The sequence below is a fragment of the Lycium ferocissimum genome, chromosome 4, assembly GCF_029784015.1.
Source record: "Lycium ferocissimum isolate CSIRO_LF1 chromosome 4, AGI_CSIRO_Lferr_CH_V1, whole genome shotgun sequence".
Taxonomy (NCBI): domain Eukaryota; kingdom Viridiplantae; phylum Streptophyta; class Magnoliopsida; order Solanales; family Solanaceae; genus Lycium; species Lycium ferocissimum.
In genome coordinates this window covers 44,816,143-44,887,442 of record NC_081345.1, presented here as the reverse complement: position 1 = coordinate 44,887,442, position 71,300 = coordinate 44,816,143, and the positions used below count along the sequence as shown (strand labels likewise).

Here is a 71,300-nt window from a genome sequence, read left to right as displayed (position 1 = left end):
TAGCTGGCCCTGTGAAATTAATCAACCATATAATATATAGTACAAGTATTATTTATGGATCTCTCATCATTCTACTTAGAATTTACACAGAGCACCATCTACTCAGACTGTCACATCAGCAAAAGAGAGAGAAATAATAGATAGTGGAACACAACTAGCTAGCGGCAGACAGGCATTCAATTAGAAATCAGATGCTTCTTCAACAACTATCTTCAGAATGTTATATCTCAGCTTTCTTCAAAAACCAGCTATTAGAAGGCTTCTCTTAAAGCAGAAAAATAGGAGTTTTAGTAATTTCAGCTATTCGATGAGAATGATTGCAGTAGTGAAGCAAATTATGATAGACACGAAAATCATTTGTTAGATGATAATCTACAGCTTTTTTGGTGACTATATGCTTGTGGAATTTTTTTAGGTAAGACAGAATATGTATGGTTGGCTTAATTTAACCTCTAATACAACTTTGGTTTGTCTGTGATTCTATGAATAGATATGCTAAGAATGAAAATAAGATTTTGTTGTTGCATTGATGATTTGCGTCGATTTATGACGGATCTGTCCGTCACAATTTTGACATTTTCTTGTAGTGATATATGTGTTGACTAATCTTGCTAACATTGTACTAGATAAAATGAAATGGTTGAAATAATTGAAAAATGAAATTATTCAATATTCACGAATACACATTGAATGTGGAGATTACACATTGAATTTAAAAAAAGTGAATAAATAATACATTCACATGAAGCAGAAATTTCTGGTAATTTACCATCATAAAAGCAAGGAAACTATAGCTGTATATTTAAACCATATGCTTTCAGCTTCTCATGATTATTCTGTCTTCTGATCATTCTTTCTACTGATGGTCATTACAAGAATAAACTATTGTCTAAAAGCTTACATGTATTTCAGTTTTTTTCTTTTCTTTTGTAGTTTAGGTTACGTGCACAGACAATTTAGTACAAGTTTTTATACTATTATATACGTTGAGGTGATTCGAGACGTACGGACTTCGAACTTGAACTTTATGCATGGGTAATTCTAGGACAGCGACCTCAAGTGCTATAATCATTGGGTTCGAAATTTAATATTCTTATATTTTGTGAAATTTTTAACACATATATAGGATGTAGGTCAAAGCTAATAGTCGAACCATAACTTACAGGATTTTGTCAGGAAAGGGGTTCACCATCCATTATATAAACCTAAATATATATTTTGACCTTGTGTATACAAAGTGTGATTTAATTTTTTGATGAAGGAATTTCGGATTACCCCTTCCGCCCCTCTAACTTCGTCCCTGAAGGTGGCCTGTATATGGTACGTTGAAGAGTTATAACTATAGTCTATACTCAGTTGAATTACGTACATTGATTAAGTAAAAATTCTTTTATGTGTACATAACCTAAATGCTTCCCAACACACTAGATGATAAAGCTGACGGTAATGGGCTAGGATAGTTTAGATTGTTGATTTTGATAATGGAATTACCTTCTCCTTTTTTGGAGCGTCAAAAACCAAAGAATCGGCTCTCTATTAGCAAAAGTATTTGGCAATACAGCACAATTAGCATAATTCAAAAGAAGATGGAAACTTACTAATTTAGATAAAAAGATAAGAAGCTTTAGTTGTGGGAAACTGCATGGATAGTGGCAAATATGTTAGAGAGGGATGTATATATTTCAACATTGTTGATGGAGTATCATCATTGATTGGAGGAAATTACGTAGTGGATAACGTACATGACTCCTTAGTAGTTGTCTTCCACTTATTACGGCACGACTTTGGTTTCATAGCTTACCTTGACACAAAGTTTAATAAGGAAAAAATTCACTACTAAAAAAATTAGGAATTAGTGATGGACAAATTTTATAACTAACATCAGAATATGTCGCGAATCATATATTTAGCAACGGATTAACGACTGATTCTTATGCTAACTACGACCAATTGCGACGAGCGACAAAGTTTGTAGCTAGCTAATTCTAACTTTTTTCTGTAGTGATTTCCGTTAAAATTTGTTGTATTTCTTTGAGAAGTTTTTATTTCTTCTTTAAAATCAGCATGCGAGCATGTGAATAAATTTTTATATTGATGATTAATACGGTTTTCTACTATATGCAGTTCAATTTTATTATTTTTACTTAACATTAAGAGGCCGAAAACCGGAAAGTTTAGAAGAGATGGAGAACCTTAGCGGCTGCCCATCAAGGCGTAGACAAGCTTGCTTCTTGTTGCTTTTAAACACACAAGCAAGTATATGCGATCGTACAAGTAATATAGGATTTAAAGTTCAGATGTCGTACTCACAAGGACTTATGATTAACCGTCAACTAAATTAAACTAATGCTAATTATCTAAACAAGAAAGAAATCCAAATTTATATTTATAAACTAACGAAAAAAGAAAGAAAGTAAATAATGAACTTCAACCAAGAAAGAGCGGATTTTTATCGGAGAAGAGATAGACCAGGGTTAACACCACTAACAATCCAAATTGGTCTTCAATTGTTTACCTATTGACACTTGATTTGACAATGTTAACTTACGAGTATCTTCCGAGTCCAGGCCTTACAAATATAGACGCTACTATAACGCCTACATTCCTATGGTCGCCAGAGGTATAAGAACGATTTACTTCTCCGTATTCAACTAAGCGTTAACGGTGATATTCCTATCCTCATTAATGAGACGATCAATCGAACAAGCCTCTATTTATTCTTATTACGTATGCAAATTCCCTATCCCTAGTTCAATTCACACGCCTTGAATAGTTTTTAACTATTTCGTCAAATAATCAAACAATTAAGATCAAGAATAAGAGAAGATAAAACCCTGTAACTGCGACCTTCACAACAGCTTCAAGATTTCTCTCGGTCCAAAGTTCTAAACTCAGAGTCACAAATTAATCAAAATTATATACAAATCCTATAGAATATGTATTTATAGGGTACTAAAAAATCTGAACTTTTAAAAAATCAAATCCACTCAGATCAGAAAAAATTGGGGGATGTTGAGAGAGCCTAACTTCTCGCGTCAGTGGTGCGACGCATGGCCGTTGTTCCTGCAGGTACGTTTTTTTCATCTTCATTTCAATTTCAATTGGTTATTTCCTTTTGTCTTCACTTTGGAGGGACAAACTCTATAGAGTGTCCCCCACTTTGTCCCCTCTTGTCTCTTCTTCTTTTTTCCTTTCGTGTTTTATTCAATTTTGCTTCAATTTTTTTTATTTTTACATCGCATTATTTCTACATAATAAAAATATAATATTAAGCATATCTCATTATAATTAATATTTAAAAGACAATTAAAAATGCTAAAATGAGACAAGCAATGAATAAATAAGCATTTTAGGCTGACTTCTTCACAAGCCTGCTATCCCCTAAAAGTAGCTTTGTAATGTTTCCCTGGAAAGCAAAGGCAATTAAACAATAATTAAGAAAATTTGGGGTTTTAAGAAAGTTATTACCTTTATTGAAAGCATAAAATATATACGATCCCTAAAGGCATTAAGTCAGCAAATTAATTGAAGAAAGCCAATTTGTGAGGTTAGTAGCGCTCTTGTTGCTAACTTTAATTTGCGAGACCTATGGCTATATATAGAAAAATTGAAACTTTTGGTTTCGCTATTTTGTGTCAACGAGATTCAACATATATTATATCTATAGAATGAAATTTCTTGCCGAAGGAATATTTATTCAACCCAATCCAAAAAATTGACACCCACACTCCATGTATGCTTAATTAACTCCCAAATAAATTCTTGATACTCCTATGTTTCATTTTATGTGATTCTGATTGACTGAATTTATAGTCCAGTTTGGTTTATTTTTAAAATCATTCTTGGATAATGATAAAAAAGAAGAATTTTTTGTTCCAACGCTAACGCCACAGGGTCGTCGATTGTTTTTGATAATCCCGCCTAACCTTAAAACATTTTTCACAATAAGTAGCCGTAGAAATTTTAGCCACTTCAGTAAACTTAGTTATAAAAAATAAAAAAAACTTTGACCAAAGCTATTAGCTTTCCATCACTGTTGATTTAGCCTTAATCATCGGAATACACTCTACCCCAATCTCTTTAGAGTGCTTTTTTTTTTTTTTCTTTCTCTATCATTAAATGTTGCTGATGTCTACACATTTTAGTTGAGTTCTTCTATTTACCCAAGCTTCCACCTTTTGTTCAAAACAGAGTATTTCTAGCATTTTTAATCACCTTCCCATTGAAATCAAGAATTTTAATTTTTGTATTCTTTGAAAATCACTTTGTCATTTGTGCCAGAATTGAAATTCTTTGAAAATAACTTATTGATGAAATGTGTAGTTAAATATACAGAAGTTCCACAATTTTTTTTTTAAAATAATCAAGAAAACTGAATTAAGAGAATCTGTCAAAATTTATGTATAATTATTGCATAATATGGGTATCATTTATGCATATTCTGATTATGCACTTGTTATACACATTGTACATTGTGTAATTATGCTTAATATGAGTAGGATTGATGTATATTCTGATTATACACTTGTTATACATTCAGAATGTATCAGAAAAACAAGGAATATAAAAAGGAGGAGGCAACTAACCAACATAGAGAAGTAGTCAAGAAACTATGCATAAATTATGTAATCTAAAATTACTGCCATCCTCCCTTGTTGAGGAGAGCTAGAAATTGATAAAACAAAAGAAACTTTTAGATGGGTACAGATGGGGAAACAAAGAAACCTCTTCTAAATGGTGTATTTTTATATAATCCTAAAAATTATGTAATCTAAAATCAATATCCCTATAATTTATCCTAACAATTAACTACTTATTAATTATATCTGTCTAGAGCCGGTTGAAAAGGTGCGGAATTGATTAAAATGGGTTATAAAAATAACATAGTTTTATTTTGAGTTTATAATTAATATGGGATGCTGATTGAGTTAATTGTTCCTACTTAATGATTTCATTTCAGTCCTGCTCGTTTTAGGAACACACAATGTGTCCACTTCGTTACAAAATTGATTAGATGCTACACATTGCATACAAATTGTTTTTTCTTTTCGATTTCTCATCCGATATTCGATACTCGTTTCGAGGTTATGATCAATTCAAATTTGTGACATGTAAGTTCAATTAATTAAGGGGAAAACATTAAGTACTAAGTTAGGGATTGAACCCGAAACCTCATATTTCAACATACGATAGCATGCATAAATATATAGAGAGAGACAGATCGATAAATGCATACACATCCATATTATACACTTAGACGTATTATCAACAGATTTTCTAAGTCTTATCTAGATTTTCTAAGTCTTATCTTTCTTAAACAGAAATATCTATAATTACTTTCCCCATTTTCTAGATATATGTGCAAGTGTATATACCTAGACATATTTTACAAGTATACACAAAATGTATACTAAAGGTATATACCTGTAAAACTAAATAGAAGACAGACAACCCAAGGCCCAAACTGTAAATCTCATAATAGACGAATAGCGTTTTGGATTGGGCAATTTGCAGGGTCGTCCTTCGCTGGGGTGGTCTTTAATTTTTTGCCTCTGCCTTTGCAAATTGTTTTAAGGCAGATAAGATTTCTCTGCCATCGAGCGAGTGCTTAAAACTGGCCACCTGGCGGCCAAAACTTAAAACAACCAATTTAAAATGACAAAAATTAAAATCACTACCCCAACGTAATAACAATCCACGCAAAAAAAAAAAAAAAAAAGTTTTGGATTGTGTATCGTTTGGCCCAATTCCGTTTGGGTTCTGACCTACTCATTTAGCCCAATCATATTTTTTTTACACTTGTCTTTTAAAAATTCTATGGGAAATTTACAGGATTGTCCTTCGTTGGCGGTGGTCTTTAATTTTTATCCCTCAAAATGGTGGTCTTTAAATTTTGTCTTTCAGGCAGAATTTGCATTTAAGTTCTGCCTCGAGATTTTTTTTTTTTTTTTAATTATTGAGCTGTTAAATCCACAACCCTGGTGTTAGGCGAAGGTGAAAAACTTAAAGTTAATGAAATTTACTCAAGAAAAATTAAAGACCACCCCAAGATGAAGGACAATCAGCACTAAAAAAAAAAAAAAAAAAAATACTATTATATCGTGCGTTCGAGAAAGGGAATAGGAATTGAAATTTGACATATATCAATTATGTGGAGATATTATCAATGCCCCTAAACTTCAAGTCTTTGTGACACCCAATCTAGTTATATTTGATCCTTTTTTTAGGTTTTTTGATGAGGTGAATAGACAAATTTATGTGTGAATTCTCACTTTGCTTGTTTTCTGGTTAGGTAAAGTTGTGAGATGTTTTGAGAAGTAAATGGAGAGGTTTTGGTTGAAAATGACTAAAATATTAAATAATCAAGTACTTCAAAAGCTAAAATAGCATCGAAATGGATTTAACTATACAATTGTGCACCCTATTGCGCAATTGGTTTCTGGGGCTTGCGTCGAGGTCCGATTAATTCGAATTCACACTGTGTTTTTTTTCTATTTTTAATCAGAACTGAATTCCATTTTATGCATCTTTCCAGAAGCTTACACTTTGATCTGAGAGCAAAAAGTTTTCGAAAATCTATTTAATAATATGAAAGAAGTCCTCTATCTTAAGGGATTCGCACTATGTAAGGTCCATTATTAGGGAAGAAGCCTCCTTATCAGGACTTTTTATATATCTAGAGCTTGAATTTGAACCTTAAATTAAAGGTGGAGGAATCATATCTATCCCGCTACTAACTCGGGATGATTAATGATATTGAATTATTATAAAGTACCTTACTTTGATTTCCTTCGACATGCAAAAATATCAAAGAGAGTCACATGACTACAATCCAGCAGCAATGAATAAATGAGAGTCGTAATAAATGCATTTGACACGTTGCTTAGTCTAATAATCTTTCAAAACTCCTCTTGGCTACTAAAATAGCCAACTTTGCCAAATCAAATTTTAAGTGCTAACTTTAATTTTTTTGGTTACAAGCTTACAGTTATTAGTTAGAACAACATTTAGTCAGAACAATATTAGGAATATTTTATTTTCCTTTCTCCTATTTATGAAGCAGCAGAATTGAAATTTTTAATAGTACAGCAAAGCAATTCATTAATTAAACACAAGATCTCCCAACTGTAAAATGGACAAATGGCATAGTGAGTACCTTTAATTACTTAACGAAAGTCGAGCTATCTTCTTCAAAAGCCTTAACTTACTTCTAGAGTTCCCTTACGTGGCAATCCATGTTTGGTTGGAAGTTGAGACTTTTTTTTTTTTTTTTTTTTGGATTTCCATTATGTATTAGGTACTCATTTTGGATCCGACTAATTTAGATTTGCGCTGGATAATCTCGCTTTGGAAAATAAAACACTCCTTATCAAAAGAGACACTATTCTAAGGACTCAAAGACGAAACTTCTAATTAAAGATGAAAAGTCGTGCCAAGTTAAGACTTATACGTTAATCAAAAATCGCCTTATATTTATCACTTGTCACTTGTGAGCCAACCCTCACTTCTAGTAAATTGTTTCTCCAATTCATCGTATGTGGCATAATTTTCTTATTAATTTGTTAAGAACAAAAGATATATGCATTTTTATATTATGCTAACAATTTAACTTTAAGCTTTAATTTTTGCCTGTGAATAACATGTTTTTGTAGCGACAGAATTAAATCATCATGATATGTTTACTATAAATTTCAAAAATCTTTCTTTCTTTCTTTCTTTCTTAATTCAGATGACTAGTCAAATCTATACGGCCACATAAAAACATATTCCGATATTTACTTGTATAAGATAATAGTGTAAGAATTTCACACTATTAGAGTAATATTTTTTGTAAAAAACTATATCAAAAAATTTTACTATATTTTTTTAGATCCACCAAATCAAAATTGCTACTCAAGAGTTAAACTATATAATGAGAAAAAATCACAAATATCCATATTTCCCCCACTGTGATTATAAAATAGACCTTATCCTGATATTTCAAATTCAAGTGAATTTTATAATAATGTCTTGGAGCTTCACTTATAAAATTTATAACTCTATGATAACAGCTATACTTTTCAAAGATGTGGATGAAAAGTGGCCAGTGAACACTAGCTATTTCTACGTACATACTATCTTAATCAGAATTAAACCAATAAAACTCCGTGACAATGTTCTAAAGTTTATTTATAAAATTTAAAATTTCATAACATTAAATATTTTTCAAAGATACGACGGGCGCACTATCTCTACCTATATAATATCCTAATTAGAGACCACTCCCTTGGAATATCCAAGGAGACTCCAATAAACTCCTTTACTAGAGTTCAGACACAAAGGAAGAAAACTTGGCCAAAAGAAAAACAAGAAGCTATCTGATTAATAATTTCTCTCTTCTATTTGATACTTTAATTTTTAGCCAAAACTCCATCTAATCTATGGTATGTTTTTGCTTTCTGGTGGATCAAAAGAGGATAATGCGGCGGAGTAAGCCGGTGGCTGGCTCGTGTTCGAGGTGTGGCCACGGTGCAAAAGTGGCTGATATGTGTACTTCTACTAGGTTTTGTTATATTCCATTTTATAACAAGTCTTGGAAGGCTGTTGTATGTAGTTTTTGTGGTGCCATTCTCAAATCCTATACATAGAAAACAATCTTCCCTCATCCATATGTTTGTCTTGGGAGAGGAGTTGTAGCTGGCAAAGGGTGATCAGTTGACTATTTTTCGTTAGAAAATTGTATTTGTATGTAGGTAAAATATAATTCATTGGTAGAGTTTGTGAGTTATATATATCTAGGATGGCTACGTTGAATATAGCAGGAAGTTCTATCAATTTGTCAGGACTTGTATTTTTTTCCTTTTGTTTGTTTAATTTTTAGTTTTGAAATCATGACGATCTGGTATGATTTGTGAGTAATTCACCAGGACAACTGTTGAAGAATGAAAAAAATCCCTCATCGGTAGTTAATGAGATGAGTGGTCTCTATATGGACTTGTCCTCCCCTCATGAGCTAGCTTTTGGGATTGAGTTAGGTTCAAGATTCATTTTTTATATGATATTAAAGCAAGACCCATTTCACCCAATGTTGAGCCCCCAAATTAAATTGCCCACGCTCCAGATGTCAGGCCCTGAGAATGAGGTGGGGTGTTAAAGAATGAAAAAAGTCCCTCATCAGTGATTAGTGAGGTAGGCGGTCTCTTTATATGAACTTAGACAATCATCTTTGTCGCTCAACTTAAGGGTATTTTAGTTCGAAATTTGTTCATTAACTTAAAAATGTCATTTTCGCACAAATGTCGAAACAATGAGGGCCATATTTAAATTATTAAATAGCGACGCAAAAGTATCATTTTTGTACAAATCGTCCACTAATTTTTAGGATTGAGTTAGGATCATATACATTCGATGACAGGGTTTTGCTTTCTGGCTGGCTCGTGTTTGAGGTGTGGCCACGGTGCTAAAGTGGCTGGTATGTGTACACACTAGATTTTGTCATATTCCCTTTTATTTCAAGTCTTGGGAGGCCATTGTTTGTAGTTTTTGTGGTGCCATTCTCAAATCCTACACATAAGTAAACAAGAATTTTTTTTAAACTAGTTCTTTTTCTCGTACCTCTGACTATGTTCCTCTTAGGGGCGGAGTTACAATATGCATTCAGTCCAGGATGATCAGTTGAATACCTTTTGCCAAGTGAATGCAGACATTCACCAATTAGTTTCTTCCTGCTCTTCAATGAACATATGAGTTAGCCATAGACAAATTACATAGCTAAATAACAAAATCCGTTGCTAATCCTATTTAGCGATGGATGATTGATTATTACAAAATTTCTGTCATCTACGAGCTATTTAACGTCATATTAGCGACGAAATTTGTAGCTAATTGTATTTTTTTTTTTTTTTTTTTACAGTGAGCTCAATGAACATCTATTACAATTCCACTCGATATATAAGGTTTGTGTTTCATTAATATTTGTAGTAGTATACAAAGCTTTCATCAGTGGTAGAAGCCATGGATGAACATCATGGATTAAAACGGCGGACTCAAAAAGACAAGGTTGAGGTGTGTTTCTTGGAAGAGAAAGTTGAATGTGCTTTAGTCACGCTCTATTTCATTTTATGTGACATTATTTTCTTTTTAATTTATTTTTAAAAAAATGAACTTTTTTTATATTTGAAATAATTTAGCTTTAAACTTTAGATTATATCCTTATGACATCATTTTATAGCCACATAAAATGATGAAAGCTAAAAAAATTCAAAAAAAAAATCTTTCTTAAATTTTATGTTCAGTCAAACAGACTTACATATAATGAAATGTAAAAGACATACAATGTTTATGTTTATAATCAATGATATTTTACAAAATAAGGCCTTGAAAATACACAGTGGAATGGATCCTAATCAATTGGATGAAAGAATCAAAGGTTATCAAGTTCAAAACACGGATATTAATTAGTGGAAAGGAGAATTTTTGGATCATTTAAGTAGCATTATGGTTTCTTACCCTTTTTTTGGTTTTTTAATCTCAATAGTAAAACAAAAGATAAAATTGTGTATTTTCAGATAGTAGAAGAACAAATTTGATCACTTGAAAAGAGAGGCGAATCCAGAATTTTAAGAGGATGAGTTCACCTTAGATTTTTTTTTTTTAAAAAAAAAGACGTAAAAGTGTATTTAGTAGGGTTCAATCCCACAACCTTAAGTGATTAAAGGTAACACTTAGCCAGTGCTCCATTCAGTCTAGTTTGAGCATGTGTTCATTTAGTTAATATTAGATATATTTTACGGATTATATACATAATATACCGAGTTTAGTCGAATGACCATGTGTTCATGTGACCCATTTTCTATACCTGGATTCGCCCCCGCTTGAAAACAACTTTTTCCAACTAATAAAATTATTATTCGAAAACATAGAAATAAACAAAGAAGAGGAAACGGATGGGGACCCGTCATTGTTGGTGGCCATGTGCATTTGTGTGGTGGATAGTAGAACAAGGTTGAACTATAGACTCAAATTGAAAAGGAAATGGACAAAAAGGAAGACTCCTTTTGGTGACATAAAGTTCATCTAAAGCTAGTTGATTAAAAATAGTTGATAAGTAATTTATTAGGTGCATTTGTGTGGGAGATCGTAAAGAAAGGTTGAAATCTAGACTCAAATCGAAAAAGAAATGGACAAAAAGGACTAATTAAGTCACCAAATTCCTAATGGCTCCTTTTAGCGACACAAAGCTCATCTGAATTAGTTGATTAAAAGTAGCTAATAAGTTTCAATTACAGAAAAATATTTTTTAAGTGTTCAAATTATACTAACTTGACTATGTTCATTTGTAAAAGTCATGCAATTCCCAACGACGCCTTTAGGTAACTTAGAGCTCATTTAGATTAACCGATCAAAAGTAATTACCAAATATTAAATGTTAAAAAATAGTTATAAGTGTTCGAAACTAATTTCATAAATAAGCAATTATGTAGTATAATAAAATTGTTGAAATAAGTACAATTTATGTTGGTATATTCGATTTAAAAAAAAGGCTCGTAAGAACCCTTTTTTTTTTTTTGGGTTAAAACGAATAAAGGAGAGTTAGTCAAGGAACTTTATTTTGGAAAAGCATTTCATGGATTATGGGGAAAAAAAAAAAATTGACATGATAAGTTAAAGGACGATAATTTTGGGAGTCTTAGTTGCCCTGATTGACTATCCGAACTTTCACCTTATTGGTGCGATTTCGATTTTTCACTTTGTAATCTTATCCCCAAGTTTCCCTTCCCCTACTCCTTTTTTTTTAAGGACACGAGTATATAATTTTTACTGCCTACGTTCACTTTTACTTGTCCACTATGGAGTTTACACACCCTTTAAGAAATAATACATGAAGTGCTTAATTTAGCATGATACTCATATTAATCGGTGCATATTTTAATGAATTTGAAAGATGATTTGAAATGAGTAATTAATACTATGGGTAAAATAGGAAAAAAGAAATTATCTTCTCTTGATATGTTATAAGTGATAAGTAAAAGTAAAACTCTATTTTTAGAATACTGGACAAGTAAAATTGAACAGAGGGAATAGTTAATTTCGGCATATAAACATTTTTAAGTTTATCAAATGCTCTTTTGTTTTGGTTTATTTCCCACCTGATGTTCGGTAATCACATTAGAACCCGACTATATCAGGATTTACATCGCATAGGGCCACATTAAAACCCGACTATATCTGAATTCTTGCCGCATAGAGCTCATTCGAGGAAAGTGTTTCCTATCAAAGATTTTTTCATATGGAGAGCTCAAACCCGCCAAAGCAACGCCGTTAACTCTTTTGTCTCTTCTGCATCTAAAAATCACCGAAGAATTGGGTCCCAGCAAAGCAGTAATACAAGTAAAATTAATACTCCATTAGGATACTGTAGCTCATAAATTCTCATGCCAAGCCTAAATATAGTACTACTAACAGACTAACAGTAAGTTTTAATGATCACTTACACAACTTCAATGGCACATTCTGCTATGACAGGACCACAACGTTTCTTGAAAACAGCTGTAGCAAATTGGACATGGAAGTGGGGCACTAAATTCATTCTTGTGGGTTCCTTTTTTCCCCCTTTTTTGCTATTCCTTGTAAGTAGGACAGCCTAATCCATACAGCTTGCTAAGAGCTAGCTGTGGTGTAATAGCCCACCAAAAATCTCTGCTTGATTATGTTTGAATTTGGGCTTCTTTCTTTCTTCCTTTTGGTTCACACTCATTTCAAAAGTTTCAAATTTTTGTAGTGGAGTTGCACTAAAAAGCTAATCTTGATTGTACTTTGATGGTGGCATTGAGTTAACCTGAATTGGGTCTTCTTTCTTTCTAACTTTTGGTTCATACCAATTTCAAAAGATTCAATTTTTCATAGTGGAGTAGCAATAAAAACCTCTTCTTGATTGTGTTTTCATGGTGACATTGAGGTAACCTTTCTTCTGGTTCATACTCATTACCAAGCTGGAGTCTTTCTTGGTAATTAAGGTGCACAGTTCGAAACTCGATGGATAATTGTGGCGCCTCTTTACCCGTCTCCATTTATATACCAGGCTTTTTGTCCGCCAAACTCACACATCACGCGTTGCACTCTTACCACTTGACCAAAGCCCTGGGGGCATTTACAATCTGCAGTCTTGAGGAAAGTTGTTAGCTTTAGTGTAAAAGTTCAGATCTTGTCTTAACACTATGTTCTGCTTTTGGTGTTAGTCATAGTTCATTGGTTGTTTCTTGTGATTTGTCAGTCAAGAAAGCTTTTTTCCTGTTTCAAGATTGCTCTAGATAGTTGAGTAAGATCTATAATGCTGCAGTAGTGCAGTGTAGGTTCTCAATATCATATGGGGAATTGGTGCTTTGTTTACTCAGCTATTTTGAGATTGAGATTGAGACATAGTTGGTGTTGTTGTTGTAGTAACTAAGGTGCTTTTGAAAGAAGAAATTCAAACCCTGGTGGTTAGGAAGTGCCTTTGGAGTTGTAAATCTCGGAGAATTGGAATTCAGTGTTTGGCAATAGGCTCTTTATGATGGTGAATTTGAGAACAATGTCATGGATGCTTTTGGTTCTAGCTGTAGTGGTGTCCATTTTTTCGACTCAGGACTCGAATGCTGCCTTCGCTCCTGCTGATAACCACTTGCTGGCGTGTGGATCATCACAAACTGTGACCTATATCGGCCAAACATACGTTCCTGATTCGTTCCATTCTTTAGAAAGTGAGGAAAATTCTATTGCTGCCACGGCCAATTCTAGTGCTCCGTTTTCGATCTATCGGTCTGCCAGGATTTTCCAGAGTACGGCATTTTACAAGTTTGATATTAAGCAAGAAGGCCACCATTGGGTCCGTCTCTATTTCTACCCTCTTCCAGGGCACAACTTGACATCCGCCTCAATGACCGTTGTCACGGAAAATTTCGTTCTGTTGAACAATTTCAGTTTCAAGAGGTATAATGGTTCATACCTCTTTAAGGAATACGCGATCAATGTTAATTCAAATAGCTTGATTCTTGCTTTAATCCCTTCCAACAATTCGGTTGCATTTATCAATGCTATAGAAGTTGTATCAGTTCCTGATGAGTTGTTTCCTGATCAAGCACCGGCTTTATCTCCTGTAGCACATTTCAATGGCCTGTCCGCTTTAGCCCTTGAAACTGTTTATCGTCTAAACATGGGCGGGCCCCATCTTACTGCTCAGAACGACACGTTAGGAAGAACGTGGGAGAATGACATGAATTACTTACATGTCAACAGCTCAGTGGTGAATGCTTCGGTTAGTCCTTCGAGCATAAGGTATCTGGCCACTATGACTCCTGAAATAGCACCGAATTGGGTTTATGCTACTGCTGAAACCATGGGAGATGCTAATACTGCCAATGGGAATTTCAATATCACTTGGGTGTTCTCCGTTGATCCGAACTTCATGTACTTCGTACGGGTACATTTCTGTGACATTGTGAGCAAATCTTTGAATACTCTTCTGTTCAACTTGTACGTTAATGATGACGCTGCTCTATTGGACATAGACTTGTCGACCTTAGCTGGAAATTTGAACGTACCGTTATACAAGGATTTCGTCTCCAATTCCTCGGGACACTCAAGTGTTCTGACAGTCAGTGTCGGTTCAGGCACGAGTTCAGATTCGATAAATGCAATTATGAATGGATTGGAAATCATGAAGATTAGCAACGACGCCAAAAGCTTGAGCGGGGTTCAACCTGTTGAGACTCTACTTAAGTTGCCTCACAAAAAGAAAAAGATTGGTATCATTCTTGGTTCTGTCTTAGGAGCATTAGGTGCCTTGGCGATTGTCGGGTTGTGTTGTTGCTGCTTTATAGCCCGAAGATCGAAGACTTCCAACCAAAGGCATTCATGGATTCCGTCCTTGTATGGAAACTCTTTAACCTTAACGAAAACAACAATTGGAACTGCGAGTTGCATCTCATTGGCTTCACCGAATGTAGGACGATTCTTTAGTTTCCAAGAAATAATGGATGCAACTAACAAGTTCGACGAAAGCTTGCTTCTCGGTGTTGGTGGTTTTGGTAGGGTTTATAAAGGAACAATGGAAGATGGGACTACACTTGCTGTCAAAAGAGGAAACACAGGATCCGAACAAGGTCTCGCTGAATTTCAAACTGAGATTGAAATGTTGTCCAAACTTCGCCACCGCCACCTTGTGTCTTTGATTGGTTATTGCGATGAACGGTCAGAAATGATTCTTGTTTATGAATACATGGAAAATGGCCCTCTCAGAAGCCATCTTTACGGAACTGATCTCCCGCCTCTCTCGTGGAAGCAGCGTCTTGAGATTTGTATTGGTGCTGCCAGGGGGCTGCATTACCTCCACACAGGTATGGGTGTCAAACGGGCGGGCGGGTTGGGTTGGATTTTGGCTAAAAAGCCCACCCAATTCTGGGTTATAACCCAACCCACCCAATTCTTACTGAGGTTTAATTTCTTTTTCTGTTCTTTTATAATTTTTTAAGTACCTAATAAAACTATTTTTGTCTTTAGTATGACAATATGTGACATATCAAATAAAAGAATGTCTTTTTGAAAATATTTTGGTAAGGTTTCTATGGATGAATTTGGCTACATATCGGCTCAATATTTAGATTGGCTAAAATGAACTGAGCTAATAATTGGGCGGGTCATTCTTGAATGGGTTGGGTGGGTCATATTTTCATGGGCTAATTTTGTCACCTCTACGTACAGGTGCATCCCAGAGCATCATTCACCGCGATGTCAAAACGACCAACATACTCTTGGACGAGAACTTTGTGGCTAAAGTCGCTGACTTTGGTCTTTCTAAAGAGGGACCGGCTCTTGATCAGACGCACGTAAGTACCGCCGTTAAAGGTAGTTTTGGATACCTTGATCCTGAATACTTTAGGAGGCAGCAGCTTACAGAGAAATCAGATGTTTATTCATTTGGTGTTGTCCTAATGGAAGTGCTCTGCGCTAGACCTGCATTGAATCCGGTCCTCCCACGCGAGCAAGTTAATATAGCCGAGTGGGCCATGATTTGGCAAAAGAAAGGCATGTTGGATCGGATAATGGACCCGAATATCGAGGGGCAAGTGAATGAAGCCTCCCTGAAAAAGTTTGGGGAGACAGCTGAGAAGTGTTTGGCTGAGTACGGAGTTGATAGACCTTCAATGGGGGACGTGTTGTGGAATCTTGAATATGTTCTTCAGCTCGAGGAAGTCTCATCAGCGTTGACAGAGCCTGATGATAACAGTACAAACCATATCCCACCAGTTGAGCCATTTGAAAATAGCGTTAGCAATGTTGAAGGGATAGCTAACTCAGGAACAGATTACGATGCAGGGGATGCTGCTACTAGTTCTGTTTTCTCTCAGCTGGTGAATCCACAGGGAAGATGAGAAGAAATGGGAATTTATAAAGCAGACCCCACCTTGTTTGGGACTGAGGCGTAGTTCTTCTTGTTGTTGTTGTTGTATAGGTGCTCTCGGGTCTCAGCCACTTGACATCCCAAAAATTTATTTCATGGTTTCAAGGGAAAGTGGATATGATTTCAAAATCTTATGATTAATAGTATTAGTGTTATGAAATTATGAATGTCCATTTCTCAAATATAATGCTCCTTCCACCATGTTAATGGTTCTTCCTTTTTCTTCCACCATGTTAATGGCTCTCCCATTTTCTTCCACCATTTCATATATTAAATACATATGTATTACTATAAATAGAGGCATAAATTTTCATATGAGATACACTTGTAACACATTTTGGAAGAATAGTAAAATCTCTCTCTTTTGTCATTCTATTTCTATGGTTTTCATCCATTAATATTGTGACTCTTTTTAGCCTTCATTTTATAACACGTTATCAAAGACTCTACCTTGAGCAAATATTTTGAAACGATCAAAGCGCATTGGTTTAAAGATTCGTAGAGCGGTGAGAGTCCCATTCTCAAACCAATTTCCAGGTAAGTAATTATGGTCGAATTTGAATCCGTGTCTTTAAGCTGAATGATGAATGATATATCAAAACAGGTGGGATATATATCATCACCCATTAGTTGATGGTGATAATCTCTGTGTTACTTATTTTGTTGATTCTAGTGGTGTTAACAATAAGTAGATCTCAGTGGTATTGAAAGAAAACTTATTGATACCTTGGAAATATTAATAAGCTACAGACATAGAATTCTTGGATATTGCTCCTCGTTTGATGTTCATTGAAAATTTTGTTGCCAAATCTCCATAGTTGTTGGACATTAATTTTATAGTTCTTTGGTTGCCTTCGAGTATCAGCAGAATTCGTCACTTTCAAAGGTAATTTTTGTTATCCATTTAGTATTACCTTGTTAAGTTTATGATCACCAGAAGGGACAATATTTTTATGTATTGTGTGGCTACAATTGAAGACGTGCTAGAGAAAAATATTCTCTAAATTATATGTATGCCTCGATTTGCTCTCCGAAGTAGCAATATCTTAAAAGAAATTCTAAGCTATCACAATTTGATATGCTTAAGGCACAGTGATTGTGTTCCATTTTTGAAGAATGAGAACTTTTGATATAAGCTATAAATATAGATCCATTCCACCGAATGTGATAATATGTAGTAAAGCCTATAAATATAAACGTGCATTTGATTGTGAAAATATCATGATCCATCTCCAAAGAATAATTGAGAAGAAATATTCTCAATATTATATACTTTACTCCCGAAGTGGTAAAACTTGAAACTTTACTCCCGAAGCAAAACTGCGAAACTTTACTCACAAAACTCCCCCGCGTAAAGAATTACCAAAATATCGAGAAATACTGCAAACAATGTATTCTTGTGTTTGAGCAAAATAACGAGCTATTGATGAGCGTCGTATTTCAAGCACATTTAAATAATCAGGTTTCATTCCCTGAAGTGAATGAAGAAATACCACAACCTGTCTCCTGGAGAGATAAAATACAAGGAATATACATGTTATTTTGGTGGTATGAAATTAAGACATAGCAACACGTACTGTTCTTAAATAATTTTATCAAAGTATCATTCTAAGGAAAAGGGAAGCGAGTAGAATGGTTTATAACCACGTTAATACATTATGGATAGTTGTAATTGATTTCCTCGAAGGAAATAACAATTAATGTATTTTCCCCCGAAGGAATTAATAACTATGTGGTTGCCTCTTTGATACAAAATGTTCGGATGTTAATGATGAATCTCCACGAAGGAGATGTTTAAAATATTGAAGTTTAGAATTCAATATTTATTTCGTGACACCAGTAGTGTCGAAATTTACTTTCATGGTACCAAAAGTATTTGAGAAATATTTGGTAATAGAAATTAATGATCAAAGGCTCCGAAAGAGCTAATTATTTATTTGCAAGTATCGTGACACTAGCAGTGTCCAAATAATATCTGATCATGATAAATAAATTGAAGTCTCTTGAAAATGTTATATATGATAATACCATTCATCGTAGATCGTAATTGTACGATCGGAACACCGTAGTAGACACCGAAGTTTACTAACAATAAAAATGGTTATCATATTGAGACTACAAATGATCGGAATATTAAATATCTTCAAGTTACTACGGGTGAGAAATACACATGTGAAATTTTACCCGAGCATGATGAGATCACATACCACGATAAACCAGAAGTTTGTTGATATATAATTTCATGCAATAGTAAACCGAAGTTTATTAAAAGAAATAGCACTCGCGATAGTAAACTTGAAGTTTACGAATTACGAGATAATTTTATCGATTGACAAGACCATTTTTGATCGTCACATTTAAATCTTAATTGAGTATTAAAAACATATTGAAGAACTAGAAGATTCTTCAAGAATTTGTTTATGTTGCTTGTTCTCATAATAAGTTGATTAAACCGGCTAATATTGGGAGTAATCCCCAAAATTCTGAAAAATATAAAAGGTGAATGTGGGCCCCTTCAATGTGATGTCTTAAATAGATGCATCAATGAGACGGTCACATGTATGTTTATTGTCAGCGGCAATTTGACATTTACGAAGTTGCTCGCTCAAAATGATTGAGTTGGAAGCACAATTTTTCAGAATATGTAATCAAGACAATCATCTTGATAATCTTTGGTTTATATCTAAGTTGGTTTGGCACTAGATGCCTCCATAATCTGACTAAACCATTGCTTATGAGAACGAGTTTCAGATGTTGGTCTGAGATATGATATATTGCATACAACAGCACTTGTATGCTTCAGATCAATAAATTTTGATAAATTCTCCCCTCATATTTGGTTCAGGGTCAGGAACTAGATATTTACATCTTTTAGCATTTGATGTGCGGTACATGATTAATGGATATACCATGATGCACACAGATGGATTTTCCCAAAGAAAATGGGGACATATGTCACTAAAATAAGGGGGAGAGAATAAGCAGCTAAGAAATATGTTGTAAATTATCATCAGTATGATCCTCAGATAATTCAAGTCAAATGCGGAAGCATTTGCGACCCGACTATTTCATATTTCATACGTACAAAATGCTTCTAATGTCCACGAAGGACGAGTCTATAACATGCATGGAGCATGGTAGACCAATCGGTTCCAAATATAATAATCCTTGAAAAAGGAAGGAGCAAATGATCATAATAAGGAGGCAAAGTGCTCTTGAAGAGCTACGACATAACACTTCATAAACCTTATATGAGAGGTTCGGAGTACACAGAAAATAATGAAGTGATGAGATCTGATAAGTTATGTCGAATTGCGAACCGATACAAAATGATATCTTGTCGACAATATCTTTGATACAATATGGCGCGCAATATTGTATAAAATTATGAGTTCGAGTTCTACGTTTCTTAAAGCATCTTGCAGAAATAATTACCAGTGATGCATCTTGGTAAACGTAATGTTTATTGGACCAGCAGTCCAAACATCAGAAAATGTCGCATTATTTATACTGATGGATGTTGTCACAGCCTATGTGGCTTACTTGATGAAATTTATATGAAGATTCCTGAAGGATATAAAATGCCTGAAGCATTTGGTTTAAATTCCCGGGAAATGTATTCAATCAGATTACAAAGATCATTGTATGGTTCGAAGTAATCCGGGCGCATGTGATATAACCGCCTTAGTGAATATTTGTTAAAGGAAGGCTATACAAATGATGCAATTTGCCCATGTGTTTTTACAAAGAAAGTAATATCGGAGTTTGTTGTACTTGCTGTATATGTTGACAACATAAACCTTAATGGAACTCCTGCAGAGCTCCAAAAGGCGATTGAATATTTAAAGAATTTGAGATGAAAGATCTGGGAAAAGCAAAACTTTGTCTTGGTTTGCAGATTGAACATTTGACAGATGGGATCCTTATCCATCAATGCCTTATACCGAAAAGGTTTTAAAATGATTTTACATGGACAATGCATCCTTTAAGTACTCCGGTTGTTCGCTCACTTGAAGTGAGTAAAGATCCGTTAGGAAGAAAATGAAGAGCTGCTTGGTCACGAAAATCTTAGTGCAATTGGTGCACTTATGTATCTTGAACGCTACAAGACACGACATAGCGTTCTCTGTTAAGCAAGATATGCAGAAGACATTGGGCAATTGCATATTGCGATATCAGTGATATAGTCAATGACAAGGTAGTGGATCTTGTTGGTTATGCGGATGCGGAGTTCATCCAACTCGATCTCAAACGGGCTATCTGTTTACATGCGGATATCATAGCGATCCACAAAGCAGTCATTGTTGCTTTACTAACCCGAATCAAGAAATAACTATTCATGAAGCATAGAGAATGTGTGTGGTTGAGATCGGTGATACATTTCATCGAGAGAAAAGATGTGGCTTGAAATGTGATACAACATTTAAGATAATGTTGCATGCATAGCTCAATTAAAAGGGAGGATTTATAAAAAGGAGATAGAGCTACCAAAGTTATTTTTCACACGTGATCTCCCGAAGAATGGTGATATTGATGTACAAAAATCGTTCAAGTGACAATCAGTTCACCAAATCTTTGCCAACTTCAACTCTTGAGAAGATGATATTTAAGATTGGAATGCGAAGATCGACATCCGAATCTTGGTCTTCGTCGGGGGGGGGAGTGAAAATACGCGTTGTACTCTTTTTCCCTTAATCAAGTTTTGTCCCATTGGGTTTTCTTGGTAAGGTTTTTAATGAGGCAACTCTCAAAGCGTATTACTAGATATGTGTACTCTATTTCCTTCATTGAGGCTTTTTCCCAGATTTTGAACGATGCACATCATCTATGGACATCCACGGGGGAGTGTTATGAAATTATGAATGTCCATTTCTCAAATATAATGCTCCTTCCACCATGTTAATGGTTCTTCCCTTTTTCTTCCACCATGTTAATGGCTCTCCCATTTTCTTCCACCATTTCATATATTAAATACATATGTATTACTATAAATAGAGGCATAAATTTTCATATGAGATACACTTGTAACACATTTGGAAGAATAGTAAAAATCTCTCCTCTTTTGTCATTCTATTTCTATGGTTTTCATCCATTAATATTGTGACTCTTTTAGCTTCATTTTATAACAATTAGATCATACTTTCCCTACTAAATGCTTGAGGAGTATGTATGTAATGTATATGATTGGTGGACCTAGAGTATACGACGAAATTTGTCGTTTAAATACTGCAAGTTGTATTGTTTCCATTGTTAAATAGGTGATACATGAATATATTTTGTAAAAGCATGATTATATACATGCAGAGATAATAATATTAAGCATATGTTGCCATTTTTTCAGTTGAATTATCTTCTGATTAAGTGCTTATGTTTGTTAGTTTCATTTCTTTTGTTTCCAGTAATGCAATGAATATGCTGTGCTAAATTGATTGTTGGGATCCTACAAATTTATGATCACTTCGGATATTTACCAAACGCGTAGATAAGCCAAAAAGTGTTTATAAGCCAGTTTGATCAGCTTATAAGCTAAGCCAAACACCATCTTAAAATTCTTTGCCCCTTATTTAAACCTATTTACTGCTGTCAATTTTTCATAGGTTTGAAGGAAAAAAGATAATTTGAAGTCTTAAAAATCTTTCCAGTAAATGTAATCCAAATAGTTGTTGCTTTTATTCTTATGATGGTGGTGTCCGAACCAAACTTTTCACACCTTGACTAAACCACCGGATACTTGCTATTTTTCTACCAGCACATGTACGGTTAACTGTGCCCACAAACTTAGGTAGATGGGAAGTCTAAAGCGGATGGGCTTAAAATAAAGCTAAAAATTTGAAATAACTTTCCATTTGTTGGGGTAGACTAACTTATTTTTTTTGGCTTATGTCGTTTCGGCTTATAATTCTTTAGATAAATTAAGCCAAACGGGTTCAATTATTTTTTTAGGCTTATTTTTGCCTGAAATGTTCAACTTATAAGCAACTTATAAGTCAATCCAAACGGGCTCCTAGTGTTTTTTTGTCTACACCGAGATTCGAACCCTGATCTGATAGGGTCTCCACAACTTCAGTGTCCACTAGGTCACACCTTCGAGTGCTTCAAGCAATTAATTTTAGAACACATACTAAAACTGTACAATGAAGACATCAAACCTAGTGAAGAGGGTAAGTGATTAAAAATTGTCATATTAATAACTTGGCTTGAAGATGGTGAGAGGCTGAGCAATGGATTAGGATTTAGGCAAAAAAAAAATTGACAGCTAACAGAATGCAGGTGCTACTAATATTCAGTGACAATGACTGTGAGTTTGGTATTCACAACAAAAGGGCATGTTTGATTGATCAATCAGTAAGAGTCAAGAAACATGGATTACATATTGTATTCAACATTTATTTATGTACTATTATATAACTAGATTGCGTGAAAGCACAAAAATCTTACAGAAACAGCACTACTATACTACGAAAGATGAACATTGCAGATCCCAAGCCAAGATTTCCTGCTTTCTTACAGCCGAGAGCGAATGAAGACCTTTTTCTTATTAGATTTTGAAGGCGTTGAACTCTTGATAGGCTCATCAGAGAACTCAAAGGACTCCGACCCCGTGATACATTTAGTTGATACCTCATTTTGCTGCTTCGCGTTATTCATGCCATTCTGAAGTTTTTCCATCTTCGCTTGCATTTCCTCCATCATAACAGTAACATCTTGTTTCTCAGCTCTACTGGAAAGATGTGAAGGCGATTGGTCCATTTGTCCCTCCTTCGTAATTTTACTGCCACCTGAAGAAACGATTAAACTTGTGAAAATCCATTTGGTATATCAATGAATAAATACATAAATGGTCGATGACAATATTAGTGATATCCATCAATGGTCATAAGATGTGTAATCCTTGCAGAGAGTGTCCTCGAGTCACGACCATCAAAGAGAATATAATATCAACATTCAGCTGTTTGTATTATCCAAATCTAAACATGTCAGTTTCCAAATATTGACAAGGATCCTCTAATAAACCCACTACGCGGTTATTTCATTTGCAGATGGAATTAGGTGGGACTTCAGCGGAAAATTACACTGTTTATACATAGTTAAAAAAAAAAAATTATGTATATATAGTGGACATCGAAACCCCCTTTGGCTTCTTCGTGCGTTTACTTTTTCGTCTTTTGAATCCCCTTACTGAAAATCCTGGCTCCGCCAGTGGGATTATAATGTGTCATGTTAACAAGGGAGATAGGAGGGATGGTTATGTGCACCTACCACACATCCTGCAATGTACTATCTTTGCCGTTGAACCGTAGTTCAAGGGGTAAAACTCTCAGTTAATTAACTAATCTTACCGCTTGGAAAAAACGCTCCACACGTTTTCTTATGCACTCTGTAGAGAGCTATAACACTTATTTTTCCTTGTATTTCTTTCAGTTAACCTAAATTTTTGAGAACACAGTACATATCAACTTATTACAAGATGATTTGAGGACTCACAAAAGATGATTCTATTGTCAACAAGAACAAGGAAATTAAAAGGGCAAACTGCAAAATATGGAAATTTAGGTGTGTAAAATCATGGAACTCTTTACTGCATCAGATGCAAGTTTAGGTAAGTACTACTTTTATCCACACAATTAAGGCCATGCTCCCTCTACAGTTCATTACAAAAGTAGTACACTGCCAAAATGGAACAGTCAATGTCAATGACTCAAATGCTAGAGTTCTATATCATACAAATGGCCTTGCAAGGATCACTTCCAACTCCCCCTCCTTCCTCATGAATTAAGAACAATGAAGCTAATGAACATTGGAATAGTTTAAGTATTATACATAATTCACTCCAAAGGCAATATCAGAGCTAAAATATACTAGTACCAGAGCTACCACAGTACAATATCTTGTATAATACTACTCTATCCGTTCAAAATTTACATGACATATATAGTTTGGATCAGCGCAAAGTTTAAGAAAGAAATGGAGACTTTCGAAATTTGTGACTTAGAGCCCGTTTGGATTGGCTTATAGCTTAAAGCTGTTTGCAGCTTATAAGCTGAAAAAAATAAGTTGGGGTAGTCCAACTTATTTTTTTTGGCTTATAAGCTGTTTTCAGCTTATAAGTTGCTTTAGATAAACTAAGTTAAATGGGTCCAATTATTTTTTTGAGCTTATTTTAAGCACAAAATGACTTTAAGCTGGCCAGCCAAACACTCAAAAAAGCTGAAAACAGCTTATAAGCCAACTTATAAGCCAATCCAAACGGGCTCTTAATGATGTCATAGCATTTGGGTGGCTATAAAACTTTCGAAACACGTGGCATTAAATATGTCATAACATTTGTGTGATTGTACAAGCTTCTCGCTAATAATTGAATGGGAAGAAAAATTTAGAAGCGTGTCATTCTTTCTTAAACAAAAAAGGAAAATTGCGTGGTGTAGTATATAACTTTCCTAGTTCACTGCTTAAACGGTCAATGAACTATTGGAAATAGGTGAACAAAGTCACTTTTCTTTCTTTTGTATCAGAAAAGTCAATTAGCTTTTGTTATTTCAATCAAAAAGTCACTTTTCTTTCTTTTTTAAGAGAAAAGTCACTTATCTTTTGCCAAGATCACTCAAGCCGAAAGTGATGTATCCGGTGGCGGCTGATTTCTTAAGCCAAAAAAAAAATAGAAAACATTGAACCCAACCCATTTTAACCAAGATCCTGCTATTTGACTCAATACCTTAACCGTAGAATCTATTTATATGCTAAAGAATGTTAACATTCAGAAACACAGCTGAGTTCGCATAAAGTGCAGCTTAACCTCACCAATATACTCAACGAAAACATAGTAATTTTTTTTTTTTTTTTTTTTGGAAACTGATAATTGAAAAACATGCCATAATATTTGTGTGGTTATAAAAGCTTATAAAATGAAAAGTATAAGCTAATAGTTTCAAAATTTAGAAGTGTGTCATTCTTATCGGAACCAACTAAAAAAGGAAAGTGTGTCACATAAACTGAAACACTCGGAGTAGCTTAGGAGTGAGATTCAATGCTACTGATTCAGAAACACAACTAATTCCGCACAAAGTACAGCTTAACTTCATTAATATACTCAACGGAAACACAATACTCCCACTGTCCCAAATTTATCTGCCACAGTTGGAATTTTGAGATTCAAACTTCTAAATTTTGATTGTGAATTCAGACGCATAAGCTTTTAAGTTTTTATAAAATTATATATTTGGAAACTAGCTGAAAAATACTATACTCCCTCCGTTCACTTTTACTTGTCCAGTATTCCAAAAATAAATATTCACTTTTACTTATCACTTTTAGCATATCAAGATAAGATAATTTATTTTTTTCTGTTTTACCCATAGTATTAGAGCCCGTTTGGATTGGCTTATAAGTTGCTTATAAGTTGCTTATAAGCTGTTTTCGTTTTTGAGTGTTTTTAATTTAAAGTCATTTTGTCTTAAAATAAGCTCAAAAAATAATTAATTTTATTCGATAAATTATATCTAAAAAAAGCGATTAAGTGAAAACAAATTATGAAAAAAATAAGTTAGACTACCCAACTTATTTTTTTTAGCTTATAAGCTGCAAACAGCTTATAGGCATAAGCCCATCCAAACAGGCTCTTAATTACTCACTTCAAATCATTTTTCAAATCCAATAAAAATATGCACTAATTAAGATGAATACATTGGTAAATTATGCAGTTCATTTATTATTTCTTAAACAGCGTAAAAAATCTAAAGTGGACAAGTAAAAGTGAACCGAGAGAGTACATCGCAATAATTAACAACTTAAAATATTTAAAATAGTTCCGGTCAAAGAAAAATATAGTTGACTCTCGAAATCCAAAAGGTGTTCAATTTAAGAGAAGATATCCTGACCGGTGACAGTTTTGAGGGATTCATCAACGGCAGAGAAAATAGCAAATTTACTGAGCTTAGATAGTATCCGTCCGATCTTTTCTCGGCCATCAGGATCTTCATACTTGATTGGACTGTCGATTTTGGAAACGGCACCGTATTGACCTTCTAATGCATAAGTGTTTGACGGATTGTTCTGAATTTTACGGTTTAAGAGTTTGCTTGCGAGTGCTCGGAGTTCTTCTAAAATACCCATTATTCAATTCTCCACAATAATCTGTTCTTTCTAATTTAAAAAAAAAAAAGAAGGAAATTACTGATTTTTCATGATTTTCTGTTTGTATATCGTGTTGCTCCCAAGTGGATGACGTTTTAATTTGACATTAGTTTATTTTATTTACTTTAAGGGTGTGTTTGGTAGGAAAATGTTTTCTAAGAGCATTTATAGGTAATTCAATAAAATACTGTGAGGGTGGGATGCGTGGGGAGTGGGTGTCTGGGGTGATGGGCCGTCGAGGGTGTTAGGTGGGTGGCGGAGACAATATACTCAGAATGTCACTTATGAACTTGTTTTCCTTATTTTCATTAGAGAAGTCATTTTTTTTGTATTTATGAAACTAGTTTTTCTGGAAAAAATATTTTATAAGACATTTTGACCAACAAGACATAGAAAAATTGGAAAACGTTTTTTGGAAAATGTTTTTCTTCATACCAAACGCATCCTAAAGTGTTGTTTGGGTTAGAAGCAAATGATGCATAAGAATTGTTTATTACTCCATTTGAAACATGTTATATAAAATAAATGGTATTTGCAAAGCTATTAATTATTATTTTTCAAATTTATTCTTATTTAGATAAGTGAAGTTTTGCATAACTAAGAAATATATCAATTACAATTATTTAATTAAAATAAGTGCATTTATTAAGAGGTGTGCCCAAATTAAGAGCATTATATACGGAGTAAATATAATATAAACCGGACGCAGTATTACTGAATGTTTGTCATTTAAATAGTTTTAGTAGTACTGTTACTCCTTGCATTTTTATTAACATATGAAATTTGTAAATTTTAAAGGTATTACCTAGGGGTGGCAAATGGTTGAGTTTGGTTGTATTTGATTTGGTTGAAAATGGTTTGAACAAAAATGGGTTGGGTTTCAAACCGCCCATATTTTATGTGGGTAAATATGAGTTGGGTGATAAATGGCTGGGTTGGTTATGGGTTAACCCATATTATACAAGTGTAATATTATTTTAACTGTATGTTTATAATTTTTTTCTTTAGTCAAGTTAAATTAATTTTTTCATATAAATTTCGGGGTGAGGGATGGGGGTGGGGGTCGTGGAGGGGGTGGGGTGGGGTTAAGAATTTTTTTTCTTCATTTTTTATAATTTTTTTTATAAAAGTAAAATATATGAAATTGATTTTTTTTTAGGGAGTGGGGGGGGGGGGGGGGTGGTGGTAGGGGAGGGTGGGGTGGGGGGCCAAGAGAAATTCTTTTCCATTATTTATAAATTTTTTATAGAAGTAATATATATATATATATATATATATATATATATATATGAAAATTGAAATTTGGGTGGGGGAGGGGTAAGAATTTTTTTTCCATTTTTTATAAAACTTTTATAAAAGTAAAATATTTGAAATTGATTTTTTTGGGGGGGGGGGGGGGGTTGGAGAGGGGTGGGGGTAAGAAATTTTTTTCATTTTTTATAAAAGTAAAATATTTGAAATTGAAATTTGGAAGGGGGGGGGATACGGCGGCGGTACGGATCGGAGTGGGAGGTAAGCAAAAAAATTCTCCTTTTTTATGAGCTTTTTATAAAAGAAAAATAAAGTATATGAAATAAAAATAAAAATAAAAAAGTGTGTGGGGTGGGGGCATGGCGGGGGGTGGTGGGGTAAGGATTGGGGTCTGAGGTAAGAGTGAAATTTCTCATTGTCAAAATGAGTTTTATTGGGTCCAGTGTGTTCTTATATAGATACTCATATTTTATCCATATTTGTCTATATTTTTATGGGTTAAAGAGAGATTTGAAGCCCATATTTACCCACCTGAAATATGAGTGACCCAACTCACTAACATGTGGGTAAATGAGCTAATTATCTAAATATGGGCTCAAATTGCCACCTCTAGTATTACCTGGAAAGAGTGACCAGAAAATGTATAATATTTGCATAATCATAGGTGTAGTTATGTAAAATTAACATATATTGTTTAGATTCTTGTCTTAATCAGTTTGGTTTTGGGTTACTCGTGTAAAGAAAAAATTATCATGTGAAGTTTGGATGGGCCTCTATGCTCCTCGAATCCGGATATAGTCGAAACTGATGTGATGCTCTGCATAAAACCAAAAAAAATGTATATTGTTTAGTACTATAAATATTTGGTAAGATTGCATCAGAATTGAAAATTTTTTGATAGTTTTCACTAAGATTTTCATGTTTATTGAGAAAAAAATACAACTTAAAAAATTCAAATTGCATATTAGAAAAAATCAAAATTACATATTTAAACAATACTTAACTTCAAATCAACCTCAAAACGGGCTTATAACCCAAATCAAAATTAATAAATTTCAGTTTATCCATATTAAATAATTTTATCTAAACTAAACATTTTTCGTGGATGACACATACTCCCATTTTAATACAAAGTACAAACGTCAATAAAAAAAAAAAAAAAATCTTGCAATTCACACAAAGAAAGAAAGGAATTAGATCGGCGATTATTTTCCGAGATATGAATGAGAAAGCCAACGTTACAAAGGAACTCAATGCCAAACACAGAAAGGTATAAAAAATGAAAAAAAAAAAAAATCTCATTTTATTTAATTGCGTTTGTTCTTATTTCAGATTTTAATTAACGAATTATTAACTTTCTATTATTGTTTTGTGCATAAATATGATTCAGTTATTGTTTTATTTAATTATTTTTTCAGTTAAATAATTGTTGTTATATTGATAATTACTGAAGTTATGATCAGGTTAGAAAGGTTAAAATTTACTCAAATTTATCATTTTTTTAATATTGTGTTTGTTCTTATTTCGATTTATATTGCAGAATGTTTAATTTTTATTTTAATTTTTTGGTGTATAAATATGATTCATTGTTCTGATCATCTTATTTGAATTTTATGATCCTTTTTTCAATTAAATAATTGTTGTTATATTGATAATTACTGAAATTATGATCAGGTTAGAAAGGTTAAAATTTACTCAAATTTATCATTTTTTTTTTTATATTGCATTTGTTCTTATTTCGATTTAGATTGCAGAATGTTTAATTTTTTATTTTTATTTTTTGGTGCATAAATATGATTCATTGTTCTGATCATCTTATTTGAATTTTATGATCCTTTTTTCAATTAAATAATTGTTGTTATATTGATAATTAATAACTGCACCTTGTGGTTATGATATTTTGAGATATATTTAAAGGCTTAATTTTGGATGCCAGAAAATGGATATTTTTAGGAACAGAAGAAATATTTGAGATTTTGAACAAAAAGGTTAAAATCGACTCGATTTTTTTTTTTTTATTGCGTTTGTTTTTATTTCGATTTTAATTGCAGAATGTTTAATTTTCTGTTATTGTTTGGTGGATGAATATGATTTATTGTTCTTATTATCTTATTTGAAATATTTGAGCTTTATGATCCTTTTTTCAATTAAATAATTGTTGTTATATTGATAATTAATGATCTTAGAAAGGTTAAAATTGATCAAAATTTATCATTTTTTTTTATATTGGTTTGTTATTATTTGAAAGGTTAAAAACAGTGACTCGCAAACCACACAGAGAGGTAGCCGCACTCAAATATTTATGAAAGCCCCATGCTCAACCAACTGAGCCACCCTTGCGGGTTATTATTTCAGATTTTGATTAACGAATTTTTAACTTTCGATTATTGTTTTGTGCATGAATATCATTCGTTGTTCTTATCATCTTATTTGAAATATTTGAATTTTATGATCCTTTTTTCAATTAAATAATTGTTGTTATATTGATAATTACTGAAGTTATGATCAGATTAGAAAGGTTAATTTTTTATTTTTATTTTTTATATTGCGTTTGTTCTTATTTCGAATTTAGATTGCAGAATGTTTAATTTTATGTTATTGTTTTGTGGATGAATAAGATTCATTGTTCTTATCATCTTATTTGAAATATTTGAGTTTTATGATCCTTTTTTCAATGAAAAATTGTTGTTATATTGATAATTACTGAAGTTATGATCAGGTTAGAAAGGTTAAAATTTACTCAAAACTTATCATTTTTTTATATTGCTTATTTGAAAGATTGCAGAATGTTTAATTTTATGTTATTGTTTTGTGGATGAATATGATTCATTGTTCTTATCATCTTATTTGAAATATTTGAGTTTTATGATCGTTTTTTCAATTAAATAATTGTTGTTATATTGATAATTACTGAAGTTATGATCAAGTTAGAAAGGTTAAAATTGACTCAAATTTATCATTTTTTTTTAATATTGCGTTTGTTCTTATTTCGATTTAGATTGCAGAATGTTTAATTTTCTGTTATTGTTTTGTGGATGAATATGATTCATTGTTCTTATCATCTTATTTGAAATATTTGAAATTATGATCCTTTTTTCAATTAAATAGTTTTTTTGAAACTGAAAAAAAAAAAAAAAAAGTTGTTGTATTGATAATTAATAGCTGAACCTCGTGGTTATGATATTTGAGATATATTTAAAGGCTCAATTTTGGATGCCAGAAAATGGATATTTTTAGGAACAGAAGAAATATTAGAGGTTTTGAACAGAAAGGTTAAAATCGACTCGAAATTCTTTTTTTATTGCGTTTGTTCTTATTTCGATTTTAATTACTGAATGTTTAGCTTTCGGTTATTGTTTGGTGGATGAATATGATTCGTTGTTCTTATTTGAATATTTGAGTTTTATGATTCTTTTTTCAATGAAATAATTGTTGTTATATTGATAATTAATAGGTTCACCTTGTGGTTATGATATTTTGAGTACTGAAGAAATGATCTGGTGGTTAATCTATTGTCGTAATGGAAACAGAGTGCTATATATTTAAAGGATCAATTTTCTATTTTTTCAGGAAAAGAAGAAATATCATTAGTTTGGTGGATGAACATCATTAGTTGTACTTATCATCTTATTTGAATATTTGATTTTTATGATCCTTTTTTCAATTAAATAATCGTTGTTATATTGATAATTAATAACTGCACTGATAGTAACCAGAAGTAGAGAACCGAAGAAATAGAACAGAGAAAGCAGTTTTACTTGAAATAGTTTGTGCAAGAATCTTAAACACAATTACACCAATAAAGTTCTCCGTATGGAGAGGACAAGACTCCAGAATAAAGTAGTTTTTGGTCTGAAAATTACATACCCAAATAACTAATCCTAATTACATATTTATAGAGAACATAATAGGATAAGACTTGCACCATAACTACAGATTAGGAATAATAACTGCTAGACCAACTGCTGTAGAAAATCAAGGGAACAGTAGCTAGACAACTGCTGTAGAAGTTTTGTTTGTCCAAAACTCTTCAACTCTTTATCCTTTCGTTGATATTTTCTTCTGAAGTATGTCTTGAGAGATGGGTCGGTATCACGCACCTTCTGATAATGATATGTTGAGTACTGAAGCAATGATTTGGTGGTTAATCTGCTGCCCTAATGAAACAGAGTGCTTTATATTTAAAGGATCAAATTTGGATGTGAGAAAATGGATAAATTTTCAGGAAAATAGAAGAAATATTAGAGGTTTTGAACAGGCATGGTCTAAATTGGCTTCTCTTTAGCCTGATTAATGAACTTTAAAATGAAGTTTGAAGGAAGTTTGATTAACGTTGCTCTATTGATAATTAATAACTGAACCTTGTTGTTATGATAATTTGAGTAATGAGTACTAAGTGATGAACTGCTTAAAGGCAGGTGGTTAATTTATTGTTGTAATGGAGACAGAGTGCTATCTATTTAAAGGATCAATTTTGGATTGTGAGAAAATGGATAACTTTTCAGGAACAACAGAAGAAACATTAGAGGTTTTGAATAGGGAGTGATGAAATTGGCTTCTGTTAAGCCTGATTAATGAAATTTCAGATGAACTTTGAAATGAAGTCTGATTAACGTTGCTCCATTGATAATTAATAATTGAACCTTGTGGTTACGATATTTTGAGTAATGAGTAATGAAGTGATGATCTGCTTCAAACCAGGTGGTTAATATGTTGTTGTAATGGAAACAGAGTGCTATATATTTAAAGGATCAATTTTGGATGCTAGAAAATTGATATTTTTTCAGGAAAAGGAGAATTATTTGAGGTTTTGAATAGGCAGGGGTGACAGTGGCTTCTTTTAGCCTGATTAATTAAATTTCAGATGAAGTCTGATTAACGTTGCGCTATTGATAATTAATAACTGAACCCTGTGGTTATGATATTTTTAGTAATGAGTACTGAAGTGATGATTTGGTTCAAGGAAGGTGGTTAATATGTTGTCCTAATGGAAACAGAGTGCTATATGTTTAAAGAATCGATTTTGGATGCGAGAAAATGGATAATCTTTTTTAGGATAAAAGAAGAAATGTTAAGAGGTTTTGAACAGGCAGGGGTGAAAGTTGCTTCTTTTAGCCTGATTTATGAAATCTCTGATGAAGTTTGAAATGAAATCTGATTAACGTCGCTCTATCGATAATTAATAACCGAACCTTGTGATTATGATATTTGAGTTCTGAAGTTATGATCTGCTTCAAAACAGGTGGTCAATTAATTTATTGTTCTAAGGAAACCGAGTGCTATATATTTAAAGGATCAATTTTGGATGCGAGAAAATGGATAAATTTCCAGGAAAAAGAAGTATTAGAGAGTTTGAACAGGCAGGGGTGAATATTGGCTTCTGTTTAGCCTGATTAATGAAGTTTGTTGTTTAATGATAGGATATCAGTATAAACAACAATTTTTTTTTTGAGATTAAGAACAACCATTTTGGTTTATTTGAGCTTTTAATGGATATGTCTAAATGTTAGCTTTGTCAGTGACATTGTTTTATATCGTCGGGCACTATCAAGTATCAACAGATTGTCCATTACATGCCTTCTCTTTAAACTGATTCCAGAGGACATGTGAATGGTGGTCAGAACCTAGAAGTTAACCATTTCAGCATTAGTGCTTTGTGCTTCCCACTTTTACTGAGTGGAAGCTAGAAAAGTATTAAACTGTAAATATTATTATCCATATAAATCACTCTGATGATAAGTTTGTTACATAGAAATGATCAACAACAATGACTACGCCTCAGTCCCGAGCTAGTTGGGAATTTGGGATTAACTATATAAATCCTCACTATACATTTCACTCCATTTGAACCTGTTTCTTTGAGATATTAATTTAGTTTTTCCAGCGTTAGAAATTCTCTACATAGAATTGACTACAAAAGAAAAAGAAAAAAAGAAGAAGGCTGTTACATAGAATTGCTCCCACGGTAATGGTGGAGGAGGAGATACCGAGAGACAATGTCTAGACAACTGCGAGTAGTTTATGCCAATCACTTACTGGAAGGCATACTATTTCAGTGTTTCTTAAATTTGAATTTCCAAAGTTATACTAGCATCCTTAGTTTGAGGTGTTAAATTATAAAAAGTATCTTTTTGTACTTTCACTTGCCTCGGAAAGGAAAAATGCAACTTTTTTCACAAATCAAAGCAAATAGCATGGCTTAACACACAAGATAGCGAAGGGAAGGGAAGATTATCACCAATGCAGTGGTCTGATTTATATTTTTTACTCAGTAGTGCTTGGCCTACACAATTTGTTTCCTGCCTAGTTTGATTTTCCTTTTACAAATGCTTTTTTGTTTATATGTAATGCTGGACTGTGTTTGTTGGCAGATTCTGGAAGGACTCCTTAAGTTGCCAGAGAACAAGGAGTGTGCAGATTGCAAAGCCAAGTATGTACTACGATATTTTGAATTTGATAGTCTGGCATTCAGAACTTATGCTGCTGATACGATTGTTGACATTAAACAGAAATTGTCTTTAACATATGACTTATTTGAAAATCTTGCTGTATTCTTCTTTTTGATTCAATGCAGAGGTCCTCGATGGGCAAGCGTGAATCTTGGGATCTTCATATGCATGCAATGCTCCGGGATCCATAGAAGTCTAGGGGTGCACATATCAAAGGTAATTTATTGACTATTCTATCCTCATCATATCTGAGATCTTCTAGATATATCTGAACTATGAAATGGTGCATTAATGCATGTTTTAATTTCTAGGTTTTATGACAATTGAAAGGTCATTGTCTACAATCCTGCAGTTTGTAATAGTCCTTTTTATCTGCTCTTTCTCCCATACTACTAAGGCTCATATTCTTGATTGACATAAGAACCATTTGAACTACTAAATATTATGTGAAAAGTATACTTATTGTATCGTTTTTCAGCTGACAACCTCCTACTGAAATACATCGATCCTTAGATCACCAAGATGGAGATGACTCTATGTCTATTAATTCACCTTAGTTTTGACTTTACAGTTGGCATTGAAAATGATGTGCACCATACATATTCTTCTCTTCCCACCTCAATTTTATCTCAAGTGGAGGGATTGAAAGTTCTTAATGTACTGTGTTTGAACATCACTCTACTTTTACTTGCCTCTAGGGCTTCTTGACTAGATGAACTGAATGGTTCAATGAGGGTAGTAAATCAACCCGTGAGCTACTCATTATCCACTGTTTCTTGAACTTGCCTTGTAATATTTGGGTCTCGAGTAGAGAAACAAGCTGGGCTTGGTCTACGATCCTCGAACCCTGGTAATTGTTATTTATTAATTTAGTTCTGGTTAAAACCTTAGGCCTAAATACCACAGAATCATATGCATTCCATCTTCCTCCTCCTCCTCCTTAGCCACAGGTTACTGGAGTAGGGGGTTTCAGCACTGGCTACTACGTCCCGGTCTCTCCTCTTCGCTCAACTGCCCATTTCTCCATCTCTTTGTGGGCATCCGTCTTCTCTTGCCTGTCTGTGAAAGTCCTGTCTCAGCATGCCATCATGTTTGTCTCCCAACACATACACTTCGGCCCAGCAAGAAAGCTTGGGAAGTTCTTGCTTGTGATAGATCAATTATGAGAATATGTATTACATGCCTCGCATCATGTTTTTATGACTATTATTGGATATGTGACCAATTCTTATTGTTTAAAATTTTTGCTCTGTTTTCTGTTGTTTGTGTATTTTTGCAGGTTCGATCAGCTACACTAGATACATGGCTTCCTGAACAAGTTGCATTTATTCAATGTACTGTTTTTTGGCCCAAACTCTTACCGTTTTGATGTTTATGTGATACTGTTGATCTGATGCATAAATGGCCTAATTGTATGAATTCCCTTTCTGATGCTGGTATAGCAATGGGAAATGAGAAGGCAAATAGTTATTGGGAAGCAGAGCTTCCTCCAAATTATGATAGAGTTGGTATTGAGAATTTCATCCGTGCAAAGTATGTCCATACTAATCCCCGGCTTAAGCCATCCTTGATCCTTCAATCTAGTATTTTGCAACTCATCCAAGGCAGTCCCTTTGTTTTGTTTAGGTATGAAGATAAGAGGTGGATCCCTAAGGATGGGAAGGAAAAATCAGCTTTCAGGATTCAAGAAGAGAGGGGCACAGTGCAACAGCAGCAACATTGTGACAGAAGTGGGCATGCTAGGAGCTCCAGTTGTTCATCTGATGAGAGGATAAGCATACAACGCCCTAGCACAAAGCAAGATATATCTGCTGCTAGATACAGTATACCTCTGCCTCCAAGAGGGCCAGAGCAAGTACGTCAAACTTATATTCACCAAGCCAGTGCTTTTAGATTTGCTAAACTTTGAATCTTATAGTTCAACTCATGAAAGGTATCTTTGGGTGCGCTTCCTCACCAGACAAGTCAGAGGACACAACCAATTGCAGGCACTGAATCTGCAAAGCAGGTCGCAGAAGTTGCCGATCCTCCTAAAGTTGATTTTGCTACTGATCTTTTCGACATGCTTTCTATGGATTCTCCAAATGACAATGGCGCAAATGCTGCTTCTGTAGATGATAACTCGTGGGCAGATTTTCAATGTAAGTTAAGTCACAGTTTTGCTAGAACTGTCTTTTCTTTATCTTTACTTTCCTCTTTGCCTTTGGGGGAGAACATGGTCAACCCCAGCTGAGACAAAAAAACAGTTGATTTCCTCCCATCTATCTAGGTCTTGGCGGACAAGTTACGCAAAACTTGACTTTATCTCTACTTTTCTCTTTAGCTTGTGGGAGAGCATGGGTTCAAAACCCAAGAGGTAAAAAATAAAAATAAAAAGTTGGACAGTCTTCTCCCATTTGCTTAAGCCTTAGTAGGCAGAGTTACCCAATAATAATTGTACTGGTGGAAGAACTCTTGTTGCAGTTGGATTAGTAGAGGTGCGTGCAGGTTAGCTCAGCCACCAGCAACAACATAATACCCAGTGTAGTCCCACAAGTGGGGGTTTGGGGAAGGTAGGATATACGCTGACCTCACCCCTATCTTTGTGGGGTAGAGAGGCTATTTCTAATAGACCCTTGGCTCAAAAGAAAAGAAAAGGATTTGAAGCATGATGTCAAGAAAAATACGACAACAAAATATTAAGATAAAAAAGCAAATGGCGCAACAACCACTCAACCAGTAATACACATCGAAGAAAAGAAACTACGCAGTTACTAACACACACTACTAATAAGGAGAACACTCGGCACCTACTAACCTTCTAGCCTAATCTGAGCTCAGCCACCAGCATTATAACCAAAAGAAGATAAAAAGGAGCATGGGCATTCATACGGCCATCTCTTTCTCTTTTTAGTATGATCCATAATTTTCAGTTCCTTCTGCTTCTATTTTTGGAAAGAGGGAAGTGAGAATGATAGTTTGAGAAAAGCAACAGCTTGAAGATACCAGTTGCTATGTCCTTTCTTTAGCTCGTTTTATTCTAATCAAACCTTGTAAACGTCTCAGCTGCTCAAGAAGTGTTAGCAGCAGCAAAAACTGGTTCTGCAAAATCTGATCATCGGAAATGTCAATCCGCTTCTGCAATTGAAGATTTATTCAAGGATTCATCAACAATGTCATCATCAGTTTCAACCTCTTCCTTGTCCGAGAAGCTTCCGAAAGATGTCAAAAATGATATTATGAACCTTTTCGACAAGGTACTGTATGCTATTTAAAACTGGAGCTTTAGGTTGTTCTTGGTCTTTTTTCCTTTAGAAGGTGCAAGTAGCACACATCGAGGATAAGATGAGATAGGTCGCTTAAGATGGTTTGGTCATGTCCTGCATCGAATCTCCAGATGCAACGATCTGTAGGTGCGAAAATATGGTGAATGAAGGTGTTAAAGAGGGATGAGGTAGACCTAAAATTACGTGGAAGGAATTTGTCTTGAGAGACCTACAATCTCTTGGAGTCCACACAGAGCTAGCAAAAAATAAGGCGCATATGGAAGAAAGAAATCTATATAGGCAATACCTATTAATTGGGGGACTCTATTTTAGTCATGTTAGTATATTCACATCAGGTTTTCTAGGAGTCTAGTCCTATTTGAGATTTATATATCGATAGAAAATATATAGGAATTTTTCTATTTTCATTATTATTGTTTCCATCATCATGGTTATTATTTTTGTTGTTATTGAACTTAATTTGGTCAACATGGTTAGTGAGGATTCATATAGCCTACCTCAACTTGCTCGGGATTGATGCTAGTTTTATATAGTCAAAATCATTTCATCTAAAAATGATGTTGAATTTTCTGCAGTCCACTGTAGTATCACCATTTGCTATGCATCAGCAACAGCTTGCCCAGCTAGCTCAACAACAGGCTCTTCTAATGGCTGCCGCTGCTAGTGGCACTTTGAAGATCCCTGGAGATGTTCAACAAGGCCCAAATGGCTCCAACATAGTAAATCAAAGTTGGCCACATGTAGGCTGCCAGTTCCCTGGAATGATGATGCCAGCCAGTGGAAAGACTGAACTAGAGAAATATATGCAGGTAAATGCGTGAATATTAAGTTTTTGTTGAAATGTTGCCTATAGACTCTCCTAAAAACTGTTTTTCTTTGCTCGTAAATTAGGTGGGCACTGTCGGAGCAACGCATTTAGCTGGAAACTCTGTGCCACTTTCAACATCCAGGTATTTTTTTGTTCCATTTTTATTGTGGACTGTAGATTGGTCTAAAAACTGCTAGATTTAGATGCAACATTTTTTTTTTGGAAGGCATAATCTGAGATGAAAACCTGAAGATAGGTTGTCTAAACAAATAAAAGTTTAATTAGCGACGGCCTATTTTTCAATTCAGATTACACCTTCTGTCGCATGCCTAGTATGCTGAAGCACAAAATATAGGACTGTAGCATAATAAATGAGTCAAATGAATAAAATTAATCATCAACTGAATCTGGACATCCTTGAAAAAGAACTGCATCCACTACAAACTTGACAATCGGTATGATGATTAATTATGATTTACTGCAAAGAGAGAGGGAGGAAGAGGAGGGGGGGAAGCGGTTTATACATCATGTGATCAGCTTATAAAACAAGACAGATTATATTGAATTTTGAAACCTAGTAACTTATTATCTTCCTGAAAATGAAAAAGAAACCATTTGTATTCTCATAACTCTAAGTTGGATAACTTTCAAATAGTTCAAAAATCACAGGAATTGATTACTAAATTTGAATGTCTATACTTGCTAAAATGTTTTAGAAACCAGATATATTAACAATTATGCTTGGTTTACAATCCGTTTTTCTATAGCTGTCATTGCCATGCTACCTGATTTTGATTGTTAACTTGTAAAGTTATTGTAAAAACCATCGTTTCCCTTCTAAATTTCCAGTGTGGGAGGAGGAGTGCAATGTATGAATCTTACTACAATGCAATTTACTGAAGAGTAAAGCTGATATAAATAGGGCTCCATTGTTATTTTACCTCTTTGTATATTGCAGCGTTTACCCAACGGGACAGAATTCATCCGGCAATAGTACAGTCCCCTCTGTACCGAGCATAGATGCCACAACCACACTTTCATCAAGTTCTACACAATCGACAAAAGAGGACGACTTTTCATCTTTGATTCAAGGCATGTTCCCGAAACGCTGAATAGTTTTGAGTAAGTATACTAGTTTTTGGATCATAGTATACATATAGAGTTTCAACATGAAAATAGCTTATACGGAGGTCCACGTGTTACTAGGAGATTATAACTATTGTAAAGACATAATATTCAGTTTTCTTCACATGGGTTGATTAATTTTTGTAGGTAGAATAATAAGATGTTGAAATTGAATGCAACTTGGTCCTTTCCCTTCTGACTGAAATAAGGGCAACAGGGTGATCTCGCTCCTTTTTCAAGAATAAAGCAGCTAAAATTTAAAGTTCAACTTCGAAAATGTTAATTTGGTAGAGAGTGTTTTATCCTTAACTTACCCAATGTAAATCTGAATTAGTTAAATCGGTAAATTTCAAGTACCTTTCCAAACTGCTTTATTATGGCTTATTTACTTTTGTTATTTCTTTTTTTGGAATTGTCTGTCCTTGTGTCGAGGGTCTACCAGAAACAACCTCTCTACCTTCCAAGGTGGGGGTAAGGTCTGCGTACACTCTACCCTTCTCAGACCCCACTTTGTGGGATTATACTGGGTATGTTGTCGTTGGTAAATTTCGAATACCGAATGATTAAACGGAAAAAGGGCAGCCCACTGCACTAAGCTTCCGCTATGCGCGGGGTGTGGGGAAGCGCCAGGCCACAAGGATTTATTGTACGCAACCTTACCTTGTATTTCTGCAATAGGCTGTTTCCACGATTCGAACCCGTGACATCCTGGGCAGCAACTTTACGCCAAGGCTCCCTTTCGTTAAAACGGAAAAAAGACTTGTCATAAATCTCGTGTGCAGCTTGCAATTGTGAGATTACAATTTGCAACTTTACGCCAAGGCTCCCTTTCGTTAAAACGGAAAAAAGACTTGTCATAAATCTCGTGTGCAGCTTGCAATTGTGAGATTACAATTTACAAACGCCGTAGCATCACAAGATGTTAACATATAAGTTTCATTTTGAGCAGAAGTAAAAACATGCATGAACCTTTGATATTTGTAAGTAGTCTCTCAATTATTGGCTGCGACATGGTTTATGGACGATATATATAACTTTTACAAATTGATTTTGGTAAATTTGACTTATAATAGGAGTAGTTTTTAATGTGGCAAGAGTCAAATTACCAGTGCATTTATAAATCTATAAATTTTCTTGCCGCTGTAAATCTCCCAAGATTTCAGTAAAATAAGGACAGAGGTTGAGTTAGAGCTCTAGCAACGGCTTCCGCAAAACCCTGCAATTCTGGTCAAAATTTTGTATTTGTATTGAGAAATTCACTGTGCATATATAAATAATTTCTCCAAAATCTCATAAGTTGTTTTTTCTAAAATTTAGAATTCATAAACTCAAACTTCTAAACCCGCCTTTGTGAGGAATAAATTCGCTTCAAATAGATTTATCTTAGATGCATTACGTACTGCGGATTTTTCTTCACAAACATCTCTCGCTAGACACTATTGTTGCTCGTCGGTCCTCTTTCATCCTTTTCAGTTACTCCCTTTGTCTCAATTTATGTGATACATTTCGAATTTTTTTATTTTGAGTCAAACTTCTTTATTTTGACTAAGCTCCGCTATGCGCGGGGTCGAGACATACACATACAGAATTGAAAATAATTTATATATTTAGAAACTACATAAAAAGTACAATAAGTGGCAATAATTAATAATTTAAAATATTTAAAGGGCATACGAATGAATTGCAATTAAAGATTTTCTTATTTGACTCTCAAAAATCAAACTTTATCACATAAATTAGGACAGAGGGAGTAGAACATAAAATCCATGGTTACATTACATATAATTTATGTGAAAGTTACCAGTGCAATATAGGTAAATTAGCAAGCTTTTAGGAACTCCTTAAATGGGGAACAAGAGTAATAATGCAAAATGCTGTTAATTTCTTTGGCTCGTGAAATCCTGTCACGTTAGTGTTTCGATCTACCTTTCTAATAGACTTCGTGCATCATCTAATTTGTGGTAACTTCTTATCAACTTGCTTAAGAAGTTATTAGATATCTATCTATAAACCAAAAAAAAAAAAAAAAAAAAACATTTTTCAGTAGAATTCTTTCCATTTTTGTTTTCAACCCAGTATTCGATAGCCATGTAGGGGTCCCGACTCAAATTCGCACCGCATAAGGACATTAAAGTGGAAACCGCTCCCAACAAAAAAAATCATATCCAAGATTTGAACCCTGTGTTTAAGGGTGAATTATCATATCCACCCCACCACAATCCTTGGCAATCAGCAAAATTCATCACTCCTTGGAAGGAGGGGGGCCTTTTTGACATAACTTTGGATGCATTCTGGCCCTCCTTTGTTGTAACAGGGATCGTTTGGTATGCGGATTCAGTTATTCCGGGATTATAGTCCTGGAATTATTATCTTTGGACTAATTTATCCCACCTAGGAGGTGGGATAAATAATACCAAATTTGATGGGATATTCAAAATTAAGTTTGGGATTAATTTTATAATCTGTTTGGTATAAGGTACTATAAATTTATCCTAATATAACTTCATCCTTTCTACCAAATAGAGTATAAATTAACCTTATGTCGTGTGCCAAATGACCCCTTAGTGCTTAAACTGTAGTCCCTAAAATGGAACAGATGTAAATAATATTAGGACAAAAAGGAGGAACCAAAACAGTTAAGAGACTTTTGCTGGAGATTGTCTCTTGCTCTTCATGTTACTATAACATAGGTTCAATGTAAGTTATGACTCCTCACATGCAGAAACTTGTGAAGCAAATAGAGAAAACTATACATGGCAAAAACAGGCATAGGTTTAGAAAGGCAATTAAGCTTATATTGTTCGGACTCTCCCAAAAGTATGTCAACAGACTCATCATCATTTTTGGAGGATCAGTCACGCACTCGTTGACATTTTTAAAGAGTGGGAACAACATCGCAATCAACGCGTCGCTTTGACTAGACATTGAGCTGCCAAGATGGTTGGTAACAGAATTTACCAATCACACTAACAGCATCCCTGTATATAGCGGACTATGTAGGAGTCAAAAGGCAAATCCTGGATTTGAAGTCATGAGTTCCTATATCAACCTCAATTTACAACAAGTCAATAACAACAACAACTACGGTCTACACCTCAATTCCCAAACAAATTGGGATCAACTATATCAATCCTCGCAGCGACCTCAATTTAATATAAAATAATCCTTCATCAAAAAAAGTTAATATACATTAATCCTTCATCAAAAAAAGTTAATATACATTAATCCTTCATCGAAAAAAGTTAATATACAATAATAACTAGGTTTACAGTCAAATATTTATAGATATTTTGTGAATTTTTTAATACGTATTCAGGGTCTAATGTAAAAGCTACTGCGTGAACCTCATAAATTGCATGTAGATCCGCCTCTGCTGTAACCAGTCATATTCAAGGACATCAAGCTGAGATCTGCAGAACATCATAATCATTAGCTTAGTAGATTATCAGATGAGATCATCGGGGTTTACAACTTCACATATAACTTCAAATAAATATGTGTCCCTCAGTATTCAAATAGAAAATCACAGTACAGGTAGTTCTACTCACAGTACAAACATTTTTGTGATCACTAATGGAAACTTAATAATTTTAAAAAAAACTTACCTAAACACTTTGAAACTTCTACTTTAACAACTATCAAGGTTTCATTGTATTCAGAGTCACAAAGTTCAATCATAAAATTGAAATACCAGTACTGGTCATTATCAACTGAGTATACGTTTTATGGTTGTTTCCACTAATTGACTGTCCAAAGCAGAACATTCGCATATAAACCATCTACTATTTTTTATACTCAGGAATTCCAATTTTATTTTGGTGACTTCCTCTGCCTAATGGGTCTTTCCACCTCCACCAACCTACACACCCTTCTTGTTGTTGGTAGCTTGTAGTTTTGGAGGCAGCCCGGTGCACAAGAATTAAGCGTTCACGCAGGGTTCGGGAAAAGGCTGCGCTCCAAGAGGGTATGATGTGGGCCTCCTACATTGACACAAGCATCAGTGGCTGATTCCATGGTTCAAATCCGTGACCTATATGTAACATAGAGACAATTTTACCATTGCTCTAGGGCTCGCTTAAAAGTAGCTTGTAGTTTTCATACTGTAAAAGTATTTGGTCGGTGAATGTTATTCCGTGTATGACGAGTATAGAGAAGTAACTGGCTTCAGTTTCCAAACCAACCTCAAGATGGTAATAGCTTGTTTTCAGAGACCAGAAGGGAATAAAATGCATGCAACTCAAATCAGATCTAAGAACTAGCATTAGGCACTTGCAATGGTATCTTTCATACCATTGCAGCACATTGTCAGCCATTTTATCTAAATAGGTACAGCTCACCCAGGGGCGGATGTACAAGGCAAGTACAGGTTCAGCCGAACCCGTAGCTTTAGCTCAAACCATGTATATCCGTTAAGAAATCTACTAAATATGTACAAATTTAAAATTTCGAACCCAGTAACTCAAAAGTTGAGTGGGTTCAGTTGTATCCCGAACCCATAAAGTCCACCCCTGGATCCGCCTCTGAGCTGCTCACCGTCGGACGATGCGTATGATTCCATCATAATACCACATGCGTAAGCAGCTCGGATCAGCTAAAAGTTCTCTTAAAGGATGAAAAGCTTTACTTGGGAACTAAAACAAATCAGAAGAGCATGTCTTGCATACCTATGAGGTGGTAGAAGAATTCCTTAATCCCATGACCAATTTCTGTCCCGGTTCAATTCGATAAAAAGTAACTGCAAACCAAATAACTGCAAGTCAGGGTCCGATAAATTAATGTTCCGTGCATCAGTAGAAGGAGCATTACGCTTCAGATGGCTTTTTTGTAACTTAAACATTACTCTGATGCACCAGAAAATGTCACTCAGCTCCTTTAGTTTGAATACTACTTATACTACCCTCATCAACTAATGTACTAATGGTCATCATAGATCAAAAGGAGTCAAGAAAACTTTTGAATCTTGTGGTCTTAAACCAAAGATATGTATAATGTACTAAAATGCCCTTTAATCTTGTGGCCTTAAATATGCCATGTGGGATATTGGAATTAAAGAGTTGCCAAATTAGGAAAGAGAGATTCTTTATGAAACAGACTAAAAAGGAAAGTAAGACAAACAAATTGAAACAGAGGGGTATATGACTGGAGTCTTTCAATTACCAAAATCGCCTGCTTGCCACCTCTTCAAGAGCATGTAATCTCTAAGTCCTTCCAGCACATACATTTTACTCCTAGAATTAGGCCAAAAGCGGAAGTGAAAATTCCATTCCTTGCCTTCAGTATCGAGCATATTAATGGGGATCCTGTGTGGCCCAGAAAGGCAAGGAAAGAAAGCCTGCAAACAGGAAATGATTTCGGGGTCAGAATTGGCGAGAAATTTTACTGAAATGAAAGACGTCGCAAGAATCAAAAATATAAAAAGCAGTGGATATTTACATTTACCCCATAACCCAAATTTTCTTGGAAGAGGCACAATTTTTCGGAAAACACAAACTCACCTCAGCACACTTTTTGGGAATCACAAGACGTGATAGTGTGAGATCAGCATCACTGGCAGACAACAATTTTTGAAACAAAGGGGTGACAACACACCTACAGCTAAGGTATGTCAAGGAGCACAAGAATATCAATCATTAAATTCGAAGTGCAACATGGAGAGAGATGTTACCAACCAAATTTAGACCTCATTTGTCTCCACTTAATGAAGGTGCGCATCTTAATCATTTAGATCTCAGTCATTAAGTGTGACTATGTTTGAGGTCTGAATTTAATCATTCATATCTCAATCATTAAGTATATTTACTGTTTATTAAATTTTACAACTACTTAATGGGTTTAAAAAGATCTGAATTGAGTAAGATCTATATCAAAGTCTTAATATCATTAATATGTTATACATTCAAGAATCTTAACAAAGGTGATTACTCCATCGCCACCATTATCAATTACTACCACCAACAATCACCCTCCTTAGCCATAACCATTGCTGCAGTTAATCACAGCAGTCAGTCGCCATCACCACTAGCCACAATTTTACAATCATCAGCACCAATCACCATTACCACAACAGCCACCAATCACTTTCGACAATCACCACTATCAGTCACCCACCATTATTTATCACTATCATCCACCATAATTAGCCGCTACAACCATCAACCACCACTTATGAATTTATCACTACCACTTATGAATTTATCACTATCTTATAAATCTTGTTCATCTCCGCGAACTGAATATAAGAGCAGACTTTATTTGTCTACATACCACTTATTTTATTTGCTAAACAAATGGCTTGAGAGTTCTCCCTATGTAGTCTTCGCAGACTAAGACAACTGAGTATACAGCAAAGGATATTTTATGGAGATCTTCTTCAACTCTGACTCTGTTACACGAGGCCTATACTGAGGTTCTACCACAGTCTGTGCGGCATCCACCCGAGATTCTCCAGTTGATACTGGAGTTTCGTCGGACAAGCAACGATCCCGTGCCTGCATTAAACAAAATCAGAACTTCATAGCATTAATCTCTTCATCCTAAAAGGAATGGCACCAAAATAAAGAACATTTTGAAGCATCCCCGGATACTTCTAACCTAAAAGATTTGAGCTTCACAAAGCTGATAATTTAGGGAGGTAGGTAGAAGATAAGGATCATGGTTGCGACAAACTAGCTTAAAGTAGTGTAGAAGTTACATAACTGTTTAAGAGTCAATATTTTAAAGATTCAAGAGAAAAATGGAAATGATATATGAGCAGCTCCATTTAGCTAGACTTCACCCATAACAGCTGTAATTGGATCTTACCTACTTCAACCAGCCAAAAGTTTAGTTATGACTGATAACCCAGAGCTGCCTTTGCTCTAGACGCTTTAACAAGATTCAGCAAAGAAATGATGAAATGCATTCTACTTGTCGGCAATAAACTAGACACCTATTGCATATAGTACAAAAGGATGGAGGAAGACAAAGCTTATTTCTCAAGAATCATTTTAAGTGAAGGTGGTGGTAATAAACAGCCAAAGACGTGGCCGTGTAATTTGAACTCAGATTTTCTTGGAGGAACAAAATACGCGCTGAATTGTGTATCAACCATTTCAGATTAGAAAAGAGAGCACATAAGCAGCCATCATGGTTAATGCTCTTGAACTTCAGTTGGAAATAGGCCTTCATAAGTGGATTCTGGTGGGAGCAGGAAATCATGGTTGCACTTTCTGTTATAGATGGTGGATTGTGATAATGATGGATTCTGATATGCAGGTCAGTAGGTCGTCGGATGAAGGCATATTAAACTGTGCTAGTTGGCATTGTAAGTTGGCAAGAAAGTGAGAGAGAGATGGCCAACGGAGAGAGTAAAAGAGAGTTAACTACGAATTAAAAATGCCTTAAATTTTCTTACAAGAATAATATTCTTCTTTGAGCACTCCATGCACATAATTCCACCAAAATCCAATAGCAGATATGTGTTGAAAGACGCAATACATCCACAATGGACCAACTGCAATGAAAAAATATCACAGCTAGGAAATGTTTCTCACAGAGCTTACGAGTATATACATGAACAAAGACCTTTATTCATAGGCATAGCTATCTTTGTATACACAATTATGGGTGATACCTTTTCCACTAACCTTCCCACAAGACTCACAGTCTCTCCAGCCATCATCATTTGAATGGAAAGTCTCACAGAACCTCCCGTACTCATATACAGATCTAGAGGAAAATAAGGATAAATCAGGCCAATGAAAGTCTGGTGTATCAGAAGATAAATTACATTCATTAATATCCTTGCAAGCCTCAACATGTTGCAGCCTGTTAAGCCAAGTGAGCGGGAGGGCTGGAATCTCTTCATCCAACTCAGCACTATTATGACACGCACAGTTTTCCTGATTCGTAGATCGTAACTCTATTCATGTCATTTGTTTCTCCTTTAACCACAGAGAGCGGTTAACATTACATTCACCAAAAAGCAAATTGTTACTATTGACTTTTTTCTCAAGTGATTGGAAATTAACAGATAGATATGAGATTATATTCTGACTTCATCCTTGGAAAAATAAAATCACAGAGAAGTTCTTACTTGGAGGAACTTCGATATCGCAAGTCAAATCACCTCGTAGTAATATTCACTTTGACCTACCACGTGAAGTGATTAAGGTTTGTGTTTGGTATGAAGGAAAATGCTTTCCATGGAAAATATTTTCCTGTAAAATGCTGTTTTGGAAAATAAGTGCTTATTTATTTTATTGTGTTTGGTACGTAAGCAGAAAATATTATCCTAAAAGCATTTGTATATAATCTAGATAAATACTGTGGGAGGTGGCGATGGCGGTGGGAGTAGGGGTGTGGGGTGGGGGGGATGGGGGTTACGGGAGTAGGAGTGGGGGTGGGGGTGGAGATGAGGTGTGTTGGAGGGTGGGGAGGAGACAATCAATATGGAATGCCATTGGTGGAACTTGTTTTCCCTACTTCAAGTAGGAAAGTCATTTTCCTCATTTTTAAGGAACTTGTTTTCCTAGAGAAATGTTTTTCAAAATTTTGACCAACCAAACATGGAACAATCCATACCAAACACACCCTAAGACTGCTATCATTCCAAACAACTTGTCAATACAAATCATGGCACCTTGAGTAGCTTATAGTCAGATGATCAACCTTTAAACTGTAGGCTCTAAGTTCCCATAAGACATAGAACAATGGTGTTTATGGGGATTGATAGCATATAGCTCCCTTCTACAGGACAGGATGAACACACTTAGTCTTCTTAATTTAAGATGTGCATCAACCAATGATGAAATCAACACTTCAAAAATTACAAAACTTCAGCCTGCCGCCTTGTCAAGAAGTCTTTTAATGGAAAATGCCAGATTAAATCTTATGAGATGTCCAAAAATTTTGGGCCATGGATTTTGAACATCAATGGAAGATGAGATTCTATTCGCAATAAGATGCCCAGAGAATGTGCAACTTTTGGTCCACTTGATATCTTTTGGGCGAGCCAGTTGCAACTAACAAAAATAAATCCATGTTCATCAAGACCAATATACTATCTGTGCAAACGGCTTATTCGTGCACAACGCTCCCAGGCTTGTGCTTGGGTAGGGGAAAAGTTGGTGTATACCAAAATATGTCAAATATATAAGAAAATTAATTGGACAGATAGAATGATAGATAGTTCATGAAAAAGGCGCACCACCAAAAAGCAACGAGAAAATACAGTCGTGATGAGATTGCTTGAGAAGTAAGAAAACTTGAAACAGAGAAACCTAAATAAGAAAATACCAACGGAGTATCCACATATCCAAAATATTAAGGAATACCCAAATGAAAAACTTCTCTTTTACACGTATTAATCACAAATCTCCTGCCAGAACGCTCAATACAAAAATTCACAAACTTTAATAAACTAGTCACTTAAAAGGACCAGGTGTTTGATGTGAGTGTTATCTTTTAAGAGATTTCTTGAGAAGCAAGAAAAATTGAAACAAAGAAACAATTACGGAAATTCAATAAAACATCCCCATTTCCAAGAACACAAATACCCAGAAAAGCTTAATGACAAAATACACAAACTGCAATAAACCATTCACTAAAAAAGATTCCCATTTCTGGCACCATAGTCACAAGTTATCATCTCTAAGAAAGCATTTCTGAACAGCTATGTTTTGCATCTCAGTGTTTTATGTGAGTGCTATTCTTTATAAGAGTGCTTGAGAAAGAAGAGAACTCGAACGAAGAAATTATTTAAGAAAATGCCAATGAAATTTCATATACAACAATTAAGCAACACCCAGATAGAAAGAACTTCTTTCCATTGGTGGAGCTAGGATACTGGTTCATCGAAAAATTACACTGTCTATACAAGATCAATTTTTTTTTGTTTACGTATATATAGCAGGTGTTGAATCCCCTCGACTTCTTATTCTGTTTATTTACTTACATTTTGAATCCCCTTAGTAAAAATCCTGACTCCGCTTCTTTCCACCCATTGATGCAAAATCTCTAACCAGGCATGTTCAATAACAAAATTCACAAAGTTTAATAAAACAAATAACTTAAAAGGCTTCCCTGTTCTGGCACCATGGCACAAATTATCATAAAAAGAAAGCATTTTTTTCGCATCTCCGTTGTACTATGTGAGTGTTTTATGGTAAAGTGCTAGGCACTATAGACGCAATGGCGGCGCGAGAATTTTCACTAAGTGATTCAAAATAAAGAAGTAAACATCAGTGTTATCAAAAGCGAAAAGCGCAAAAAAGCTCTAAGGTCAGCCTGGGGCTTTAAGCGCAAAGCGCAAATAAAGCGTGGGCTTTAATGAAAAAAGGCGCAATGGTGCAAAAGTACAAATATATATATATATGTTTAGTCAAAGCCTACTAATAATAAGCATGAATAACAAATATATGGACAAATATTTGTGGGATTCACTGAGTATGTTGTTGTTGTTATAACAAATATATGGACAAAGAAATTGTAAGAAATTACGATAAAGTGAAATATCAATTATCGAGTGTCACGTTTTCAAGAGAGGCTCATTGGCAAGGAAAAGTATGTCTTAGAGTCTTGATGATGACACTGAAGCGCACATAAAGCGAGGCGAAGCGCTCAACACGCTTTGAGCCTCGCTTCAAGGTTTAAGCGCGCTTGACAACACTGGTAAACATTCAAAGAAGACAAGGGGATTCAACATGTACTATATATACAACAACAACAACAACATACCCAGTATAATCCCACCAGGTGGGGTCTCCCTGGGGAGGATAGAGTGTAAGCAGACCTTACCCCTACCTTGTAAGTTTCTGATAGACCCTCAGCTCAAACACAGATGAAAAGGTAGCAGTAATAAAAGCAGTAACAGCAGCAAGATAATAAGATAAATGAAAATGAAAGAAACAAGCAGGTAGCCTTGGAGTGTAATATGCAGTGTAATTTTACGTATACTATATATACATTGAAAATAAATATGTATATTATATGTATAATTTCAACCTTGTATATATAGTGTAATTTTTCAACGAAGGGGTTTACATTACCCTAGCTCAGCCCACAAAACAGAGGTGGGATCAGGATTTAAACTTTTGGGTTCTAAATTCTACAATAGCCACATCAAGCCTTACTAAATGTGCTCTGACTAAATGTGTACATTTCTTGATACAAATATAGGATTTGAACTAAAGCTATTGGGTAGTAAATTCTAGGATAGTCACATCAGGCGTTAGTAACTGTGTTCTAAACACTCCCTCTATTTCAATTTGTTTGTCTTACTTTCCTTTTTAGTCCATTTCGAAAAGCATGTCTCTTTCCTTTTTTGGCAACTCGTTAATTTCAACTTTCCACATGGCATGTTGAAAACCACAAGATTCAAGGTCATTTTGGTACATTATACATATCTTTAAATCTTTTTTACTTCTTTAAACTTTGTGTCAAGTCAAAACCAGACAAACAAATTGAAACGGAGGGAGTATAAGTTTTTATACATAGTGAGTAAATTTCTTAAAAGAAATACAAGATTTGAACTAAAAGTATCGGGTAAAATTCGGCAGCCCCATCGGGCATTAGTAACTGTGTTCTGAATTTAATTTTTTGCTACATATTTAATAAATTTCTTAATACAGATACAAGATTCAACTTGTAGGGAGCCTTAGCGTAACTGATAAAGTTGATGCCATTTCACCAGGAGGCCACAGGTTCAAACCGTGAAAACAGCCTCTTGCATAGATGCAGGGTAAGATAAGTGGCGGAGTCAGAATTTTCACTAAGTGATTCAAAATATAGAAAGATAAACAAATGAAGAAGCCAAGAGGGTTCAACATCGACTATATGTACTAAAAAATAATTTTAACCATGTATATACAGTGTTTTTTCCCGCCGAAGAGGGTTCGAATGAACCCCCTCAGCACTATGTGGCTCCACCCCTGGGTAAGACTGCCTCTAGAACCTTATGGTCCGGCGCTTTCCCGAACTCCACGCATAGCGAGAGCTTAGTTCAGCGATACAGGATTTGAACTAAAGCTATTGGGTTCGGCCGAACTCGTAAACAGTAGTAAAAGGTGTAAAAAAAAAAAAGAAACTTACGCGCAACGATGACAGAGCTGAGAGAATTTGCCACTACGAAGACGCCAACCATTTCTAAAGGTAACTGAGTTACTTGAATCTTCACATTGAAAGCAAAAATTTGTTGCTGAAGAAGAAGCCATTGAAGAGATGGAAGAAAAAAAACCCTAAAACAGAGCACGACAAAATTTTCAGCTTTTTTTTTTGCTTCCTGAAAAAGGCCAGTAGAGAGAGAGAGAGTTCGTTATGACTGGTTATTATTAACGTTAACAGAGATAATTTATGTTATTAATTACTTGATTAATATGTTTTCCTATCCAAATATAATGAAATTAGCAGTTAAGCAAGATCAATGGAGAAAAATGAAGAGGAATTAGTAATATTACCGAATTGAGTCCAAATTGGTAAGCCGAAGTGTGCACATAATTGAGTTTGGGACCATTATTTAATATTTTAAGTCATACTCGTAGTAGGGTAAATAGGTACATGCATCGCGTGTTTACGCTAAGCTAATGTAATTTACTCTAGCTAAGTAATTTGGTCAAGTGAATATATACATTAATTAATTGTAGTTAAATAATGTTATTGTACATTCATGCACTTGGCATGCATCTGTTAATTTGGTGTAAACATCCGGTGCGGGTAAGTTTTGTACCTTGTAGTAGTGTATAAAAACTTTTTATAACGGAAAAGGATCAGATATGCCCCTCGATTATATGATATTACGAGGTTTTGCCCGTCGTTTAATGGTGGGCACAGAAGTGCCCTTGCCGTTATGAAAGTCAGTCATTCGTGCTCTTGATTTAACGGAGACCCAAAAATATATTGGAGGGCAAATTTATTCAATCTCACATAGTATAGGGACATATTTGATTCATTGAAGTTCCTGAACTACATATTGTATCAACAGTTCTCAGTTTTTTTTTTTTTTTTGTAGCGCACTTTATGCTAGCCACTATTTGTCTGATACTGTATTTTGAAACTCCACATTTTAACTCTCTTATTCTTTCACTTGCTTATGAAATGTCGAAAGATTCGAGTTCTTCAAATAGCTACGAGGGAGATGTTTTTTCAGGTATCATAAGTCTGATGTAAGTTATCTCTTTTTCTCGTGATTTTTTTTTTTTTTTTGCTGCAGATCTGTAATGATTTTTTTTTTTTTATATGTTTATGATTTGTTGCAACAAATATTTTTCCTTGTGATTTTTGTTGCATGCATTATCGTGTAGGCATTAGGAATAGAAAATCGAGAAATTTCAAAAAAAAACTTTCAGGTTATCAGCAAATTGAAAATTAAAAAGGATATTCTCATTAGTGAAATAATCTTTTGAAAAGGAAAAATGGTGCTTTTATTAGTGAAAACAATCTTTTGAAGAAAAAAGTAAACTCTCTTCAGCTTGAAACGTTAATGAAAGTAATGATTGATTTCGAGGCAAATTCTTCTACTATTGATAATGAGGATTTTAAGGGAGTAGTGGATGAGTTTGAGACTTTTTCTACCATTAATAGTGAGAATTTTAAGGAAGTAGTGGTTGAATTTGAGTCTCATTCTGCTATTAAAAATGAGGATTTTAAGGAAGTTGTTGCTGAGGTTGAAGCTTCTCCTTCTATTGATAGAAGACTTGGGAGTATGAGGGGGAAATCTATCTTATGTTATTGGGTTGTCTTATTTGGTTTGTGGCTAGTTACATGTTATGACGGAAGATTTTAAATGATGGATGTAATTGCGTTTGATTTTTTAGTTGTATAATTTAGATGTAATGTAATGTTGGATGGATTGTAATTGCAAATGTTTTTTATGTTTTGGAATGCAATGATATTTTGTGCTATATTGTTGTTTTTATGTCATAACACTAACCCCATATTTGGATGGTTGTTTCCCGTGGTTCATTAATGTATGCTTTTCTATCATTGTTCTTAAAATTATGTGGTATGGTGTTATAAATTTGTGGTTCATCCCATGGTTATATAACCATGAAAAGTCCCAATTTTTGTAACCATTGATTTGGTGATTTTTATGTGGTTACGTATTTTATTTCTCCATTATACCCCTACTTATTTTTCAAAATTCCTATTTTATCCTTTACCCTAGTTTTATTAATATATATAAACTAGATGTTTAATTTTACCCTAGTTCTATTCTGCATATGAATATAATTCTCTTTAAATATATAATGAGAGATGTTTTTGAAATAAAATGATTTATGTGTTTGTATTTTCATGAGTTCATTTCCTCCAGGAATGGATATCTCACTAACTTAACTGATATCTATTTGAGAAATTTGAAGTAATAAGAAAGAGAACTTCAAAGTTAAGCTTTGAATTTCATAATCAGATTTTACTGCTTGGTTTTATTTATATGATTTGATTCCTACGGTTGGCAGGAATGGAAACTCCAGTGGATTAGCTTCATCTAGTGCACGCAAGTTTTTCTTTCTTTTTATAAAGTAATTCAGCAAGCGTTTTTTTCTTTTTATCAAGTAATTTGAACAAACACTTGTATTTGAGGTTATAGAGTCAAAGAAAAAGAAGAAGAGATGAAAATAGTTATTTAAAGTCTTTTAATTGGGACTATTCTAGTAATTGTTGATATTTTTAATAGTTAGTTATATTAGTTAAGGGTATTTTAGTAAACGTAATATTAGTTAAGGGTATTTTAGTAAACTTACATGTTATTATACAATACCATATAGTCAAATCAAACGATAAAAATGTTATTAAACCACCGTAAACGATACGGTAAACAGTATCCAAACATTGTGTTCATTAATACAGTACATTACAATACGATACCATATTATACAATAACATACTATACATTAATGAACCACGGGAAACAACCATCCAAACAAGGGCTAAGGAATTTCAATGGGTTAAATATGCCTTTATACTATGCGAGACTGAACAAATATGTCTTCCAATATATTTTCCATTAAATCTATGGCACAAATGCGGACTTTTATAACAGTAAGGGCACGTTTGTGGCCACCTTTACACGACGGCATAACCGTGTAATATCGTATAGTCGAGGGGCATATCTGGCCATTTTTCGAATTTATAAATATATCTTTGAAATAACTTCAAACATATCGTGTTTAAAATTTCATATGGATGATGTTCAAACACATGTGAGTTGAGTTATCTTTGCTTCAATTTTAGCCATATATTGTTGAATTCGGTCATTACTGCTTAAACCTCAAGCACTTATGACTTAAGTTCGACTATTTTTGTTTAAACTTCAATCATATGTGGTTGAATAATTCAGTTATTCACTTATTTTTGTGTAAATTTTAGTCAAAAATATCTGACCGTCTTAATTCTCCTACAAAATTTATGACTTTTACTTGTTCACTTTTGACTACCTAGAGTAATAGAAAGTACAAAAATTTAAAAAGAAAATAAGTACAGATTACGTAATGATATCCAAATAAAATACCCCACAAATTTTTTACAAGATGGTTGATTAGTAATAGAATTATTATTTTATTCATTCTCTTTTTTTATCATCATCGATATTCTAACTCTCTTCTACGACTAGTACTTCGATTGATGGTTCGAATATCCCTTTTACTTTAGTGGTAAAACTATTATTTCGTTTTTCTCTTCTCATGTATATGCAATTATCTAATAATATAGAACTAATCCTTCGTCCACTAATTACTGATTAATGGTTCGACTATTTTTGTTTAAACTTCAATCATGTGTGGTTGAATAATTTGTACAAAAAAAGAAACCGAAATTATTATTTACCTATTTTTGTCTAAATTTTAGTCAAAAATACCTAACCGTCTTAAGTTCAGCCATATGACTTACTACATACCTAAAGTGGGTAGAAACTAAAAAAATTTAAAAAGAAAATAGGTACAGATTACGTAATGATATCCAAATAAAATACCCCGTAAATTTTTTACAAGATGGTTGATTAGTAATAGAATTATTATTTTATTCATTCACTTTTTTGTATAATCATCTAATATTCAGAACTCATGCACTTACTACTAGTTAGTACTTTCGATTGATGGTTCGAATATCCCTTTTACTTTAGTGGTAAAACTATTATTTCACTTTTTGTACATGCAATTATCTAATAATACAGAACTAACTGTCACTAATTCTGATTAATGGTTCGAATATACCTTTTACTTACATATCAAACGCGCAATTCTTATGATAAGCCCTCTTTCTTTTCTTTTCATAACCTCTCTTCCTTTCCTTCTTCCACCTTTTAGTAATACATGATTACACTCCTCTTTAATATATCTACTTAACTTTGTATTTGATACTTTGGTTACACAACTGCTAGTTAATGAAATACGCGACGTAGTTTACTAATTTATGATTTGTTTCACCGAGCATGAACATGTATTGGTTTTTCTCTGATTGACAATGCTTTGTGATGCGTGGGACACGTATAGGTTGTCGTTGCCGGGGCGGATCTAGGAAGCAAAAAATTACACTATATATAAAGTATTTTTTAATTTTTTTTTTTATGTACATATATAGATTTTGAATACTAAACACAAGAGTAGGTATTGGTTAAGTGGTTTAGGGAATTCGGAATTCACCTTGAGATTTCAAATTCAAACTTTAGGCATTACATTTTTATTTTTCGAACCCCACAATAAAAATCCTGTAACATTTTGTGCTAACAACATATAAAGCGTAGTGACTCACGTTCTTACATGGAGATCATGGCATATATGCATCACTTGCACCGTGCATCTCATTCTATTATGTGTCATTGTGCGAGCATGCACAACATTTGTATTTATTTGTTTTTTAATGATTGCCACAAGAATATGTTAAAGTGAGGATCGAAAATTTTACTTAGTCAGTTGTGACTCATAGATTACTACTTTCCTTGCAGAGCTTTAGTTGACGTCCTAGATGGTCTGTCTAAGGGGCGTATGTAGCATTCAAAGATGGGGGTTTAACTAAACCCCTAACTTTCGACGCGAAGCATAAATTTTTGTGTAAAAATTTATTATTAAAATTGTAATAGATAATAGACATGAACCGATAATTTTTAGAATCTATTTATTGTTTAATAGTCATTAGATGGGTTCAACCATTTTAAGGGTAAACAACATCTACTTTCCTTGGAAACTTTAGGTTGAACCTGTAAAGTTTAAATTCTGATAAATAATAGATATAAATCCATAATTTAAAATACAATGGGTTCAAGATCTGGCTATCAATCGCCCATTCCAGTACTAGTTGAGGTGAGCCATCCACCTTATCCGTGGAGGCTACCCACTGACTTTTACTTTTCAGTTATAATTGTGGGGCTTGGATCAGTATCTTATGTTTTCAGATATTCACTTAGATGATCTGTGACTAGACTTGTGGGATTTAGGATTTCGGTGCTTGGATGTTTTGGTATTTTGGTTTTCATTTTGTTGTCGAGGATGGTTGTAGATGTTATTTATGGTTGGATGTTAATTTATTGATTAGAAGAACTATTAATGATGCTCCTCTACAAACAACAATAACAACATACTCAGTGTAATTTCACAAGTGGGGTCTGGAGAGGGTAGAGTGTACGCACACCTTACTTTTACCTTTGTGGGGTAGAGACGTTGTTTCTGATTAGGGCCGACTTTTGGGCAAGGCAACTAAAGCCCAAGCTTTAGGCCCCAAAAAATTTGGGGCCCCCATTTTTTACCCATAGGGTTCTATGTTTTTTTTATAAAATATTCAAGAGTAAAAATAACATTTTTTTCATCTAAAATTTATTTTACTTGATATTTTTATTAGGTAGGTATGTATTACTTTGTAATTATATATTAGAATCTAAATATGTCAACTATAAAATATGAATCCAGTTATATATTTAAAAATAAAAAAATAGAAATTAAATTAAATCTTAAGGGCCTCGTTAAAATAAAAAGACTTGATTCTTTTCCAAATGTTTATATTGCATATAAAATAATTTAACAATTACAGAACAATTACCTTACCCGATTTTTTTCAAAATTAAAATTGATAAAATCTTACTTAAATTCAACAATGACTTAAGAAAAATTGAATATATTAACTATATTATTAGAAGAGAAAATTTGTAAAATACTTATTTATAATATTGCATCTCAAAAATTTAGAAAAATAGACTTCAAATACAAGATATATAGTATGAAAAAATAATTCTTTGAGTAAAAAATATAAGGCCTCTACTTGAAGTTTGGCTTTAGGCCACAAATAGTCTTGAGCTGTCCCCGTTTCTGATAGACATGAGAGAAACTACTTGCTTTTATTTATTTATTTATTTATTTATTTATTTTATTTTTGTTTCACATAATTGAGTTTAACTAATGTTTGAATAAGTGTAGTATTATGCTCAACTAAAATGAGTTATGGTTCGGTTGGTGGGTGAAGCTCACTAAGTGCTAGTCACGGCTCTTGAAAGCTAGAAGTCATGACAATTTTAGCATCCAAAAGCAGTATCTTGTGCAATCTTGTTTATGGGTATATAGACTCCATACTTATAAAATTGAGGCTACAGATACATTTTTGAAAAAATTCCTTCTTTCATTCCTCTATCGTGCGATAAAGTTTGAAGTGATAATCTACTCTCTCATCTGTTTCCTCTCATTCATATGATGAGAGCATGTACATTCATTTATGTATTGACCGTGATGTAGCTCTTGAGGTCCAGATTATCCTAAAGGTGTCAACTTGCCCAACTCAGGGAACCGGTTATGGAAAAAACCGTTAGGTTCGGCTCGTGGCTCAGCAGAAAAAACGGAACTTTTTAACTGTTCAATTTCTATTTCCGAATTAAGCTCGGCTTCGGAACCGGTCCGGTTTGGAGTGTTTAAAATATTTTTTTTTTTGTTTTTTGTATTATATATATATATATTATAGTATTTATTTGTATATTGTAGGTATATTTATATATGTTATACAACTTTATAATTAAAGTTTAAATATTTACGTACTAATGTGACCTAACGGCAAGTCGGAATACGGGGAATAATGTTTTTTAGATACATATATATATATAACTTACATATACTTATATATATGTATAACTTAATATATATAGTATATATACTTATTTACTATATATACTTATATATATGTATAACTTAATATATATATATATATACTTATATATATATATACTTATATATATGTATAACTTAATATATATACTATATATATATATAACTTAATATATATACTAAATATATGTATAACTTAATATATATACATATATACTATATATATACTATATATACTTAATATATATAAAATATGTGTATAACTTAATATATATACTATATATATGTATATATATGTACTATATACTATATATACTTATATATATAGGTATAACTTAATGCGCTCTCCGAAGCCACGGTTGATACTTGAACCGTAAGATATCTCGAGCCATTCTGTGAAAGTACGGGATAGCTTGCTTCTTCCACCATGCTAAGACGTCCACCTCATCCAAATGGATTGGTTGATATCTACATTTGGGTGCATCAAATAAAAGTTATATTCATCAAAGTTTGCGGTAGAAGAAGAAGTTGTTTGTGAATGTAAAACTTTTTAAACCCGACAAGCTTTTTGCTACTTTGAGAAGTAGTAGGGGCGTGGAGCAACGGTGTTGCACGTTCTTCCAAACTAGAATAATGAGTAAAAACTTTTCTACACTCATCATCAATAGCGAGGTCGGCTTGATAAAGATGGTTGAGTTCCCGCTTCAATTTCTAAAAATGTATAAATTTGACTAACCAAATTTTTAGTATAAGACAGCTTTAAACAAGGATTTAAAAAGGGAACCCAATATAAATAAAGTTGGGATGGGAAAAAAATACTTCTTAAATTTGATTATCATTTCAAAAATAGCCGCTTGATAACCGGTTTATGTTTATACTCTTGTAAAACTCTAGCTATTTCCGCTAAGTAGGCTAAAATTCCGGTTACCGTGGGATAAAATTGTCTAGAAAAAGCAAGAGTTGCATTATAAAAAATTTCTAAGAGTTCAATACATTCTTTAACATCTTCCCAATGCATAAAATTTAACCAATCCTGACTATCGGTATTATATTTGTTGTGAACTTGTTGTATGGGAATCTATACTCATATGCTTGTTGTAGCATAACGTAAGTGTAGGTTCCACCTAGTCAATTTCTATTTGAATTTTCCTAGGTCTAAGGTTATTTTCCACACAAGCATTCTTAAAATCTCTAATTCTTCCCCTATTGGCATTACGAAAAAGTTAAACGCAACGTTTCTAACTTTTTGAACGTAATCATCAAAATGCTCAAGACCATCTTTAACAATTAAATTTAAAATGTGACAACTACATCTTACATGAAAAATATTTTTTAGAGGAGGGTTTATTTCTTTTTTTAAAAGACCAACCGTCTTTGTATTATTAGAAGCATTATCTAAAGCAATACAAAGTGTTTTTCTATAAATGTTAAAAAATCTCATAATAGTAGACATTGAATCGGCTAAAAATTTTCCATCGTGACGACCTTTTCCTTCGTCATATAAAAAAAGCTATAATTCTTTTTTGCATAACCCGGTGTCATCAACCCAATGACATGTAATAGCAAAAAATCTAAATGGTTAATACTAAGACCCAAATCGGCGGTAAGACAAACATTACAATTTAAAGAATTAAATACGTGGCGCAAATAAAATCTATATTGTTTAAACAAATCTATAACATCGCTCTACAAGTACTTCTAGGAATACCCTCAAATAACGGATTATAACAACGTTGAATGTAAGTAACAAACCCCAAACAGGGAAAGGAAAATGGTAAACAATCATAAGCTACCATTTTAGCTATTTCTACGCGTTCTTTTTTCTTGTCATACTTAAAATTTCTCTTTAAGGTTCGTGGAGTCTATCGTCATTTGAATCCCCCCCACATTTGAACCCCTTTGCTCTCCCAAGCATCCATATGTTTGGTTCTCATATGAGAATTTAGTGTGCAGCTCCACCATCCTTTTGATTTGCTTAAAACTAAATACTTGTCCACATATGTTACATGTAGTGATTGGCTTTCCATTCTTAGTCATAAATTTCCAAATTTTAGTCGTCTTACGGTAGTTCTAGGCGGTTTGTCTTGTGTATGTGATTGTGACGTGTATCTCCTATGATTTTCGGGGGGTTGTGTTTCATCATCATTTAAGTCTTCATTAAAAGTGTCGGTAAAATGTTGTTGCATTGCCTCATGACCTAAAAGTGGATTATTTCCACCAACATCAATACCTACATTAGTACGTTTCTTCCACAAATGTTTCCTCATTAAGCGCACCCCTAACAATACGACTACTACTACGTATGACCACGTCTTAATCTCTTTGACATTATTAAATAGAATTAATTTAAATCACAATCAAATAAATCACAAGAAAATAAATTACAACAAATTAAATTGCGTAAATTAAATTGCTAGAATTAAATTGCGAAAAATAAAGATAGAGTTGGAACGAAGGTACCAAATTGCCGGATTAATTTCCAACAAAGTCAAGGCGCTAGAATTGCAAATCCACCAAAGCTACTTCGATTGTTGCAAAATCACCAACTCACCAACAATATTATAATTGCAAAATTAATAATTGAAAGTTGAAACTATAATAAGACTTTGTGGCTAGTTATTGCAAAATAATTATAATTGAGAGATTGAGATTTGAGAGAAAGATGAAGAAGAGTGAATTGGTGTAATTAAAATGAAAATGAAGAAGGGTTTATATAGAGGGGTGGGGGATGGTTAAAGTGTTAAAAAAAAATTTGGGGGCCAAAAATTAACAAAATGGCCGTTTGGCAATTTGACATTTTTATAAATGGGATTCTAAGTCTAACCCATTTACTTACTGAACCCAACTACTCTCTCTCTCTTTTTTTTTTTTTTTTTTTTTAATTTTCACCTTAAAAGCAAATTCGGCCTCCTAAAATATTGGAATCGGACCGGTATACAATTATACTTAACCGGTTTACCTAATTGATTTAACTGTCCGGTTCTGGGATTAAAACCAATAGGTTAGCCACGAACCGGTTAACACCTTTAGATTATCCCACAGGGTAGGTGCAGGGGCAGGAGATAGGCTCGTGCACGAGTCGTCAGGTCCATGTTACAACCAAACATAGAAAGATAAAACATGAATTTTATACATCAAAAGTATACCATGTAAATAAATGTTATAGCATAACTTTTTTAACAGACGACTTTTATAAATGGATACCGACGAAATAAATATTTAATTCCACCTGTATAATAATCATGAAAAAATGTAAGGTGTACTGGGCTGAAAGCTAATGGATTGTGATGGGGCCTGTCAGAAGAATGTGTAGCGCATGATCCATGTTTTTTTTGAGGATTTGAAGTTACAATGCATTTTTTTGCACGGATTATCTTCCAAAGGTGGTGTCTTTAATTTATTCCCTTCGCTTAAAATATATGATCGAAAATAACCCGAAGTTTTGGTTCAACTACTCGCCTCTAAAAAAAAAAAAAAAAAAAAAAATAAGCCAAGGCTTCGCGAAAATTCGCCAAGCGCAGCGTTTTATGCTTTGCCTACTCCAAATTCTTCCTTTAATTTTTTCCTTCCGCTTAAAATACATGTACTCGAAAATACTCCGGGACGTTAAGGTTTTTGAACCCCCCGCCGCAAAAAATAATAATTTCACAAGGCAAGTCTTCGCGAAAATTCTGCCTTACAAGTTTGCCTTAAAGCAAAGGTTTGTCTTGCAAAATTTTGCAAGACATAATTTTTTTTACTCTGCTGAAATCTTACAAAAGTTAAGCCTTAATGTTGATACAAAATTCTGCCTTGCAATTTATTTTTTTTAACTGAGCCGGAATTCGAACTCAAAATCTCAGGATATTTTAAGTGAAGGCAAAAATTAAAAACCAATAATTTGTGGGCCAAAAATTAAAGACCACTCCGAATAAGGCAATCGTGCAAATTGCCTGTTACAATGGTGCATCTTTTAAGTTCCAACACCCATGGAGGATTAGGCACGTCTCTTCAAGTCTAATCTAGTTTTCTTTTTAAAAGATTTGTTAAAAGTTCCCACTATGGTTTTGACTTGTCTATTTATATTTTTGTGCATGTCTTTTTCACTAAATTAGGGGGCCATATTTTTTTGCAATTATTATTACAAGACATTTCGTATCCAACACTAACATAACATCTACATTTATTTGAATTACACTGGCACTATATTTTCCGTACACCTTGCCATTTATGTAGAAATAAGAGGGTTCAATTGAATTTTCTTAATTGAAAAGTTATACGTTATATATACATTTTTGAATTTCTGGTGAAACGCTAGGGAGATTTATTGTTAGTTATAAAGGGTTCAAAAGTTATTTTACGTCATATGATCAAATTTCAAGTGTGATAATTTAATATATGGAAACAACCTCTCTACCTTCGCATGATAGGTGTAAGGTTTGCGTACACACTATCCTCCTCAGACTCTATTTGTGGAATTACACTGAGTTTGTTGTTGTATTATAATTTAATATATATTTTTAAATTTTCATACATAAATTCATCACTCCGTCACTGATTATCCTCAATCAAACCAGAGTCGCCGACAAAAAGATAAAAGAAAAAATGAAGAAGAAGAAACTTTCTTAGCGTGGGAGGAACTATGTTGATGTTGATTTGTCCACTATTCGTTTGGAGTTAATTAAACTAAACATTTTTAATATGACGTAACCACATATATTTTATGTATATTACTCAAAACATTAACATTTGCTACCAATTTATTGGACTTTCGTTTTTAACAAGTATACAAAGAGATCCTAAGAGGTGAATATAATATTATACTAGAGACTACTACAAAGAGAAAAAGAGATGGATGAAAACATACATTACTCTAGCACACGCGATACTGGAAGTTGTAATGATTAGGTATAATGCTAGAACCTCTTTTAAGCATAAATAATTTCAAATAGTACCACAGTATATATGTTAGTAATTAGCTACACAAAACCGATAACATGGTTTATGTCAGTGTTATCCTCGAGAACACGTTAGTAGAACAAATTTTTGTTGGTTGGTTATATATCTACCGTTCGGCATTCGTTTTAAGGCTTGATTAGGGTGAAGCATAGATATAGTCGATTTCAGGACTCGTATTTAAGCTATAGTTAGAGTTCCTAAATTTTGCAAGTTTAACCGCTTTTAAATCAACTTCAACCGTGCGAGTTTGAAGTTCAGACATACGCGTTTTGAGATTTGTCTTGTCAAAGCCTAACTTCAAATAAGTTGAAAGCTATGGTGTCATTTTAGCATGAAGTTTCGGCCAAATATAATTGAACTTCATACATTTTTGCATGAAATTCAGGTCATATATGACTGAACTCACTTGATAGTAAACTTCTAAGTGATGCATGATTCTTTCACTCTAGCGTGATATTGCTTGTGGACAACACAACAATTTGATTGAAACATGTCTTGACACTTTGCAACAAAAAGATTTAAAACTCCGAAAAGAAAAATAAGAGAGAAAGGAAGAGTAACTCTTAATAAGCTACCCTGCGAAAGTACTTCAAACAATTCAGATTTGCGCTAGGAAGTCCCACTTTGGAGTAAAACGTTTCCTACCAAAGGTGATTTCATTTACAGAGGTGGAATCCGGGACCTCTAATTTAAAATGAAAAAGTACTTACCACCCACCACAACCGTCAGCTGTAATAGAATATTACTACAGATACATTAGTTGCACAAAGATTCATCTGGTGACAGTCGACGACGAAAGTTAAATTGGCAGCAATGCAGGTGCATTTATTATTTTTGGACTTGAACTTATTATGTACTTGAATACAGTTAAATGCACTCAGAGATTGTAATTCTCTATCACAAAATAGTAGTGGTTGAAGTTACTCCACCTACTGATTACTATTTTCTTTAATCTGGATTTGCAATTGGTTGTGGTGCTAAGCACAATAAATCAATATTGACTTTACCAATTACCAGTAAGTCAACATTGAATTTTACTAAATCGAAATAAAGAAAAGTTGGGTACAATAAACACAATTCTACTTTAATAAACTCTATTTAGAGTACGTAGATCAATTACATTTAAAATAAATAATTTAAGATTACGCAAAGTCTTGATTATGTCACAGTTTCACAATAAATAATGTTGAGACTAAATTTGCGTTTCAAATTTCACAATTTTATATTTTTACGTGCTTCAAAAATTAATAAAAAGTTCCTTACATGGCTCCAACGAACAGCATGAGAAAGTCAAGGACAACCACATTATCGTCTTGTATTTTATTTTGTCCAACTTATTGTCAAGCAATACATATTACAAATTTACAATCATAAGATAGGTCAACTTCTTCTCTAGATCACTGGATGTTCAAATCCTATCCATTAAGTAAACAAAAATACACATCATAACAGGTGCGCAATTTTACCTTCATCTAATACGAGAGTGGGAATTTTTAAAAATAAAATTACATGCAAACGATGTTAATATCAATTCAATAAATATATATAAACGTATTTTTATATAAATTTTTATATATAATGTTATTTAATTATAGTACTATTTGCTATTTCCCATATACCAAATATTTGTGCTTAGTGAGAGGGAGCTTTTAGTTGAGATTCTTGAAAGGCAATTCAACATTTAATGTTTTATCAATGAACAATGTTTTACTTTTTTGTTTTTAAAGTTATAAGTTCATATCAATTATTGCACTTTTTTTGTGAATTTTTACATATAAATTTATTTTTCACACCAAAAGTATAGAGTTAAGATGAATGCGGCATGAATACTCTGCATCCTCCTCTGAGTGCGAAGTGCCTTAGACAACACTATCACAAATTTACTATCACATCAATGATAATTATGACTCAGTTCGAAATACATTAGCTAATTTTGCACTGACTTTATTTGAGTCTATTACAAATATCTTCACCTTTATGGGACTTAAATTTGACATCTCACACAAACCAAACTTTTTTTTTTTAAAACAAAATAAAGAGCAACGTGACAACAAAGAAGGACCAAATTTAGAAGAGGGTCCCCATTTTCCCATTTTATCCGTTCCCTTTTCTTAAAGGTTCCTCAATCGTTTAGCATCACTGTCTGTCTGTCTGTCTACCACATCACATTATAGTAATGTTGTTTTGACAATTTAAAGTTGTCTCCCACAACACCTTCCAACTCTAAAATATTAAACTTTTTCGTAAAAGTAATTACCAAAAACTGTTTTTCATCTTTTAGTTTTCACTCGATATTTGTCCTAAATAATTTAGATGAGGATTGACTTATTTAGGGAGTCAAACAACTCTTTCTTTGATTATGAGTAGTCTAACTCTTTTCATATCTTGTGAATTATTAATTTTGTATATTTATAGTGTTTTTTATGTAGTTGTCAAATATATAAAAAATGTTTATAGAATATAAAAAGAATCTGTGAGATTTGAGAAAAAAAAAGCTGTTTGACTCTTCAAATAGGTTAACTTTCATATAAATTGGGACGGAGATAATACTTATTTGACCTATTTTGGAGGTTAAACTCGAAATCGTTTATTAAAAATAAAAGAATTAATACTTATCACTCAACATAAATTTGATGGTAACTATCAAGAAAGAAATAATAACATTTTTGTTCTCAATTGATGAATTCTAACTTTGCTACTGGTGATATTTCACTAAGCTATTTAACTAAAATATGTATTTTCGATCCTTATATAAGAAATATCTTATATTTTATTATTAATTATCTTAAAAATATGAAGTAACATTACAAATTTAATATAACAGATGAGTAATCACATAATTTAGCAATTAATAATTCATTAAAGCTATAAAACTTCACGAACTTAAAAATCAAAAGTGCACGTCATATATAGTTGAAAGCCATATATTCTTAATCATATACAATAAAAATCAAAATCATAATTTAATACTCTCTCCGATTCAAGTTATCTGCTGTGGTTCTCTTTTACATGTCCTTATGAAACATTAATTATGAGAGATTTTAACTATTTTACCCTTCACAGATACTTGAACAATCATAACATCCCCTTAATTGAGGTGTTTGTAGTCTTCAAGACAATAATGGCTCGTTTGGTAAGAGGGATAAGAGATAATTAATCTCTGAATTAAATATTGGATGAGTTTATCTCATGTTTGCTTGGGACAAAATCTCAGGATAACAAATTCTGGGATTGTAGTGGTTATTTTTACCCCACATTGAAAATTGGATAATAATTCTGGGATAACTAACCCCGGAATAGTTAATTTTGCGATAACTTGTTCTCCAACCAAATGAGCCCTAATTACTAAAGGGATTAATTCTGTCTTGAGCTTTAAAAACCACAATAATTTGAGATAACTATTTTTAGAAATCATACAAATAATTTGTGTCGGAGGAAATAATAACTAGAAATAAAAATTACTCCCTCCGTCCCAAAAAGATTGTCCTCTTTTGACTTGACACAAAATTTAAGAAATAAAGGAAGGCTTTTGAAATGTGTGGTCCAAAACAAGCCTTAGATATTTGTATGAGTGTAATAGCTGTTTGTTGCTTTCTAAAAACGAACATTTTTTTAAAAAGTACTTTTTTCAAAATCTTTTCAAAAAAGTATTTTTTGGCTAAAAGGGCGGTTTGTGTTTGGCCAATTAATTTAAAAAATACTTTTGAGCAGTAATTAGTGTTTGACCAAGCTTTTAAAAAGTGCTTTTATGTGTATTTTTCTTAAAAGTACTTTTCAAAAAAGTGCTTTTGGGTAAAAGCTATTTTTTTTAGCTTCGAAAAAGCTTCACGATACTCCCAAAAGCACTTATTTTCTTCCAAAAACTTGGCCAAACACCTCACTTTTTTTTAAAATAAGTACTTATTGAAAAAATAAGTACTTATAAAGTTAAATTATTTTTAAATATAAAAAAGTGATAATCTTTTTGGGATAAATTAAAAAGAAAAGGAGGATAATCTTTTTGGCGCAGAGTATTTTTTATTTCTAGTTTTTTTTTTTCTGTTTTGTCGTGAAAACAATAAACTAACGCATAACATGCGCACACATCTTTTTTTCTTTCTTCTGAATAAACATTTCTCATTTTCTTTCTTCTTCTCCTCCATTTTTTTTTTCTTGTTTTCTCCATATGTTTGTTCCTTAATCCTCTATCTTTAACCTTAATTAGCACATGTTTCAACCTCGTAATACGTGAAAAATTTACAATAAACCATTTGTCTATATATCACCTTGTTCTTAAATTTTTTTTTTTTAATTTTTAGCTTTCCAAAACTTTCATTTCCCACAATATTCATTTCACTTGAGGAAGAAACACAAGCTCTATCTGTCATTTTTTCTTAGCTGAAATCAAACATAATTTCGAGGAATCCGAGGTTTTATTGCACCTTTTTTTTTTTTTTTTTAATTGGAATTTGATGTTCATGTTCAAGAACCCCACGTAAGAATCTTGAACATGTATTGATTTTTGAAATCTAAAAAAGGGTTTTTAAGATTGTGGGGTTGTTCAGATTTGATTGAAACTACATTTTACAGCATAAAATTTCTAAAAATAGAAACTTTTTTTTTTTTCCATATTTTTGATTGGAATTTTCAGGTTGAAATTTGTTGGAACCCCACATAGAAATCTTGAACATGTGTTGAATTCTGAAATTTTCTTAGGATTGTGGGGTTGAATGAAACTACATTTTACAACGGAAAGTTTCTAAAAAAAGAAAGAATTTTTTTTTATCCATTTTTGGAAACCAGAAATGTTGTCTGTTTCAGCACCTTCAAGAACTCTTAGTTCTTTAGAAGAAATGCTTGAGTCCCTCAAGCAAAGGGATGAAAATGAAAAGCCTAAAGATTGCCCACCGGCATTACCTTCCCGTCCCAAGTTAGCTTCAAGAACTAGACCTCCTTCTCCAAAAAGAACAATGCCCAATACCCCCGAAAAACGGGACATTGAAATGGACAATGGTAAAAGAGAAGTAGTTAAAGGAAATGTGTTTGGAGTCAAAAAGGGTAAAGAGATTATGGATTCTAGTAGTGAGTCACCATATGTTAATTCAACATTTGAAAAGGGATGTAGACAGAGATTTTGGGAAAAAGATGGTGTCAAGATTGATAACAGGTTTCCTTATTCGCTTCCAAAGTTTCGGGAGGATGAGTGGGATGACAATATCAGTTATTTTATTGAGAAGGTAAAAGGAAATTTGCTATAGAAATTGTGTTATGTTCAGCTTTGTTGTGTGCTCAGTCTACTATAGAAATTGTGTTATGTTCAGCTTTGTTGTATGCTTAGTCTGCTTGTGTTGATGCTTTGATAGAATGGTGGATTTCTGATTGAGGGTAGTGGGACTTAAGATACTAGACAATCCTTAAGGGGTCGTTTGGTTCGAAGACAAGTTTTGCTGGGATTAGTTATGTTGGCATTATTTCTTATTGACTTTTTGGTTTGTTCTATTAAAAATAACATGCATTGCATTATCAAGAATAGTAATGAATAGGGTGTATAAGTATAAGGATAGTACTGGTATTGTTAATGCCATGGTTTGCTATGTAAAAAAATATTACTGAATGCAGTGTATTAGTAATACTGGTATTAGTGGTATATAGGTGAGTTGCAACCAAACATTGTTCTAAAATTTTATACCAGGATTATACTACCTAATACACCCTACCAAACGACCCCTTAGAGTTAGAAATTATCTTTTGGCATGGGGAGCCGCTACTGTCGTTTATTGACTAGTTTTATCTAGGGTTGGAACTCTCAATGTGAGAGAGTTGTTGATGATTCATATAGCTTATCCCAACAAGGTTGAGTGTCTAGGATTTAGGAGAACTCGAAATGTAAGGTTGAGGTCGAGTAACTTCTTGTTTGGTTTTATAATGCACAGTACATCTGCTCGAGTTTGTCAACGTCTTTTGAAATATCTTTAAGCTCTTGTGTTTCTTGAGCTTACTGCAGTTTACCTGTAAGTCTTTGAGTACGTTTGGAAAATTAACTTTTTTTAACTAAATGGCGAGCTGGTAAGAAAAAATTGTGCATCTACTTTGAACTCTCATTGTTTGTCAAATTGTGTTTGGTTTGTTTTCGGCCGGAAGATATCATAGATTTTACCTGTTGTGATATAGCTTTTGAGACAATTTCTTAGTGTTATTAATGAGTAGTTATATTAATGTATTTCAGAAGCTTCGTGTTTGGTGCCGTCTGAAAAGTAGACAGTGGGAACCAGGACAAGTGCAATCAACTTCTGGAGACAAAGCTTCAGTATTGCTTTCTGATGGCAGTGTGAGTTTATATGTTCTGGCTATTCACATGATGAATACTGAAACATAAAAGAATTAAATTAAAAGGGTGCATGTGTACTTAGACTTTAAAAGGGTGCATGTGTACAGACCTATAGGTTGTGGCAGTGCCCGTTGGAGAGCTTTTACCTGCAAATCCAGATATTCTTCAGCGCGTGGATGATCTCATACAACTTTGTTATCTTAATGAGCCATCAGCTGTTCACAACCTCCAACAGAGATACGCTCAGGATAGAATATATGTATGTACTCTTAGACAGCTCATTGTTTCATCAGATGTAAAACTTCATACCTTCATTTTGATGTTTACTGTCCCCCATGCTTACAGACTAAGGCAGGGCCTGTTCTAATAGCAGTCAATCCGTTCAAAGAGACCGAATTATGTGGGAACGAACTTGTTACAGCTTACAGGCAGAAACTGTTGGATAATCCTCACATTTATTCTATTGCTGAAACTGCCTACAGTCAAATGATGGAAGGTCTTTATAATACCAAAGTTCATTTCTGGTCTCTGAAAATTTTAGATGGAACCATTCAATCCTTATTTTGTTGCTTTTCCTGTGTATCTTGCAGATGAAATAAATCAATCCATCATCATAAGGTCAGTTAAAGTGTCTCATTGTTAGTAGGCGTTTGGTGATAGATTCCAAATATTTTTCACTTTATTTGGAATTTATGAAGTTGGAGTTGTGTTTAGTTATACTTTTTGCAAAGGAGAGAAGAGAGCATTTTATTTGGAATATATGGAGTCGGAAAAACAGGTTTGGAGCAATTTTCCAAATTTAGAATCCAACTCCAAGGTGGATTTGGAAATTTTATAACTAAACACTGATTTTGAAATAAAGTGAAAAATTATTCCGGAAAAAAGTGAATAATTCTCATGGCCAAACGGGTCCTAATAGGTAAGCGTAATGCTTGTATTGACAAACAACTAAGTTCTCTTCATATCATGTAGTGGGGAAAGTGGATCTGGGAAGACGGAAACAGCAAAATTTGCAATTGGTTACTTGACTATGATTAGTGGAGGCAACAATCAGATAGAAAGTGAGCTGCTGCAGACAAGTTGCATATTGGAGGCTTTTGGGAATGCCAAAACCCTCAGGACTAACAACTCCAGTCGATTTGTCAGTCTCTTTATCTGCTTCTTTTCCTTTTCTTTCTCTATTTTTGAGAGGGAGTATAAATAGAGTAGCTTTTATTTGCACTTGGACTAACAGATGCTGTGATGGATTGCAGGGAAAGTTGACTGAAATTTATTTTAGTGTAGAGGGAAGAATTTGTGGTGCTAATGTACAAACATGTAAGGATGTTTATTGAGATGAATTTCCTTAGAAAATGCGTGTTTTGTTAGCATTGTTTTGGTATCAACTTATTAAAATTGTCTCGTAATATTGTTTTTGGTCCCATTACTTACTTTTACAAATCTTTGTGCATGTCTGATATATCGATGCTAAAATAATGGGTAGTTCTTCTTGAAAAGGTGGGCATTTTTCTTCTGTATTCTTCCTTGTATTTTCTTGTTAAATTTGTATCTGTTCA

At 33.7% G+C, this 71,300-nt stretch overlaps 7 protein-coding genes across 22 annotated transcripts in view; 5 read left to right on the top strand and 2 right to left on the bottom strand.

Moving 5' to 3' along the window:
• LOC132053241 (NAC transcription factor 56-like) overlaps positions 1-530 on the top strand; it is a 3,671-nt gene extending 3,141 nt beyond the window's left edge. Inside the window, exon 3 of the mRNA XM_059445181.1 lies at positions 1-530. This exon is cut by the window's left edge and continues 536 nt beyond it. The gene's annotated coding sequence lies outside the window, so the exon portion shown is untranslated.
• Positions 531-8,256: 7,726 nt separating this feature from the next.
• Positions 8,257-10,083, top strand: LOC132054762 (uncharacterized). Its single transcript, XM_059446731.1, has 2 exons — positions 8,257-8,686; positions 9,893-10,083. Exon 1 carries the CDS (start codon positions 8,421-8,423, stop codon positions 8,625-8,627), a length of 207 nt encoding a protein of 68 aa, XP_059302714.1. The 5' UTR covers positions 8,257-8,420; the 3' UTR covers positions 8,628-8,686; positions 9,893-10,083.
• Positions 10,084-12,575: 2,492 nt separating this feature from the next.
• LOC132053240 (receptor-like protein kinase THESEUS 1) lies at positions 12,576-16,562 on the top strand. Its single transcript, XM_059445180.1, has 2 exons — positions 12,576-15,353; positions 15,718-16,562. Exons 1-2 carry the CDS (start codon positions 13,529-13,531, stop codon positions 16,386-16,388), a joined length of 2,496 nt encoding a protein of 831 aa, XP_059301163.1. The 5' UTR covers positions 12,576-13,528; the 3' UTR covers positions 16,389-16,562.
• Positions 16,563-22,720: 6,158 nt separating this feature from the next.
• On the bottom strand, positions 22,721-26,633 carry LOC132053239 (uncharacterized). Its single transcript, XM_059445179.1, has 2 exons — positions 26,293-26,633; positions 22,721-23,196 (listed from the first exon to the last, which is right to left on the bottom strand). The coding sequence occupies exons 1-2, from the start codon at positions 26,525-26,527 to the stop codon at positions 22,922-22,924; spliced, it is 510 nt and encodes a 169-aa protein (XP_059301162.1). The 5' UTR covers positions 26,528-26,633; the 3' UTR covers positions 22,721-22,921.
• Positions 26,634-28,924: 2,291 nt separating this feature from the next.
• LOC132053238 (ADP-ribosylation factor GTPase-activating protein AGD5-like) lies at positions 28,925-39,638 on the top strand. Of its 2 annotated transcripts, none has more exons than XM_059445178.1 (11): positions 28,925-29,069; positions 34,171-34,229; positions 34,374-34,464; positions 35,528-35,582; positions 35,691-35,781; positions 35,875-36,103; positions 36,209-36,389; positions 37,294-37,484; positions 38,090-38,323; positions 38,406-38,464; positions 39,281-39,638. In XM_059445178.1, the coding sequence occupies exons 1-11, from the start codon at positions 29,019-29,021 to the stop codon at positions 39,432-39,434; spliced, it is 1,395 nt and encodes a 464-aa protein (XP_059301161.1). In that variant the 5' UTR covers positions 28,925-29,018; the 3' UTR covers positions 39,435-39,638. The 2 variants fall into 2 exon arrangements, with proteins under 2 accessions (XP_059301161.1, XP_059301160.1); XM_059445177.1 differs by having other exon boundaries at positions 36,182-36,389.
• Positions 39,639-42,444: 2,806 nt separating this feature from the next.
• On the bottom strand, positions 42,445-51,788 carry LOC132053237 (B3 domain-containing protein Os07g0563300-like). 4 transcript variants are annotated; one of them, XM_059445174.1, is made up of 8 exons: positions 51,517-51,788; positions 47,073-47,154; positions 46,841-46,939; positions 45,802-45,935; positions 44,943-45,024; positions 44,605-44,779; positions 44,112-44,182; positions 42,445-42,857 (listed from the first exon to the last, which is right to left on the bottom strand). In XM_059445174.1, exons 1-7 carry the CDS (start codon positions 51,636-51,638, stop codon positions 44,112-44,114), a joined length of 765 nt encoding a protein of 254 aa, XP_059301157.1. In that variant the 5' UTR covers positions 51,639-51,788; the 3' UTR covers positions 42,445-42,857. The 4 variants fall into 4 exon arrangements, with proteins under 4 accessions (XP_059301157.1, XP_059301155.1, XP_059301156.1 ...); XM_059445172.1 differs by having other exon boundaries at positions 42,645-42,857; positions 44,943-45,042; positions 51,517-51,784; XM_059445173.1 differs by having other exon boundaries at positions 42,645-42,857; positions 44,943-45,036; positions 51,517-51,784.
• A 15,722-nt stretch (positions 51,789-67,510) lies between these two features.
• Positions 67,511-71,300, top strand: part of LOC132053235 (myosin-2-like) — a 13,771-nt gene continuing 9,981 nt past the window's right edge. For 6 of the 12 annotated variants that reach the window (XM_059445171.1, XM_059445170.1, XM_059445169.1 and 3 more), the window contains exons 1-8: positions 67,517-68,653; positions 69,643-69,744; positions 69,860-70,003; positions 70,090-70,240; positions 70,335-70,362; positions 70,717-70,885; positions 70,998-71,061; positions 71,228-71,241. In XM_059445171.1, coding sequence (XP_059301154.1) covers positions 68,222-68,653; positions 69,643-69,744; positions 69,860-70,003; positions 70,090-70,240; positions 70,335-70,362; positions 70,717-70,885; positions 70,998-71,061; positions 71,228-71,241 — 1,104 coding nt within the window. In that variant the 5' untranslated portion in view covers positions 67,517-68,221. Of the gene's footprint in view, positions 68,654-69,642; positions 69,745-69,859; positions 70,004-70,089; positions 70,241-70,334; positions 70,363-70,716; positions 70,886-70,997; positions 71,062-71,227; positions 71,242-71,300 lie in introns of all 12 variants that reach the window. The other 6 variants (XR_009414101.1, XR_009414100.1, XR_009414099.1 and 3 more) reach the window with 2 other exon arrangements.

Excerpts from the sequence above, each read along its gene's own strand:
- LOC132053240 (XM_059445180.1), top strand. The coding sequence starts at position 13,529 with ATGATGGTGAATTTGAGAACAATGTCATGGATGCTTTTGGTTCTAGCT. Across the intron at positions 15,354-15,717 it reads GCTGCATTACCTCCACACAG|GTGCATCCCAGAGCATCATT; the intron begins GTATGGGTGTCA and ends CTCTACGTACAG.
- LOC132053238 (XM_059445177.1), top strand. The coding sequence starts at position 29,019 with ATGAATGAGAAAGCCAACGTTACAAAGGAACTCAATGCCAAACACAGA. Across the intron at positions 34,230-34,373 it reads TGTGCAGATTGCAAAGCCAA|AGGTCCTCGATGGGCAAGCG; the intron begins GTATGTACTACG and ends GATTCAATGCAG. Across the intron at positions 38,465-39,280 it reads GTGCCACTTTCAACATCCAG|CGTTTACCCAACGGGACAGA; the intron begins GTATTTTTTTGT and ends TGTATATTGCAG.
- LOC132053239 (XM_059445179.1), bottom strand. The coding sequence starts at position 26,527 with ATGGGTATTTTAGAAGAACTCCGAGCACTCGCAAGCAAACTCTTAAAC. Across the intron at positions 23,197-26,292 it reads ATCCCTCAAAACTGTCACCG|GTGGCAGTAAAATTACGAAG; the intron begins GTCAGGATATCT and ends TCGTTTCTTCAG.
- LOC132053237 (XM_059445172.1), bottom strand. The coding sequence starts at position 51,638 with ATGGCTTCTTCTTCAGCAACAAATTTTTGCTTTCAATGTGAAGATTCA. Across the intron at positions 46,940-47,072 it reads ACTGTGAGTCTTGTGGGAAG|TTGGTCCATTGTGGATGTAT; the intron begins GTTAGTGGAAAA and ends TTTTCATTGCAG. Across the intron at positions 44,780-44,942 it reads TTCCCAAAAAGTGTGCTGAG|GCTTTCTTTCCTTGCCTTTC; the intron begins GTGAGTTTGTGT and ends TCCTGTTTGCAG.
- LOC132054762 (XM_059446731.1), top strand. The coding sequence starts at position 8,421 with ATGGTATGTTTTTGCTTTCTGGTGGATCAAAAGAGGATAATGCGGCGG.